The sequence below is a fragment of the Oncorhynchus nerka genome, linkage group LG4 (genome assembly GCF_034236695.1).
Source record: "Oncorhynchus nerka isolate Pitt River linkage group LG4, Oner_Uvic_2.0, whole genome shotgun sequence".
NCBI lineage: Eukaryota > Metazoa > Chordata > Actinopteri > Salmoniformes > Salmonidae > Oncorhynchus > Oncorhynchus nerka.
In genome coordinates, this window is record NC_088399.1 from 102656072 (window position 1) to 102728160 (window position 72089).

The window sequence follows — 72089 nt, forward strand, 5'->3', positions numbered from 1 at the left end:
ACCGTTACAGTTATGTTGTAATATGTCATAATATGTTATGCTATGTTATGTTATGTTATGTTGTAATATGTCATGTTATGTTATGCTATGTGATATGTTATGTTACATTATGTTATGTTGTAATATGTCATATTATGTTATGCTATGTTGTGCTATGTTACATTATGCTATGTTATGATATGTTATGTTGTAATATGTCATATTATGTTATGCTATGTTATGCTATGCTATGCTATGCTATGCTATGTTATTTACATTTACATTTAAGTCATTTAGCAGACGCTCTTATCCAGAGCGACTTACAAATTGGTGCATTCACCTTATGACATCCAGTGGAGCAGCCACTTTACAATAGTGCATCTAAGGGGGTGAGAAGGATTACTTTATCCTATCCTAGGTATTCCTTAAAGAGGTGGGGTTTCAGGTGTCTCCGGAAGGTGGTGATTGACTCCGCTGTCCTGGCGTCGTGAGGGAGTTTGTTCCACCATTGGGGGGCCAGAGCAGCGAACAGTTTTGACTGGGCTGAGCGGGAACTGTACTTCCTCAGTGGTAGGGAGGCGAGCAGGCCAGAGGTGGATGAACGCAGTGCCCTTGTTTGGGTGTAGGGCCTGATCAGAGCCTGGAGGTACTGAGGTGCCGTTCCCCTCACAGCTCCGTAGGCAAGCACCATGGTCTTGTAGCGGATGCGAGCTTCAACTGGAAGCCAGTGGAGAGAGCGGAGGAGCGGGGTGACGTGAGAGAACTTGGGAAGGTTGAACACCAGACGGGCTGCGGCGTTCTGGATGAGTTGTAGGGGTTTAATGGCACAGGCAGGGAGCCCAGCCAACAGCGAGTTGCAGTAATCCAGACGGGAGATGACAAGTGCCTGGATTAGGACCTGCGCCGCTTCCTGTGTGAGGCAGGGTCGTACTCTGCGGATGTTGTAGAGCATGAACCTACAGGAACGGGCCACCGCCTTGATGTTATTTGAGAACGACAGGGTGTTGTCCAGGATCACGCCAAGGTTCTTAGCGCTCTGGGAGGAGGACACAATGGAGTTGTCAACCGTGATGGCGAGATCATGGAACGGGAAGTCCTTCCCCGGGAGGAAGAGCAGCTCCGTCTTGCCGAGGTTCAGCTTGAGGTGGTGATTCGTCATCCACACTGATATGTCTGCCAGACATGCAGAGATGCGATTCGCCACCTGGTCATCAGAAGGGGGAAAGGAGAAGATTATTTGTGTGTCGTCTGCATAGCAATGATAGGAGAGACCATGTGAGGTTATGACAGAGCCAAGTGACTTGGTGTATAGCGAGAATAGGAGAGGGCCTAGAACAGAGCCCTGGGGGACACCAGTGGTGAGAGCACGTGGTGAGGAGACAGATACTCGCCACGCCACCTGGTAGGAGCGACCTGTCAGGTAGGACGCAATCCAAGCGTGGGCCGCGCCGGAGATGCCCAACTCGGAGAGGGTGGAGAGGAGGATCTGATGGTTCACAGTATCGAAGGCAGCCGATAGGTCTAGAAGGATGAGAGCAGAGGAGAGAGAGTTAGCTTTAGCAGTGCGGAGCGCCTCCGTGATACAGAGAAGAGCAGTCTCAGTTGAATGACTAGTCTTGAAACCTGACTGATTTGGATCAAGAAGGTAATTCTGAGAGAGATAGCGGGAGAGCTGGCCAAGGACGGCACGTTCAAGAGTTTTGGAGAGAAAAGAAAGAAGGGATACTGGTCTGTAGTTGTTGACATCGGAGGGATCGAGTGTAGGTTTTTTCAGAAGGGGTGCAACTCTCGCTCTCTTGAAGACGGAAGGGACGTAGCCAGCGGTCAGGGATGAGTTGATGAGCGAGGTGAGGTAAGGGAGAAGGTCTCCGGAAATGGTCTGGAGAAGAGAGGAGGGGATAGGGTCAAGCGGGCAGGTTGTTGGGCGGCCGGCCGTCACAAGACGCGAGATTTCATCTGGAGAGAGAGGGGAGAAAGAGGTCAGAGCACAGGGTAGGGCAGTGTGAGCAGAACCAGCGGTGTCGTTTGACTTAGCAAACGAGGATCGGATGTCGTCGACCTTCTTTTCAAAATGGTTGACGAAGTCATCTGCAGAGAGGGAGGAGGGGGAGGAGGATTCAGGAGGGAGGAGAAGGTGGCAAAGTGTTTCCTATGGTTAGAGGCAGATGCTTGGAATTTAGAGTGGTAGAAAGTGGATTTAGCAGCAGAGACAGAAGAGGAAAATGTAGAGAGGAGGGAGTGAAAGGATGCCAGGTCCGCAGGGAGGCGAGTTTTCCTCCATTTCCGCTCGGCTGCCCGGAGCCCTGTTCTGTGAGCTCGCAATGAGTCGTCGAGCCACGGAGCGGGAGGGGAGGACCGAGCCGGCCTGGAGGATAGGGGACATAGAGAGTCAAAGGATGCAGAAAGGGAGGAGAGGAGGGTTGAGGAGGCAGAATCAGGAGATAGGTTGGAGAAGGTTTGAGCTGAGGGAAGAGATGATAGGATGGAAGAGGAGAGAGTAGCGGGGAGAGAGAGCGAAGGTTGGGACGGCGCGATACCATCCGAGTAGGGGCAGTGTGGGAAGTGTTGGATGAGAGCGAGAGGGAAAAGGATACAAGGTAGTGGTCGGAGACTTGGAGGGGAGTTGCAATGAGGTTAGTGGAAGAACAGCATCTAGTAAAGATGAGGTCGAGCGTATTGCCTGCCTTGTGAGTAGGGGGAAGGTGAGAGGGTGAGGTCAAAAGAGGAGAGGAGTGGAAAGAAGGAGGCAGAGAGGAATGAGTCAAAGGTAGACGTGGGGAGATTAAAGTCGCCCAGAACTGTGAGAGGTGAGCCGTCCTCAGGAAAGGAGCTTATCAAGGCATCAAGCTCATTGATGAACTCTCCGAGGGAACCTGGAGGGCGATAAATGATAAGGATGTTAAGCTTGAAAGGGCTGGTAACTGTGACAGCATGGAATTCAAAGGAGGCGATAGACAGATGGGTAAGGAGAAAGAGAGAATGACCACTTGGGAGAGATGAGGATCCCGGTGCCACCACCCCGCTGACCAGAAGCTCTCGGGGTGTGCGAGAACACGTGGGCGGACGAAGAGAGAGCAGTAGGAGTAGCAGTGTTATCTGTGGTGATCCATGTTTCCGTCAGTGCCAAGAAGTCGAGGGACTGGAGTGAGGCATAGGCTGAGATGAACTCTGCCTTGTTGGCCGCAGATCGGCAGTTCCAGAGGCTACCGGAGACCTGGAACTCCACGTGGGTCGTGCGCGCTGGGACCACCAGATTAGGGTGGCCGCGGCCACGCGGTGTGGAGCGTTTGTATGGTCTGTGCAGAGAGGAGAGAACAGGGATAGACAGACACATAGTTGACAGGCTACAGAAGAGGCTACGCTAATGCAAAGGAGATTGGAATGACAAGTGGACTAGACGTCTCGAATGTTCAGAAAGTTAAGCTTACGTAGCAGGAATCTTATTGACTAAAATGATTAAAATGATACAGTACTGCTGAAGTAGGCTAGCTGGCAGTGGCTGCGTTGTTGACTTTGTAGGCTAGCTGGCAGTGGCTGCGTTGTTGACACTACACTAATCAAGTCGTTCCGTTGAGTGTAATAATTTCTACAGTGCTGCTATTCGGGGGCTAGCTGGCTAGCTAGCAGTGTTGATTACGTTACGTTGCGTTAAAAGTATGACAATAGCTGGCTAGCTAACCTAGAAAATCGCTCTAGACTACACAATTATCTTTGATACAAAGACGGCTATGTAGCTAGCTATGTAGCTAGCTACGATCAAACAAATCAAACCGTTGTACTGTAATGAAATGAAATGAAAATTATAGAACTTTTTAACAAAAGTAGTGCACTGCATAGGATAGATTGGGTGCCATTTGTGATACTGCCTCTGACTCTCACTTTAACTTTACAGTCAAAAATAAAAAATTAAAAAAGGTGCTGACTATTCCCTTTGCTATCTGACTACTTGTGTGAAAATATTTGATGGTGTTGTAGCTATTGTTTTAGCATGATTTGTTCTTTGTGGTTTTGGTTGGCATACACTAACCCCCGGCTGATTTGCAATACCTCTCCCTCTCTGTGATCCAGCTATAGTCTTGTTTACAAGAAGGCCTGCAGTTTATGTGAATGCTTGAGTCAGACTATAGGCCTGCACTACCACCACTCAACCTTTATGGAGGTGAGTCACGAACACCACTAACATGCACGGCAGGGAAAACATGTTCTACTGCTAAATAACAGTCCTTTAGATAATGCTAAGGTTCCAACTGTGGAAAATCCCTGCTAGAGTTTTGAGTCTGTTCATAGTAGATAGTACATTTAGATTTTAGTCATTTAGCACTGCGGTTCCCAACGATTTTCACCCAGGGCTCCCCTTCCAGCATTGGGGAATATCCCGCACAACGTCTATTTGGTCTCCCGAGTGGCACACCTGTCTAAGGTACTGCATCTCAGTGCTAGAGGCGTCACTACAGACCCTGGTTCAGCGGTCTAAGGTACTGCATCTCAGTGCTAGAGGCATCACTACAGACCCTGGTTCGATTCCAGGCTGTACCACAACCCGGCCGCAATTGGGAGTCCCATAGAGCTGCGCACAATTGGCCCAGCGTTGTCCGGGTTAGGTCGTCATTGTAAATAAGAATTTGTTCATAACTGACTTGCCTAGTTAAATAAAGGTTAAAAATATATATATATATATACATATATATTTTAATGGGCACAAGCACTGTTCATGACACAAACTGTTCACACCCTTCTTGTTGGTGGTGAGAAATCTGCAGGTTTAAAGCTTAATTACTGAAATTCTACAAATGTTTCATCTATGGACTAAAAAACACATTTTTCAATCTATGGACTAAAAAACATAACTAAAAAACGTTAGCTGACATGGGCTAGTTGATCTGGATATTTCTGACAAGTTATAAATATCTCTCTAATGTCTACAATGACTGACATGACAAGAGGAACTGATGATTCACGATCCAATTTCCAAATTGCACCTTGAGCTTCTACCATTACAACTTTCAAGAGTAAATTGAAAGCCAGATGGGGGGGCGACGACGACGTCGACAACACACAATACATCCCATAGTTTGGGAATTTAGCAGACACTCTTAACCAGAGCAATTTATAGGTGCAATTAGGGTTAAGCCCCTTGCTCAAGGGCACATCAGCAGAATATTTTAACCTAGTCAGCTCACAGATTCAAACCAACGACCTATCGGTTACTGGCCCAATGCTCTTAACCTCTAGGCTACCTATCGACAATAGTAGGACTATTTGGTTCAGATTAACTATTTATTGAGCCCTTGTCGCCCTGTCATAGTAGACCTACTGTAGGCTATATTATGACCCACATTCATTTATGATGATGGGTTATGTGTGTGTGTGTGTGTGTGTGTGTGTGTGTGTGTGTGTGTGTGTGTGTGTGTGTGTGTGTGTGTGTGTGTGTGTGTGTGTGTGTGTGTGTGTGTGTGTGTGTGTGAATTGCTCAATCGTCGCCAGAGGCTGCGTGTGTCATTCAAGAGGAGGCTGGACCGGGCGGAGTTCCAGCAGCGCTGTTCGACTGAGCGTGAGTCTTTGGAATCAGCTGTAGCTTTCTCTTCTCTGTGCTACAGCGAGACTTGTCTCTCTCTCCGTACAGCGGGGAGAATTTCACACCGGAAAGTACAACGCGATCTCTCTGGACATCCTCTCTCCAGTCCAGACGGACCTTTGAGAGACCCTTTTGGGGACTGGACTGGGGCTGTCCCCAAAAAGCGACGACAGGGTTTGACACAGAAACTGTATTTGAAGGATACATTCCACTACCAACCAGATTCTTGATGCAGCATACAAATAGATTTAACCTGAGAAGTAAGAGTTGCAGTTTGGTGAAAAGCGTTGGGACAGCAGCTGCTCCAGGAAGCTACAATAATGGAAAGCCCAATTTGCCATTAATCATAAAAGTAATCTGATTTGGATACAATACACGGTTTATTGATTCGCGTTTGCAGAGTGATAATTTGCTCTATTAGAATGATAAACGTTAAGTGGAGCAACCCGATCCCATGCATCCGCACGAGAAGAGTCGGACAGAAACGGGAGGACTCAGAAACGGGTGAAGAACTGGTGTCTAAATACGCCCGGCTGAGTGAGTCTCCGGGGGACGCGGGGCTCCTCGGTAGATCGCCAGGGTCACTGCTGTCCCCGGTCCCCTTGAGCGGCCCGACCCATCAAGGTCCGTCCCGGATAGGCCAGTTTCTGCTCCTACATATGGCTGCCAGGGACAGGATGCACAGCGCACTCAACATTGACACTGGAGACGCGCTGGTGTGCAAGGTAAGTCCAAAGACCATAACCAGTCATTGTGCAATTTCTTTGAATGAATGACTGTTTCTGAGATGTGGTGTGTTGCTCAACAGCACACAACCTCACATGAAGCCTAGTCTTCATGAACCCTTTGGTGTCATTATACAACGTTTTAACTGAAATAATAATGTGACCGTAGCCTATTTAAATCACCTGAAATCATCAAATCAAATGTATTTATATAGCCCTTCGTACATCAGCTGATGTCTCAAAGTGCTGTACAGAAACCCAGCCTAAAACCCCAAACAGCAAGCAATGCAGGTGTAGAAGCATTCATTTATTCATTACGTTATGCATTGATGAGCGGTGGCCAATGATCCAAATACCCCTTGCGCCTTTTTCACATTGAGTAATAATACGGTAAAAGCCTAATAACACGGTAAAAGCCTACTAACACGGTAATAGCCTAGTAATACGGTAAAAGCCTACTAACACGGTAAAAGCCTAGTAATACGGTAATAGCCTACTAATACGGCAAAAGCCTAATTTTTTAAATTTTATTTTACCAGGCAAGTCAGTTAAGAACAAATTCCTATTTTCAATGACGGCCTGGGAACAGTGGGTTAACTGCCTGTTCAGGGGCAGAACGACAGATTTGTACCTTGTCAGCTCGGGGGTTTGAACTCGCAACCTTCCGGTTACTAGTCCAACACTCTAACCACTAGGCTACCGTAAAAGCCTAATAATACCGTAAAAGCCTACTTGGCCTTGGCCACCTTTCATTAGCTTTATGTTACGATGATTTCACGCCCTCTCTGCTGCTTATCAACTCCTCTCATTTGCATATTGACGTCAGTAGAAAACACCGCACCGCGGGTGACATGTGATATCTAAACACCGGAGTGGAGATGTAGAGTCATCGTTCTCCTGTTCCAGGTGCTTAAATAAAGACCAACCTTGATCACAGATGAGATTAAAGCCAAGTGTAGTTTGGGAGACCTGCGTCCCCTAATTTTAACACATTAGTAAGTAACATACAAACGTTATTATTGGTGGAAGTATGCTCTCTCCACCCCTTGGGGGCAAAACTCTCATAAATAAGCTCAGTCCACACTGATAGCCTACAGGTTTAAATACTAAACATTTGAAATCAGTTGTTTTCAATGGATTGGATTTGTTAGACGATTATAATGTGTATTGACTGACACCAATGAGGCCAACCTCTAAGCTAATACATCTGAATCCACCCTGATAGATCCCCGTCTCCTCTCTCTGTTCTCACAGGTGTTTGACATGGGTCTGTACCAGGAGAAGATCCGGGCCTACCGCATCCTGCCGGTCCACAGGAACATCAGCTGTATCCGAGACATTGTCCTGGGAGAGCGTTGGGCATACGTCTTCCTAGAGAAGGACCACGGGGACATGCACACCTTCGTTAAGAGCTGCAAGCGTTTGGACGAGGAGCGGGCGGCACAGCTCTTTCACCAGGTGGCGTCGGCCGTGTCACACTGTCACCAGCATGGCGTCGTATTAGGAGACCTGAAGCTACGCAAGTTTGTCTTCTCTGACAGGAAAAGGTGAGATGACACGCGTACCGTTTTCATACAATATCCTGTCAACCCAAACCGTACCAAGCTGGGTCAGATATTGCCTTTCTTTTGACCATTCCAGGACTTTACGGATATGTAACCGTGCCAGCTCGACTCGGCTCGGCTCGACTCGACTCGACTCGACTCGGCTCGGCTTTACTCGGCTCAGCTCGACTCGGCTTGACAAGGCTCGATTCGACTCGGCTCGGCTTTACTCGGCTCAGCTCGACTCGACTCAGCTCGGCTTGACAAGGCTCGATTCGACTCGGCTCGGCTTTACTCGGCTCAGCTTGACTCGATTCGGCTCGATTTGGCTCGACTCGGCTCGACCAGGCTTGGCTCAGCTTGGCTGTGTAGTGTGAAAGGGCCCTTGATTGATGTCAGTGGTATTATATTAGAGACACGTACTGCACCCAGCAAGATAGGGTGGGCAGGGGAGGGGATGATAAGGCATTATAAAGGGGTCGTACATGTTTACGGGAAGTCTTTGGTTTCACACTGTAATTGGGGTTAATGGCCAAATACAGTGTTTATTGTGTTTCACAGTACTGTTGTTTACTACATTCAGAAGTCCTTCATATGAATCTAATCAGAATGTATTGGTCATATGCTGTTCATCACCTCCTCCCCCTCCAGACAGCCTCAATGTCTTACTGTAGGACACCCCCTCCTCCCCCTCCAGACAGCCTCAATGTCTTACTGTAGAACACCCCCTCCCCCTCCTCCCCCTCCAGACAGCCTCAATGTCTTACTGTAGAACACCCCCTCCCCTCCTCCCCCTCCAGACAGCTTCAATGTCTTACTGTAGAACACCCCCTCCCCTCCTCCCCTCCAGACAGCCTCAATGTCTTACTGTAGAACACCCCCTCCCCCTCCTCCCCTTCCGGACAGCTTCAATGTCTTACTGTAGAACACCCCCTCCCCTCCTCCCCTCCAGACAGCCTCAATGTCTTACTGTAGAACACCCCTCCCCTCCTCCCCCTCCCCCCTCCAGACAGCCTCAATGTCTTACTGTAGAACACCCCTCCCCTCCAGACAGCCTCAATGTCTTACTGTAGAACACCCCCTCCCCTCCTCCCCCTCCTCCCCCTCCAGACAGCCTCAATGTCTAACTGTAGAACACCCCCTCTCCCTCCTCCCCCTCCAGACAGCCTCAATGTCTTACTGTAGAACACCCCCTCCCCCTCCTCCCCCTCCAGACAGCCTCAATGTCTTACTGTAGAAAACCCCTCCCCTCCTCCCCCTCCTCCCCCTCCAGACAGCCTCAATGTCTTACTGTAGAACACCCCCTCCCCCTCCTCCCCTCCAGACAGCCTCAATGTCTTACTGTAGAACACCCCCTCCCCCTCCTCCCCCTCCAGACAGCCTCAATGTCTTACTGTAGAACACCCCCTCCTCCCCCTCCAGACAGCCTCAATGTCTTACTGTAGAACACCCCCCCCCTCCTCCCCTCCAGACAGCCTCAATGTCTTACTGTAGAACACCCCCTCCCCTCCTCCCCTCCAGACAGCCTCAATGTCTTACTGTAGAACACCCCCTCTCCCTCCTCCCCCTCCAGACAGCCTCAATGTCTTACTGTAGAACACCCCCCCCTCCTCCCCCTCCAGACAGCCTCAATGTCTTACTGTAGAACACCCCCTCCCCCTCCTCCCCCTCCAGACAGCCTCAATGTCTTACTGTAGAACACCCCCCCCCCCTCCTCCCCTCCAGACAGCCTCAATGTCTTACTGTAGAACACCCCCTCCCCCTCCTCCCCTCCTCCCCCTCCAGACAGCCTCAATGTCTTACTGTAGAACACCCCCTCTCCCTCCTCCCCCTCCAGACAGCCTCAATGTCTTACTGTAGAACACCCCCTCCCCCTCCTCCCCCTCCAGACAGCCTCAATGTCTTACTGTAGAACACCCCTCCACCTCCAGACAGCCTCAATGTCTTACTGTAGAACACCCCCTCCCCCTCCTCCCCTCCTCCCCCTCCAGACAGCCTCAATGTGTTACTGTAGAACACCCCTCTCCCTCCTCCCCCTCCAGAAAGCCTCAATGTCTTACTGTAGAACACCCCCTCCCCTCCTCCCCCTCCTCCCCCTCCAGACAGCCTCAATGTGTTACTGTAGAACACCCCTCCCCCCTCCTCCCCCTCCAGACAGCCTCAATGTCTTACTGTAGAACACCCCCTCCCCCTCCTCCCCCTCCAGACAGCCTCAATGTCTTACTGTAGAACACCCCCTCCTCCCCCTCCAGACAGCCTCAATGTCTTACTGTAGAACACCCCCTCCTCCCCCTCCAGACAGCCTCAATGTCTTACTGTAGAACACCCCCACCCCCTCCTCCCCCTCCAGACAGCCTCAATGTCTTACTGTAGAACACCCCCTCTCCCTCCAGACAGCCTCAATGTCTTACTGTAGAACACCCCCTCCCCTCCTCCAGACAGCCTCAATGTGTTATTGTAGAACACCCCCTCCCCTCCTCCCCCTCCAGACAGCCTCAATGTCTTACTCTGTAGAACACCCCTCCCCTCCTCCCCCTCCAGACAGCCTCAATGTCTTACTGTAGAACACCCCTCCCCCTCCTCCCCCTCCCCCTCCAGACAGCCTCAATGTCTTACTGTAGAACACCCCCTCCCCCTCCTCCCCTCCAGACAGCCTCAATGTCTTACTGTAGAACACCCCCACCCCCTCCTCCCCTCCAGACAGCCTCAATGTCTTACTGTAGAACACCCCTCCCCTCCTCCCCCTCCTCCCCCTCCAGACAGCCTCAATGTCTTACTGTAGAACACCCCCTCTCCCTCCTCCCCCTCCAGACAGCCTCAATGTCTTACTGTAGAACACCCCCTCCCCCTCCTCCCCCTCCAGACAGCCTCAATGTCTTACTGTAGAACACCCCTCCACCTCCAGACAGCCTCAATGTCTTACTGTAGAACACCTCCTCCCCCTCCTCCCCCTCCAGACAGCCTCAATGTGTTACTGTAGAACACCCCCTCTCCCTCCTCCCCCTCCAGAAAGCCTCAATGTCTTACTGTAGAACACCCCCTCCCCCTCCTCCCCCTCCTCCCCTCCAGACAGCCTCAATGTGTTACTGTAGAACACCCCCCCCCTCCTCCCCTCCAGACAGCCTCAATGTCTTACTGTAGAACACCCCTCCCCCTCCTCCCCCTCCAGACAGCCTCAATGTCTTACTGTAGAACACCCCCTCGTCCCCCTCCAGACAGCCTCAATATCTTACTGTAGAACACCCCCTCCTCCCCCTCCAGACAGCCTCAATGTCTTACTGTAGAACACCCCCTCCTCCCCCTCCAGACAGCCTCAATGTCTTACTGTAGAACACCCCCACCCCCTCCTCCCCCTCCAGACAGCCTCAATGTCTTACTGTAGAACACCCCCTCTCCCTCCAGACAGCCTCAATGTCTTACTGTAGAACACCCCCTCCCCTCCTCCAGACAGCCTCAATGTGTTATTGTAGAACACCCCTCCCCCTCCTCCCCTCCAGACAGCCTCAATGTCTTACTGTAGAACACCCCCCCCTCCTCCCCCTCCAGACAGCCTCAATGTCTTACTGTAGAACACCCCCTCCCCCTCCTCCCCCTCCCCCTCCAGACAGCCTCAATGTCTTACTGTAGAACACCCCCTCCCCCTCCTCCAGACAGCCTCAATGTCTTATTGTAGATCACCCCCTCTCCCTCCTCCCCCTCCAGACAGCCTCAATGTCTTACTGTAGAACACCCCCTCCTCCCCCTCCAGACAGCCTCAATGTCTTACTGTAGAACACCCCCTCCCCCTCCTCCCCTCCTCCCCCTTCTCCCCCTCCAGACAGCCTCAATGTCTTATTGTAGAACACCTCCTCCCCCTCCTCCCCCTCCAGACAGCCTCAATGTCTTACTGTAGAACACCCCTCCCCTCCTCCCCCTCCAGACAGCCTCAATGTCTTACTGTAGAACACCCCTCCCCCTCCTCCCCCTCCAGACAGCCTCAATGTCTTACTGTAGAACACCCCCTCCCCTCCTCCCCCTCCAGACAGCCTCAATGTCTTACTGTAGAACACCCCTCCCCTCCTCCCCTCCAGACAGCCTCAATGTCTTACTGTAGAACACCCCCTCCCCCTCCTCTCCCCTCCAGACAGCCTCAATGTCTTACTGTCGAACACCTCCTCACCCTCCTCCCCCTCCAGACAGCTTCAATGTCTTACTGTAGAACACCCCCTCCCCTCCTCCCCCTCCAGACAGCCTCAATGTCTTACTGTAGAACACCCCCTCCCCTCCTCCCCCTCCAGACAGCTTCAATGTCTTACTGTAGAACACCCCTCCCCCTCCTCCCCCTCCAGACAGCCTCAATGTCTTACTGTAGAACACCCCTCCACCTCCAGACAGCCTCAATGTCTTACTGTAGAACACCCCTCCCCTCCTCCCCCTCCAGACAGCCTCAATGTCTTACTGTAGAACACCCCTCCACCTCCAGACAGCCTCAATGTCTTACTGTAGAACACCCCTCCCCTCCTCCCCCCCAGACAGCCTCAATGTCTTACTGTAGAACACCCCCTCCCCTCCTCCCCCTCCAGACAGCCTCAATGTCTTACTGTAGAACACCCCCTCCCCCTCCTCCCCCTCCAGACAGCCTCAATGTCTTACTGTAGAACACCCCCTCCCCTCCTCCCCCTCCAGACAGCCTCAATGTCTTACTGTAGAACACCCCCTCCCCTCCTCCCCCTCCAGACAGCCTCAATGTCTTACTGTAGAACACCCCTCCCCCACCTCCCCCTCCAGACAGCCTCAATGTCTTACTGTAGAACACCCCCTCCCCCACCTCCCCTCCAGACAGCCTCAATGTCTTACTGTAGAACACCTCCTCCCCCTCCAGACAGCTTCAATGTCTTACTGTAGAACACCCCCTCCCCTCCTCCCCCTCCAGACAGCCTCAATGTCTTACTGTAGAACACCCCTCCCCCCCTCCCCTCCAGACAGCCTCAATGTCTTACTGTAGAACACCCCCCTCCCCCTCCAGACAGCCTCAATGTCTTACTGTAGAACAGCCCAATGTCTCCCCTCCTCCCCTCCAGACAGCCTCAATGTCTTACTGTAGAACACCCCTCCCCTCCTCCCCCTCCAGACAGCCTCAATGTCTTACTGTAGAACACCCCTCCCCCTCCTCCCCTCCAGACAGCCTCAATGTCTTACTGTAGAACACCCCCTCCTCCCCCTCCAGACAGCCTCAATGTCCTGTAGAACACCCCCTCCTCCCCCTCCAGACAGCCTCAATGTCTTACTGTAGAACACCCCCTCCCCCTCCTCCCCCTCCAGACAGCCTCAATGGCTTACTGTAGAACACCCCCCCTCTCCCTCCTCCCCCTCCAGACAGCCTCAATGTCTTACTGTAGAACCCCCTCCTCCTCCTCCCCCTCCAGACAGCCTCAATGTCTTACTGTAGAACACCCCCCCCCCTCCCCCTCCTCCCCCTCCAGACAGCCTCAATGTCTTACTGTAGAACACACCCTCCCCCTCCTCCAGACAGCCTCAATGTCTTATTGTAGAGAACACCCCCCTCTCCCTCCTCCCCCTCCAGACAGCCTCAATGTCTTACTGTAGAACACCCCTCTCCCTCCTCCCCCTCCAGACAGCCTCAATGTCTTACTGTAGGACACCCCTTCCCCTCCTCCCCTCCAGACAGCCTCAATGTCTTACTGTAGAACACCCCCTCCCCTCCTCCCCCTCCAGACAGCCTCAATGTCTTACTGTAGAACACCCCCTCCCCTCCTCCCCCAGACAGCCTCAATGTCTTACTGTAGAACACCCCTCCACCTCCAGACAGCCTCAATGTCTTACTGTAGAACACCCTCTCCCCCTCCTCCCCCTCCAGACAGCCTCAATGTCTTACTGTAGAACACCCCCTCCTCTCCCTCCAGACAGCCTCAATGTCTTACTGTAGAACACCCCCTCCCCTCCTCCCCCTCCAGACAGCTTCAATGTCTTACTGTAGAACACCCCTCCCCCTCCTCCCCTCCAGACAGCTTCAATGTCTTACTGTAGAACACCCCTCCCCTCCTCCCCCTCCAGACAGCCTCAATGTCTTACTGTAGAACACCCCTCCCCCTCCAGACAGCTTCAATGTCTTACTGTAGAACACCCCTCCCCTCCTCCCCTCCAGACAGCCTCAATGTCTTATTGTAGAACACCCCTCCACCTCCAGACAGCCTCAATGTCTTACTGTAGAACACCCCCTCCCCCTCCTCCCCTCCAGACAGCCTCAATGTCTTACTGTAGAACACCCCCTCCCCCTCCTCCCCCTCCAGACAGCCTCAATGTCTTACTGTAGAACACCCCCTCCCCCTCCTCCCCCTCCAGACAGCTTCAATGTCTTACTGTAGAACACCCCTCCTCCTCCTCCCCCTCCAGACAGCCTCAATGTCTTACTGTAGAACACCCCCCCCCTCCCCTCCCCCTCCAGACAGCCTCAATGTCTTACTGTAGAACACCCCTCCACCTCCAGACAGCCTCAATGTCTTACTGTAGAACACCCCCTCCCCTCCTCCCCCTCCAGACAGCCTCAATGTCTTACTGTAGAACACCCTCCTCCCCTCCCCCCTCCAGACAGCCTCAATATCTTACTGTAGAACACCCCTCCCCCTCCCCCCTCCAGACAGCCTCAATGTCTTACTGTAGAACACCCCTCCACCTCCAGACAGCCTCAATGTCTTACTGTAGAACACCCCCTCCTCCCCCTCCAGACAGCCTCAATGTCTTACTGTAGAACACCCCTCCCCCTCCTCCCCCTCCAGACAGCCTCAATGTCTTACTGTAGAACACCCTCCCCCTCCTCCCCCTCCAGACAGCCTCAATGTCTTACTGTAGAACACCCCTCCACCTCCAGACAGCCTCAATGTCTTACTGTAGAACTCCCCCTCCTCCCCCTCCAGACAGCCTCAATGTCTTACTGTAGAACACCCCCTCCCCCTCCTCCCCCTCCAGACAGCCTCAATGTCTTACTGTAGAACACCCCCTCCCCTCCCTCCCCTCCAGACTGCCTCAATGTCTTACTGTAGAACACCCCCTCCCCTCCTCCCCTCCTCCCCCCCTCCAGACAGCCTCAATGTCTTACTGTAGAACACCCCCTCCCCTCCTCCCCCTCCAGACAGCCTCAATGTCTTACTGTAGAACACCTCCTCCCCTCCAGACAGCCTCAATGTCTTACTGTAGAACACCCCCTCCCCCTCCTCCCCTCCAGACAGCTTCAATGTCTTACTGTAGAACACCCCCTCCCCTCCTCCCCCTCCAGACAGCCTCAATGTCTTACTGTAGAACACCCCTCCACCTCCAGACAGCCTCAATGTCTTACTGTAGAACACCCCCTCCCCCTCCTCCCCCTCCAGACAGCCTCAATGTCTTACTGTAGAACACCCCCTCCCCCTCCTCCCCTCCAGACTGCCTCAATGTCTTACTGTAGAACACCCCCTCCCCTCCTCCCCCTCCTCCCCCTCCAGACAGCCTCAATGTCTTACTGTAGAACACCCCCTCCCCTCCTCCCCCTCCAGACAGCCTCAATGTCTTACTGTAGAACACCTCCTCCCCCTCCAGACAGCCTCAATGTCTTACTGTAGAACACCCCCTCCCCTCCTCCCCCTCCAGACAGCCTCAATGTCTTACTGTAGAACACCCCCTCCCCTCCTCCCCCTCCAGACAGCCTCAATGTCTTACTGTAGAACACCCCTCCCCCTCCTCCCCCTCCAGACAGCCTCAATGTCTTACTGTAGAACACCCTCCACCTCCAGACAGCCTCAATGTCTTACTGTAGAACACCCCTCCCCTCCCCCTCCAGACAGCCTCAATGTCTTACTGTAGAACACCCCTCCCCCTCCCCTCCAGACAGCCTCAATGTCTTACTGTAGAACACCCCCCCTCCCCCTCCAGACAGCCTCAATGTCTTACTGTAGAACACCCCTCCCCCTCCTCCCCTCCAGACAGCCTCAATGTCTTACTGTAGAACACCCTCCCCTCCTCCCCCTCCAGACAGCCTCAATGTCTTACTGTAGAACACCCCCTCCCCCTCCTCGCCCTCCAGACAGCCTCAATGTCTTACTGTAGAACACCCCCTCCTCCCCTCCAGACAGCCTCAATGTCTTACTGTAGAACACCCCCTCCTCCCCCTCCAGACAGCCTCAATGTCTTACTGTAGAACACCCCCTCCCCTCCTCCCCCTCCAGACAGCCTCAATGGCTTACTGTAGAACACCCCTCTCCCTCCTCCCTCCAGACAGCCTCAATGTCTTACTGTAGAACACCCCTCCTCCTCCTCCCCCTCCAGACAGCCTCAATGTCTTACTGTAGAACACCCCTCCCCTCCTCCCCTCCTCCCCTCCAGACAGCCTCAATGTCTTACTGTAGAACACACCCTCCCCTCCTCCAGACAGCCTCAATGTCTTATTGTAGAACACCCCTCTCCCTCCTCCCCTCCAGACAGCCTCAATGTCTTACTGTAGAACACCCCCTCCTCCCCCTCCAGACAGCCTCAATGTCTTATTGTAGAACACACCCTCCCCCTCCTCCCCCTCCTCCCCCTCCAGACAGCCTCAATGTCTTACTGTAGAACACCCCCTCTCCCTCCTCCCCCTCCAGACAGCCTCAATGTCTTACTGTAGGACACCCCTTCCCCCTCCTCCCCCTCCAGACAGCCTCAATGTCTTACTGTAGAACACCCCTCCCCCTCCTCCCCCTCCAGACAGCCTCAATGTCTTACTGTAGAACACCCCCTCCCCTCCTCCCCCAGACAGCCTCAATGTCTTACTGTAGAACACCCCTCCACCTCCAGACAGCCTCAATGTCTTACTGTAGAACACCCTCTCCCCCTCCTCCCCTCCAGACAGCCTCAATGTCTTACTGTAGAACACCCCCTCCTCTCCCTCCAGACAGCCTCAATGTCTTACTGTAGAACACCCCTCCCCCTCCTCCCCCTCCAGACAGCTTCAATGTCTTACTGTAGAACACCCCCTCCCCTCCTCCCCTCCAGACAGCTTCAATGTCTTACTGTAGAACACCCCCTCCCCTCCTCCCCTCCAGACAGCCTCAATGTCTTACTGTAGAACACCCCCTCCCCCTCCAGACAGCTTCAATGTCTTACTGTAGAACACCCCCTCCCCCTCCTCCCCCTCCAGACAGCCTCAATGTCTTATTGTAGAACACCCCTCCACCTCCAGACAGCCTCAATGTCTTACTGTAGAACACCCCTCCCCCTCCTCCCCCTCCAGACAGCCTCAATGTCTTACTGTAGAACACCCCCTCCCCTCCTCCCCCTCCAGACAGCCTCAATGTCTTACTGTAGAACACCCCTCCCCTCCTCCCCCTCCAGACAGCTTCAATGTCTTACTGTAGAACACCCCCTCCTCCTCCTCCCCCTCCAGACAGCCTCAATGTCTTACTGTAGAACACCCCACCCCCTCCTCCCCCTCCAGACAGCCTCAATGTCTTACTGTAGAACACCCCTCCACCTCCAGACAGCCTCAATGTCTTACTGTAGAACACCACCTCCCCCTCCTCCCCCTCCAGACAGCCTCAATGTCTTACTGTAGAACTCCCCTCCCCCTCCTCCCCTCCTCCCCCTCCAGACATCCTCGATGTCTTACTGTAGAACACCTCCTCCCCCTCCTCCCCCTCCAGACAGCTTCAATGTCTTACTGTAGAACACCCCTCCCCTCCTCCCCCTCCAGACAGCCTCAATGTCTTACTGTAGAACACCCCCTCCCCCTCCTCCCCCTCCAGACAGCCTCAATATCTTACTGTAGAACACCCCCTCCCCCTCCTCCCCCTCCAGACAGCCTCAATGTCTTACTGTAGAACACCCCTCCACCTCCAGACAGCCTCAATGTCTTACTGTAGAACACCCCCTCCTCCCCCTCCAGACAGCCTCAATGTCTTACTGTAGAACACCCCTCCCCCTCCTCCCCCTCCAGACAGCCTCAATGTCTTACTGTAGAACACCCCCTCCCCTCCTCCCCCTCCAGACAGCCTCAATGTCTTACTGTAGAACACCCCCTCCCCCCTCCTCCCCCTCCAGACAGCTTCAATGTCTTACTGTAGAACACCCCCTCCTCCTCCTCCCCCTCCAGACAGCCTCAATGTCTTACTGTAGAACACCCCACCCCTCCTCCCCTCCAGACAGCCTCAATGTCTTACTGTAGAACACCCCTCCACCTCCAGACAGCCTCAATGTCTTACTGTAGAACACCACCTCCCCCTCCTCCCCCTCCAGACAGCCTCAATGTCTTACTGTAGAACTCCCCTCCCCTCCTCCCCCTCCTCCCCTCCAGACATCCTCGATGTCTTACTGTAGAACACCTCCTCCCCTCCTCCCCTCCAGACAGCTTCAATGTCTTACTGTAGAACACCCCTCCCCCTCCTCCCCCTCCAGACAGCCTCAATGTCTTACTGTAGAACACCCCTCCCCCTCCTCCCCCTCCAGACAGCCTCAATATCTTACTGTAGAACACCCCCTCCCCCTCCTCCCCTCCAGACAGCCTCAATGTCTTACTGTAGAACACCCCTCCACCTCCAGACAGCCTCAATGTCTTACTGTAGAACACCCCCTCCTCCCCTCCAGACAGCCTCAATGTCTTACTGTAGAACACCCCTCCCCCTCCTCCCCCTCCAGACAGCCTCAATGTCTTACTGTAGAACACCCCCTCCCCTCCTCCCCCTCCAGACAGCCTCAATGTCTTACTGTAGAACACCCCTCACCTCCAGACAGCCTCAATGTCTTACTGTAGAACACCCCCTCCCCCTCCTCCCCCTCCAGACAGCCTCAATGTCTTACTGTAGAACACCCCTCCCCTCCTCCCCTCCAGACAGCCTCAATGTCTTACTGTAGAACACCCCCTCCCCCTCCTCCCCTCCAGACTGCCTCAATGTCTTACTGTAGAACACCCCCTCCCCCTCCTCCCCCTCCTCCCCTCCAGACAGCCTCAATGTCTTACTGTAGAACACCCCTCCCCCTCCTCCCCTCCAGACAGCCTCAATGTCTTACTGTAGAACACCTCCTCCCCTCCAGACAGCCTCAATGTCTTACTGTAGAACACCCCTCCCCTCCTCCCCCTCCAGACAGCTTCAATGTCTTACTGTAGAACACCCCTCCCCCTCCTCCCCCTCCAGACAGCCTCAATGTCTTACTGTAGAACACCCCTCCACCTCCAGACAGCCTCAATGTCTTACTGTAGAACACCCCTCCCCTCCTCCCCCTCCAGACAGCCTCAATGTCTTACTGTAGAACACCCCTCCCCTCCTCCCCCTCCAGACTGCCTCAATGTCTTACTGTAGAACACCCCCTCCCCTCCTCCCCCTCCTCCCCCTCCAGACAGCCTCAATGTCTTACTGTAGAACACCCCCTCCCCCTCCTCCCCCTCCAGACAGCCTCAATGTCTTACTGTAGAACACCCCTCCCCCTCCTCCCCCCTCCAGACAGCCTCAATGTCTTACTGTAGAACACCTCCTCCCCCTCCAGACAGCCTCAATGTCTTACTGTAGAACACCCCCTCCCCCTCCTCCCCCTCCAGACAGCCTCAATGTCTTACTGTAGAACACCCCCTCCCCCTCCTCCCCCTCCAGACAGCCTCAATGTCTTACTGTAGAACACCCCCTCCCCCTCCTCCCCTCCAGACAGCCTCAATGTCTTACTGTAGAACACCCCTCCACCTCCAGACAGCCTCAATGTCTTACTGTAGAACACCCCTCCCCCTCCTCCCCCTCCAGACAGCCTCAATGTCTTACTGTAGAACACCCCTCCCCCTCCTCCCCCTCCAGACAGCTTCAATGTCTTACTGTAGAACACCCCTCCCCCTCCTCCCCCTCCAGACAGCCTCAATGTCTTACTGTAGAACACCCCTCCACCTCCAGACAGCCTCAATGTCTTACTGTAGAACACCCCCTCCCCCTCCTCCCCCTCCAGACAGCCTCAATGTCTTACTGTAGAACACCCCCTCCCCCTCCTCCCCCTCCAGACAGCCTCAATGTCTTACTGTAGAACACCCCCTCCCCTCCTCCCCCTCCAGACAGCCTCAATGTCTTACTGTAGAACACCCCTCCACCTCCAGACAGCCTCAATGTCTTACTGTAGAACACCCCCTCCCCTCCTCCCCCTCCAGACTGCCTCAATGTCTTACTGTAGAACACCCCCTCCCCCTCCTCCCCTCCTCCCCCTCCAGACAGCCTCAATGTCTTACTGTAGAACACCCCTCCCCCTCCAGACAGCCTCAATGTCTTACTGTAGAACACCTCCTCCCCCTCCTCCCCCTCCAGACAGCCTCAATGTCTTACTGTAGAACACCCCCTCCCCCTCCTCCCCCTCCAGACAGCCTCAATGTCTTACTGTAGAACACCCCTCCCCCTCCTTCCCCTCCAGACAGCTTCAATGTCTTACTGTAGAACACCCCCTCCTCCTCCTCCCCTCCAGACAGCCTCAATGTCTTACTGTAGAACACCCCCACCCCCTCCTCCCCCTCCAGACAGCCTCAATGTCTTACTGTAGAACACCCCTCCACCTCCAGACAGCCTCAATGTCTTACTGTAGAACACCACCTCCCCCTCCTCCCCCTCCAGACAGCCTCAATGTCTTACTGTAGAACTCCCCCTCCCCTCCTCCCCCTCCCCCTCCAGACAGCCTCAATGTCTTACTGTAGAACACCTCCTCCCCCTCCTCCCCTCCAGACAGCTTCAATGTCTTACTGTAGAACACCCCTCCCCCTCCTCCCCCTCCAGACAGCCTCAATGTCTTACTGTAGAACACCCCCTCCCCTCCTCCCCTCCAGACAGCCTTAATGTCTTACTGTAGAACACCCCCTCCCCCCTCCTCCCCCTCCAGACAGCCTCAATGTCTTACTGTAGAACACCCCTCCCCCTCCTCCCCCTCCAGACAGCCTCAATATCTTACTGTAGAACACCCCCTCCCCCTCCTCCCCCTCCAGACAGCCTCAATGTCTTACTGTAGAACACCCCCCCCCTCCTCCCCCTCCAGACAGCCTCAATGTCTTACTGTAGAACACCCCTCCACCTCCAGACAGCCTCAATGTCTTACTGTAGAACACCCCCTCCCCCTCCTCCCCTCCAGACTGCCTCAATGTCTTACTGTAGAACACCCCTCCCCCTCCTCCCCTCCTCCCCCTCCAGACAGCCTCAATGTCTTACTGTAGAACACCCCCTCCCCCTCCTCCCCCTCCAGACAGCCTCAATGTCTTACTGTAGAACACCTCCTCCCCCGCCTCCCCCTCCAGACAGCTTCAATGTCTTACTGTAGAACACCCCCCCCCTCTCCCCTCCAGACAGCCTCAATGTCTTACTGTAGAACACCCCCTCCCCTCCTCCCCTCCAGACAGCCTCAATGTCTTACTGTAGAACACCCCCTCCCCTCCAGACAGCCTCAATGTCTTACTGTAGAACACCCCTCCCCCTCCAGACAGCCTCAATGTCTTACTGTAGAACACCCCTCCACCTCCAGACAGCCTCAATGTCTTACTGTAGAACACCCCCTCCCCTCCTCCCCCTCCAGACAGCCTCAATGTCTTACTGTAGAACACCCCCTCCCCTCCTCCCCTCCAGACAGCCTCAATGTCTTACTGTAGAACACCCCTCCACCTCCAGACAGCCTCAATGTCTTACTGTAGAACACCCCCTCCCCCTCCTCCCCTCCAGACTGCCTCAATGTCTTACTGTAGAACACCTCCTCCCCGCCTCCCCCTCCAGACAGCTTCAATGTCTTACTGTAGAACACCCCTCCCCTCCTCCCCCTCCAGACAGCCTCAATGTCTTACTGTAGAACACCCCCTCCCCTCCTCCCCTCCAGACAGCCTCAATGTCTTACTGTAGAACACCTCCCCCCGCCTCCCCCTCCAGACAGCTTCAATGTCTTACTGTAGAACACCCTCCTCCTCCCCCCTCCAGACAGCCTCAATGTCTTACTGTAGAACACCCCCCCCCTCCTCCCCCTCCAGACAGCTTCAATGTCTTACTGTAGAACACCCCTCCCCTCCTCCCCTCCAGACAGCCTCAATGTCTTACTGTAGAACACCCCCTCCCCCTCCAGACAGCCTCAATGTCTTACTGTAGAACACCCCTCCACCTCCAGACAGCCTCAATGTCTTACTGTAGAACACCCCCTCCCCTCCTCCCCCTCCAGACAGCCTCAATGTCTTACTGTAGAACACCCCCTCCTCCCCCTCCAGACAGCATCAATGTCTTACTGTAGAACACATTTTCCCATAGTCCTCTCCTCTCTTAATAGAATCTTATTTGTCACATACACACGGTCAACAGATGTTATTGTGAGTGTAGTGAAATGCTTGTGTTCCTAGCTCCAACAGTGCAGTAGTATCTAACTAAATGCTTGTGTTTCTAGCTCCAACAGTGCAGTAATATCTAACTAAATGCTTGTGTTTCTAGCTCCAACAGTGCAGTAGTATCTAACTAAATGCTTGTGTTTCTAGCTCCAACAGTGCAGTAATATCTAACTAAATGCTTGTGTTTCTAGCTCCAACAGTGCAGTAGTATCTAACTAAATGCTTGTGTTCCTAGCTCCCACAGTAGTATCTAACTAAATGCTTGTGTTCCTAGCTCCCACAGTAGTATCTAACTAAATGCTTGTGTTTCTAGCTCCAACAGTAATATCTAACTAAATGCTTGTGTTTCTAGCTCCAACAGTGCAGTAGTATCTAACTAAATGCTGTGTTTCTAGCTCCAACAGTGCAGTAGTATCTAACTAAATGCTTGTGTTTCTAGCTCCAACAGTAGTATCTAACTAAATGCTTGTGTTTCTAGCTCCAACAGTAATATCTAACTAAATGCTTGTGTTTCTAGCTCCAACAGTGCAGTAATATCTAACTAAATGCTGGTGTTTCTAGCTCCAACAGTGCAGTAGTATCTAACTAAATGCTGGTGTTCCCAGCTCCAACAGTGCAGTAGTATCTAACTAAATGCTTGTGTTTCTAGCTCCAACAGTACAGTAATATCTAACTAAATGCTGGTGTTTCTAGCTCCAACAGTGCAGTAGTATCTAACTAAATGCTGGTGTTCCCAGCTCCAACAGTGCAGTAGTATCTAACTAAATGCTTGTGTTTCTAGCTCCAACAGTGCAGTAATATCTAACTAAATGCTTGTGTTTCTAGCTCCAACAGTGCAGTAATATCTAACTAAATGCTGGTGTTCCCAGCTCCAACAGTGCAGTAGTATCTAACTAAATGCTGGTGTTCCCAGCTCCAACAGTAGTATCTAACTAAATGCTGGTGTTCCCAGCTCCAACAGTGCAGTAGTATCTAACTAAATGCTTGTGTTTCTAGCTCCAACAGTGCAGTAATATCTAACTAAATGCTTGTGTTTCTAGCTCCAACAGTGCAGTAATATCTAACTAAATGCTTGTGTTTCTAGCTCCAACAGTGCAGTATTATCTAACTAAATGCTTGTGTTTCTAGCTCCAACAGTGCAGTAGTATCTAACTAAATGCTGGTGTTCCCATCTCCAACAGTAATATCTAACTAAATGCTTATGTTCCTAGTTCCAACAGTGCAGTAGTATCTAACAGTGCAGTAGTATCTAACAGTGCAGTAGTATCTAACAGTGCAGTAGTATCTAACTAAATGCTGGTGTTCCCAGCTCCAACAGTAATATTTAACTAAATGCTTGTTTCTAGCTCCAACAGTACAGTAATATCTAACTAAATGCTTGTGTTTCTAGCTCCAACAGTGCAGTAATATCTAACTAAATGCTTGTGTTTCTAGCTCCAACAGTGCAGTAATATCTAACTAAATGCTGGTGTTCCCAGCTCCAACAGTGCAGTAGTATCTAACTAAATGCTGGTGTTCCCAGCTCCAACAGTGCAGTAGTATCTAACTAAATGCTTGTGTTTCTAGCTCCAACAGTGCAGTAATATCTAACTAAATGCTTGTGTTTCTAGCTCCAACAGTGCAGTAATATCTAACTAAATGCTTGTGTTTCTAGCTCCAACAGTGTAGTAGTATCTAACTAAATGCTTGTGTTTCTAGCTCCAACAGTGCAATAGTATCTAACTAAATGCTTGTGTTTCTAGCTCCAACAGTGCAGTATTATCTAACTAAATGCTTGTGTTTCTAGCTCCAACAGTGCAGTAGTATCTAACTAAATGCTGGTGTTCCCATCTCCAACAGTAATATCTAACTAAATGCTTATGTTCCTAGTTCCAACAGTGCAGTAGTATCTAACAGTGCAGTAGTATCTAACAGTGCAGTAGTATCTAACTAAATGCTGGTGTTCCCAGCTCCAACAGTAATATTTAACTAAATGCTTGTTTCTAGCTCCAACAGTACAGTAATATCTAACTAAATGCTTGTGTTCCTAGCTCCAACAGTGCAGTAGCATCTAACTAAATGCTTGTGTCCCAGCTCCATCAGTACAGTAATATCTAACTAAATGCTTGTGTTCCTAGCTCCAACAGTGCAGTAGTATCTAACTAAATGCTTGTGTTTCTAGCTCCAACAGTGTAGTAATATCTAACTAAATGCTTGTGTTTCTAGCTCCCACAGTAGTATCTAACTAAATGCTTGTTTCTAGCTCCAACAGTACAGTAGTATCTAACTAAATGCTTGTGTTCCTAGCTCCAACAGTAGTATCTAACTAAATGCTGGTGTTCATAGTTCCAACAGTACAGTAGTATCTAACTAAATGCTTGTGTTCCTAACTCCAACAGTAATATCTAACTAAATGCTTGTGTTCCTAGCTCCAACAGTATAGTAATATCTAACTAAATGCTTGTGTTCCTAACTCCAACAGTAATATCTAACTAAATGCTGGTGTTTCTAGCTCCAACAGTACAGTAGTATCTAACTAAATGCTTGTGTTCCTAGCTCCAACAGTGCAGTAGTATCTAACTAAATGCTGGTGTTTCTAGCTCCAACAGTGTAGTAGTATCTAACTAAATGCTGGTGTTCCTAGCTCCAACAGTGCAGTAATATCTAACTAAATGCTGGTGTTCCTAGCTCCAACAGTGCAGTAGTATCTAACTAAATGCTTGTGTTTCTAGCTCCAACAGTAGTATCTAACTAAATGCTGGTGTTCCTAGCTCCAACAGTGCAGTAATATCTAACTAAATGCTGGTGTTCCTAGCTCCAACAGTACAGTAGTATCTAACTAAATGCTTGTGTTTCTAACTCCAACAGTACAATAGTATCTAACTAAATGCTAGTGTTCATAGTTCCAACAGTGCCGTAATATCTAACAAGTAATACCTAACAAATGACACAATATATACCACAAATTTAAGTAAGGAATGAACTAAGACTATGTACATATGGACGGGCGATGTCAGAGCGGAAGGACTAAGATACCGTAGAATAGTTTAGAAAACAGTATATACATATGAGATGAGTAATGCCAGATATATTACAATTATTAAGTGAATGAGATACCATAGAATAGGATAGAATACAGTATATATATATGAGATGATTAATGCCAGATATATAAACATTATTAAGTGACTAAGATACAGTAGAAGAGTATAGAATACAGTATATATATATGAGATGAGTAATGCCAGATATGTAAACATGATTAAAGTGACTAGTGTTCCATTCCTTAATGTGGCCAGTGATTCCTAGTCTATGCCTATAGGCAGCAGCCTCTAATGTCCTAGAACTGATTGGTGCAGAGTTTCAACAGCAGTTACGTTCAACAGCAATGCTTGTGTTGTGGTGTGTTGTTTTGTTGTTGTGTTGTGGTGTGTTGTTTTGTTGTTGTGTTGTGTGAGAAGCTGGAGTCGCTCTGCTCAAGTCTCTCTGATAGCAACACGGTCTCTCTGATAGCAACACGGTCTCTCTGATAGCAATACGGTCTCTCTGATAGCAATACGGTCTCTCTGATAGCAATACGGTCTCTCTGATAGCAATACGGTCTCTCTGATAGCAATACGGTCTCTCTGATAGCAACACGGTCTCTCTTATAGCAATACGGTCTCTCTGATAGCAACACGGTCTCTCTGATAGCAACACGGTCTCTCTGATAGCAACACGGTCTCTCTGATAGCAACACGGTCTCTCTTATAGCAATACGGTCTCTCTTATAGCAACACGGTCTCTCTTATAGCAATACGGTCTCTCTTATAGCAATACGGTCTCTCTGATAGCAACACGGTCTCTCTTATAGCAATGCGGTCTCTCTGATAGCAATACGGTCTCTCTGATAGCAATACGGTCTCTCTTATAGCAATACGGTCTCTCTGATAGCAATACAGTCTCTCTTATAGCTATACGGTCTCTCTGATAGCAATACGGTCTCTCTTATAGCAATACGGTCTCTCTTATAGCAATACGGTCTCTCTGATAGCAACACGGTCTCTCTTATAGCAATGCGGTCTCTCTTATAGCAACACGGTCTCTCTTATAACAATACGGTCTCTCTTATAGCAATACGGTCTCTCTGATAGCAACACGGTCTCTCTTATAGCAATGCGGTCTCTCTGATAGCAATACAGTCTCTCTGATAGCAATACGGTCTCTCTTATAGCAATACGGTCTCTCTGATAGCAATACGGTCTCTCTTATAGCAATACGGTCTCTCTGATAGCAATACGGTCTCTCTTATAGCAATACGGTCTCTCTGATAGCAAAACGGTCTCTCTGATAGCAATACGGTCTCTCTGATAGCAATACGGTCTCTCTTATAGCAATACGGTCTCTCTGATAGCAATACGGTTTCTCTTATAGCAATACGGTCTCTCTGATAGCAACGCGGTCTCTCTGATAGCAACACGGTCTCTCTGATAGCAACACGGTCGCTCTTATAGCAATACGGTCTCTCTTATAGCAATACGGTCTCTCTTATAGCAATACGGTCTCTCTGATAGCAATACGGTCTCTGATAGCAATACGGTCTCTCTGATAGCAACATGGTCTCTCTTATAGCAACACGGTCTCTCTTATAGCAATACTGTCTCTCTGATAGCAATACGGTCTCTCTTATAGCAATACGGTCTCTCTTATAGCAATACGGTCTCTCTGATAGCAATACGGTCTCTGATAGCAATACGGTCTCTCTGATAGCAACACGGTCTCTCTGATAGCAATACGGTCTCTCTGATAGCAATACGGTCTCTCTGATAGCAATACGGTCTCTCTGATAGCAATACGGTCTCTCTTATAGCAATACGGTCTCTCTTATAGCAATAAGGTCTCTCTGATAGCAATACGGTCTCTCTTATAGCAATACAGTCTCTCTGATAGCAATACGGTCTCTCTTATAGCAATACTGTCTCTCTGATAGCAATACGGTCTCTCTGATAGCAATACGGTCTCTCTGATAGCAACACGGTCTCTCTGATAGCAATACGGTCTCTCTGATAGCAATACGGTCTCTCTGATAGCAATATGGCTGCAAAGGGGATGAGTCACTCCACTGCACTGAGGAGGGACGGAGGTTGGGAGAAAGTGGGGGTGGAAGGGAGGGACAGAGGGTGGGAGAGAGTGAGGGTGGAAGGGAGGGACAGAGGGTGGGAGAGAGTGGGGGTGGAAGGGAGGGACAGGGTGGGAGAGAGTGAGGGTGGAAGGGAGGGACAGAGGGTGGGAGAGAGTGGGGGTGGAAGGGAGGGACAGAGGGTGGGAGAGAGTGGGGGTGGAAGGGAGGGACAGAGGGTGGGAGAGAGTGGGGGTGCAAGGGAGGGACAGAGGGTGGGAGAGAGTGGGGGGGGTGGAAGGGAGGGACAGAGGGTGGGAGAGAGTGGGGGTGGAAGGGAGGGACAGAGGGTGGGAGAGAGTGAGGGTGGAAGGGAGGGACAGAGGGTGGAAGAGAGTGGGGGTGGAAGGGAGGGACAGAGGGTGGGAGAGAGTGAGGGTGTAAGGGAGGCGCTCAGAGATAGTTGGAGATCATGAACGGAGACACAGCCAACCTTGCACAGAGATAATATTAGCAAGCTAGGCGTTAAGTGGGGTGGCTGTTGACATTGTGACACTCTGCTGCCAGGCCAGACACAAATGCACATACACGCACACACACACCAGGCGAGCAGGCTGACCCACCAGACTGATTTGACTTAGATGACAGCTTGACCGTTCTGGAATTTGTGAGGGTACATTTTTACATAGCACTGCTCTCCTCTCCCCACTGGTCTCCTCTCCTCTCCCCACTGCTCTCCTCTCCTCTCCCCACCGGTCTCCTCTCCCAACTGGTCTCCTCTCCCTACTGGTCTCCTCTCCCTACTGGTCTCCTCTCCTCTCCCCACTGCTCTCCTCTCCTCTCCCCACTGGTCTCCTCTCCCCACTGGTCTCCTCTCCCCACTGGTCTCCTCTCCCAACTGGTCTCCTCTCCCAACTGGTCTCCTCTCCCCACTGGTCTCCTCTCCCCACTGGTCTCCTCTCCCCACTGCTCTCCTCTCCCCTCTCCTCTCCTCTCCCCACTGGTCTCCTCTCCCCACTGCTCTCCTCTCCCTACTGGTCTCCTCTCCTCTCCCCACTGGTCACCTCTCCCCACTGGTCTCCTCTCCCTACTGGTCTCCTCTCCCTCTCCTCTCCTCTCCCCACTGGTCTCCTCTCCCCTCTCCTCTCCTCTCCCCACTGGTCTCCTCTCCCCACTGGTCTCCTCTCCCCACTGGTCTCCTCTCCCTCTCCTCTCCTCTCCCCACTGCTCTCCTCTCCCCACTGGTCGCCTCTCCCTACTGGTCTCCTCTCTCCACCGCTCTCCTCTCCCCACTGGTCTCCTCTCCCCACTGGTCTCCTCTCCCCACTGGTCTCCTCTCTCCACCGCTCTCCTCTCCTCTCCCCACTGGTCTCCTCTCTCCACCGCTCTCCTCTCCCCACTGGTCTCCTCTCCCTACTGGTCTCCTCTCTCCACCGCTCTCCTCTCCTCTCCCCACTGGTCTCCTCTCTCCACCGCTCTCCTCTCCCCACTGCTCTCCTCTCCCCACTGGTCTCCTCTCCCTACTGGTCTCCTCTCTCCACCGCTCTCCTCTCCTCTCCCCACTGGTCTCCTCTCCTCTCCCCACTGGTCTCCTCTCCCTACTGGTCTCCTCTCTCCACCGCTCTCCTCTCCTCTCCCCACTGGTCTCCTCTCCCCACTGGTCTCCTCTCCCCACTGGTCTCCTCTCCCTACTGGTCTCCTCTCCTCTCTCCACCGCTCTCCTCTCCCCACTGGTCTCCTCTCCCCACTGCTCTCCTCTCCCCACTGGTCTCCTCTCCTCTCCCCACTGGTCTCCTCTCTCCACCGCTCTCCTCTCCCCACTGGTCTTCTCTCCCCACTGGTCTCCTCTCCCCACGGGTCTCCTCTCCCCACTGGTCTCCTCTCCCCACTGTTCTCCTCTCCTCTCCCCACTGGTCTCCTCTCTCCACCGCTCTCCTCTCCCCACTGGTCTCCTCTCTCCACCGCTCTCCTCTCCCTACTGGTCTCCTCTCCCCACCGCTCTCCTCTCCTCTCCCCACTGGTCTCCTCTCCCCACTGGTCTCCTCTCCTCTCCCCACTGGTCTCCTATCCCCACTGGTCTCCTCTCCCCACTGGTCTCCTCTCCTCTCCCTACTGGTCTCCTCTCCCCACTGCTCTCCTCTCTCCACTGGTCTCCTCTCCTCTCCCCACTGGTCTCCTATCCCCACTGGTCTCCTCTCCCCACTGGTCTCCTCTCCTCTCCCTACTGGTCTCCTCTCCCCACTGCTCGCCTCTCCCTACTGCTCTCCTCTCCCTACTGGTCTCCTCTCCCTACTGGTCTCCTCTCCCCACTGCTCTCCTCTCCCCACTGCTCTCCTCTCCTCTCCCCACTGCTCTCCTCTCCCTACTGGTCTCCTCTCCCCACTGGTCTCCTCTCCCCACTGGTCTCCTCTCCCCACTGGTCTCCTCTCCCCACTGGTCTCCTCTCCCCACCGCTCTCCTCTCCCTACTGGTCTCCTCTCCCCACTGGTCTCCTCTCCCCACTGGTCTCCTCTCCCCACCGGTCTCCTCTCCTCTCCCAACTGGTCTACTCTCTCCACCGCTCTCCTCTCCTCTCCCCACTGGTCTCCTCTCTCCACCGCTCTCCTCTCCCCACTGCTCTCCTCTCCTCTCCCAACTGCTCTCCTCTCCCCACTGCTCTCCTCTCCCCACTGGTCTCCTCTCCCCACTGGTCTCCTCTCCCCACTGGTCTCCTCTCCCCACTGGTCTCCTCTCCCCACCGGTCTCCTCTCCTCTCCCCACTGGTCTCCTCTCTCCACCGCTCTCCTCTCCTCTCCCCACTGGTCTCCTCTCTCCACCGCTCTCCTCTCCCCACTGCTCTCCTCTCCTCTCCCAACTGGTCTCCTCTCCCCACTAGTCTCCTCTCCCCAATGGTCTCCTCTCTCCACCGCTCTCCTCTCCCCACTGGTCTCCTCTCTCCACCGCTCTCCTCTCCTCTCCCAACTGGTCTCCTCTCCCCACTGGTCTCCTCTCCCCACTGGTCTCCTCTCTCCACCGCTGTCCTCTCCTCTCCCCACTGGTCTCCTCTCTCCACCGCTCTCCTCTCTCCACCGCTCTCCTCTCCTCTCCCAACTGGTCTCCTCTCCCCACTGGTCTCCTCTCCCCACTGGTCTCCTCTCTCCACCGCTCTCCTCTCCTCTCCCCACTGGTCTCCTCTCTCCACCGCTCTCCTCTCCCCACTGCTCTCCTCTCCCCACTGGTCTCCTCTCCCCACTGGTCTCCTCTCCCCACTGGTCTCCTCTCCCAACTGGTCTCCTCTCCCCACTGCTCTCCTCTCCCCACTGGTCTCCTCTCCCCACTGGTCTCCTCTCCCCACTGGTCTCCTCTCCCCACTGGTCTCCTCTCCTCTCCCCACTGCTCTCCTCTCCTCTCCCCACTGCTCTCCTCTCCCCACTGCTCTCCTCTCCTCTCCCCACTGGTCTCCACTCCCCACTGGTCTCCTCTCCCCACTGGTCTCCTCTCCCCACTGGTCTCCTCTCCCCACTGGTCTACTCTCCCAACTGGTCTCCTCTCCCCACTGGTCTCCTCTCCTCTCCCCACTGGTCTCCTCTCCCTACTGCTCTCCTCTCCTCTCCCCACTGGTCTCCTCTCCACACTGGTCTCCTCTCCCCACTGGTCTCCTCTCCCCACTGGTCTCCTCTCCCAACTGGTCTCCTCTCCCCACTGGTCTCCTCTCCCAACTGGTCTCCTCTCCCAACTGGTCTCCTCTCCCAACTGGTCTCCTCTCCCAACTGGTCTCCTCTCCTCTCCCTACTGGTCTCCTCTCCCCACTGGTCTCCTCTCCCCACTGGTCTCCTCTCCCAACTGGTCTCCTCTCCCCACTGGTCTCCTCTCCCCACTGGTCTCCTCTCCCAACTGGTCTCCTCTCCCTACTGGTCTCCTCTCCCCACTGCTCTCCTCTCCCCACTGCTCTCCTCTCCTCTCCCCACTGCTCTCCTCTCCCTACTGGTCTCCTCTCCCCACTGGTCTCCTCTCCCCACTGGTCTCCTCTCCCCACTGGTCTCCTCTCCCCACTGGTCTCCTCTCCTCTCCCCACTGGTCTCCTCCCCCACTGGTCTCCTCTCTTCTCCCCACTAGTCTCCTCTCCCCACTGGTCTCTGTGAAGAGGGCCCACAACATTACCATCTCTAACTGGCTGAGGGCTGTCAAGAGGCCCCACAACATTACCATCTATAACTGGCTGAGGGCTCTGAAGAGGCCCCACAACATTACCATCTATAACTGGCTGAGGGCTGAGGGCTGTGTAGAGGCCCCACAACATTACCATCTATAACTGGTTGAGGGCTGAGGGCTCTGAAGAAGCCCCACAACATTACCATCTATAACTGGCTGAGGGCTCTGTAGAGGCCCCACAACATTACCATCTATAACTGGCTGAGGGCTGTGTAGAGGCCCCACAACACATTACCATCTATAACTGGCTGAGGGCTGTGTAGAGGCCCCACAACATTACCATCTATAACTGGCTAAGGGCTCTGAAGAGGCCCCACAACATTACCATCTATAACTGGCTGAGGGCTGTGTAGAGGCCCCACAACATTACCATCTATAACTGGCTGAGGGCTGTGTAGAGGCCCCACAACACATTACCATCTATAACTGGCTGAGGGCTGTGTAGAGGCCCCACAACATTACCATCTATAACTGGCTGAGGGCTGTGTAGAGGCCCCACAACATTACCATCTATAACTGGCTGAGGGCTGAGGGCTGTGTAGAGGCCCCACAACATTACCATCTATAACTGGCTGAGGGCTGTGTAGAGGCCCCACAACATTACCATCTATAACTGGCTGAGGGCTGTGTAGAGGCCCCACAACATTACCATCTATAACTGGCTGAGGGCTGTGTAGAGGCCCCACAACATTACCATCTATAACTGGCTGAGGGCTGTGTAGAGGCCCCACAACATTACCATCTATAACTGGCTGAGGGCTGTGTAGAGGCCCCACAACATTACCATATATAACTGGCTGAGGGCTGAGGGCTGTGTAGAGGCCCCACAACATTACCATCTATAACTGGCTGAGGGCTGTGTAGAGGCCCCACAACATTACCATCTATAACTGGCTGAGGGCTGTGTAGAGGCCCCACAACATTACCATCTATAACTGGCTGAGGGCTGTGTAGAGGCCCCACAACATTACCATCTATAACTGGCTGAGGGCTGTGTAGAGGCCCCACAACATTACCATCTATAACTGGCTGAGGGCTGTGTAGAGGCCCCACAACATTACCATATATAACTGGCTGAGGGCTGTGTAGAGGCCCCACAACATTACCATCTATAACTGACTGAGGGCTGTGTAGAGGCCCCACAACATTACCATCTATAACTGGCTGAGGGTTGTGTAGAGGCCCCACAACATTACCATCTATAACTGGCTGAGGGCTGTGTAGAGGCCCCACAACATTACCATCTATAACTGGCTGAGGGCTGTGAAGAGGCCCCACAACATTACCATCTATAACTGGCTGAGGGCTGTGTAGAGGCCCCACAACATTACCATCTATAACTGGCTGCGGGCTGAGGGCTGTGTAGAGGCCCCACAACATTACCATCTATAACTGGCTGAGGGCTGTGAAGAGGCCCCACAACATTACCATATATAACTGGCTGAGGGCTCTGAAGAGGCCCCACAACATTACCATCTATAACTGGCTGAGGGCTGTGAAGAGGGCCCACAACATTACCATCTATAACTGGCTGAGGGCTGGGTAGAGGCCCCACAACATTACCATCTATAACTAGCTGAGGGCTGAGGGCTGTGTAGAGGCCCCACAACATTACCATCTATAACTGGCTGAGGGCTGTGAAGAGGCCCCACAACATTACCATCTATAACTGGCTGAGGGCTGTGAAGAGGCCCCACAACATTACCATCTATAACTGGCTGAGGGCTGTGTAGAGGCCCCACAACATTACCATCTATAACTGGCTGAGGGATGTCAAGAGGCCCCACAACATTACCATCTATAACTGGCTGAGGGCTGAGGGCTGTGTAGAGGCCCCACAACATTACCAACTATAACTGTCTGAGGGCTGTGAAGAGGCCCCACAACATTACCATCTATAACTGGCTGAGGGCTGAGGGCTGTGTAGAGGCCCCACAACATTACCATCTATAACTGGCTGAGGGCTGAGGGCTGTCAAGAGGCCCCACAACATTAACATCTACAGTTGAGTCGGAAGTTTACATACAGCTTAGCCAAATACATTTAAAAGTTTTTCACAATTCCTGACAATTCCTGACATCCTAATAAAAATGCCCTGTCTTATGTCAGCTAGGATCACCACTTCATTTTAAGAATGTGAAATGTCAGAATAATAGAAGAGAGAATGATTTATTTCAGCTTTTATTTCTTTCATCACATTCCCAGTGGGTCAGAAGTTTACATACACTCAATTAGTATTTGGCAGCATTGCCTTTAAATTGTTTAACTTGGGTCAAACGTTTCGGGTAGCCTTCCACAAGCTTCCCACAATAAGTTGGGTGAATTTTGGCCCATTCGTCCTGACAGAGCTGGTGTAACTGAGTCAGATTTGTAGGCCTCCTTGCTCGCACACACTTTTTCAGTTCTGCCCACAGATTTTCTATGGGATTGAGGTCAGGGCTTTGTGATGGCCGCTCCAATACCTTGACTTTGTTGTCCTTAAGCCATTTTGCCACAACTTTGGAAGTATGCTTGGGGTCATTGTCCATTTGGAAGACCCATTTGCGACCAAGCTTTAACTTCCTGACTGATGTCTTGAGATGTTGCTTCAATATATCCACATCATTTTCCTGCCTCATGAAGCCATCTATTTTGTGAAATGTACCAGTCCCTCCTGCAGTAAAGCACCTCCACAACATGATGCTGACACCCTCGTGCTTCACGGTTGGATGGTGTTCTTCGGCTTGCAAGCCTCCCCCTTTTTCCTCCAAACATAACGATGGTCATTATGGCCAAACAGTTCTATTTTTGTTTCATCAGACCATCAGACCAAAAAGTATGATCTTTGTCTCCATGTGTAGCTGCAGACTGTAGTCTGGCTTTTTATGGCGGTTTTGGAGCAGTGGCTTATTCCTTGCTGAGCGGTCTTTCAGGTTATGTCGATATAGGATTCGTTTTACTTTGGCTATAGATACTTTTTGACAGCTGCGTGGTCCCATCGTGTTTATACTTGCGTACTATTGCTTGTACAGATGAACGTGGTACTTTCAGGCGTTTGGAAATTGCTCCCAAGGAAGAACCAGACTTGTGGAGGTCTACCATTTTTATTCTGAAGTCTTGGCTGATTTCTTTGGATTTTCCCATGATGTCAAGCTAAGAGGCACTGAGTTTGAAGGTAGGCCTTGAAAAACATCCACAGGTACACTTCCAATTGACTCAAATGATGTCAATTAGCCTAACAGAAGCTTCTAAAGCCATGACATTTTCTGGAATTTTCCAAGCTGTTTAAAGGCACAGTGTATGTAAACTTCTGACCCACTGGAAATGTGATACAGTGAATTATATGTGAAATAAACTGTCTGTAAACAATTGTTGGGAAAATGACTTGTGTCATGCACAAAGTAGATGTCCTAACCGACTTGCCAAAACTATAGTTTGTTAACAATACATTTGTGGAGTGGTTGAAAAACTAGTTTTAATGACTCCAACCCAAGTGTATGTAAACTTCAGACTTCAACTGTATTTTATTCATGGATCATATTGAAGTGCACAAGCAGATCTGAGTTTAATCACATGATTGATTACAGTCTTTATTCTGACAGCAGATAAACCATCATAATATTAGGAAGAGAAGAGAGGAGGGGAGGAAGAGAGGAGGGGAAGAGAGGAGGGGAGGAAGAGAGGAGGGGAGGAAGAGAGGAGGGGAAGAGAGGAGGGGAGGAAGAGAGGAGGGGAAGAAGAGAGGAGGGGAAGAGAGGAGGGGGGAGAGAGGAGGGGAGAGAGGAGGGGGTGGGGAAGAGAGGAGGGGAGGAAGAGAGGAGGGGAAGAAGAGAGGAGGGGAAGAGAGGAGGGGGAAGAGAGGAGGGAAGAAGAGAGGAGGGGAAGAGAGGAGGGGAGGAAGAGAGGAGGGGAAGAGAGGAGGGGAGGAAGAGAGGAGGGGGTGGGGGAAGAGAGGAGGGGAGGAAGAGAGGAGGGGAAGAGAGGGAGGGGAAGAGAGGAGGGGAGGAAGAGAGGAGGGGAAGAGAGGGAGGGGAAGAGAGGAGGGGAGGAAGAGAGGAGGGGAAGAGAGGGGAGGGGAAGAGAGGGGAGGGGAAGAGAGGAGGAGAGGAAGAGAGGAGGGGAAGAGAGGGGAGGGGAAGAGAGGAGGGGAGGAAGAGAGGAGGGGAGGAAGAGAGGAGGGGAAGAGAGGGGAGGGGAAGAGAGGAGGGGAGGAAGAGAGGAGGGGAAGAGAGGGGAGGGGAAGAGAGGAGGGGAGGAAGAGAGGAGGGGTGGGGAAGAGAGGAGTGGAAGAGAGGGAGGGGAAGAGAGGAGGGGAGGAAGAGAGGAGGGGGGGAAGAGAGGAGGGGAAGAGAGGGGAGGGGAAGAGAGGAGGGGAGGAAGAGAGGAGGGGAAGAGAGGGGAGGGGAAGAGAGGAGGGGGAGGAAGAGAGGAGGGAAGAGAGGGGAGGGGAAGAGAGGAGGGGAGGAAGAGAGGGGAGAAGAGAGGGGAGGGGAAGAGAGGAGGAAGAGAGGAGGGGAAGAGAGGGAGGGGGAAAGAGGAGGGGTGGGGGAAGAGAGGAGGGGAAGAGAGGGGAGGGGAAGAGAGGAGGGGAGGAAGAGAGGAGGGGGAGAGAGGAGGGGAAGAGAGGGGAGGGGAAGAGAGGAGGGGAGGAAGAGAGGAGGGGGGGAGGAAGAGAGGAGGGGGAGGAAGAGAGGAGGGGAAGAGAGGGGAGGGGAAGAGAGGAGGGGAGGAAGAGAGGAGGGGAAGAGAGGGGAGGGGAAGAGAGGAGGGGAGGAAGAGAGGAGGGGAGGAAGAGAGGAGGGGAAGAGAGGGGAGGGGAAGAGAGGAGGGAAGAGAGGGGAGGGGAAGAGAGGAGGGGAAGAGAGGGGAGGGGAAGAGAGGAGGGGGTGGGGGAAGAGAGGAGGGGAAGAGAGGGGAGGGGAAGAGAGGAGGGGAAGAGAGGGGAGGGGAAGAGAGGAGGGGAGGAAGAGAGGAGGGGAAGAGAGGAGGGGAGGAAGAGAGGAGGGGAGGAAGAGAGGAGGGGAAGAGAGGGGAGGGGAAGAGAGGAGGGGAGGAAGAGAGGAGGGGAAGAGAGGGGAGGGGAAGAGAGGAGGGGGGGGGGAAGAGAGGAGGGGAAGAGAGGGGAGGGAAGAGAGGAGGGGAGGAAGAGAGGAGGGGGAGAGAGGAAGGGAAGAGAGGGGAGGGGAAGAGAGGAGGGGAGGAAGAGAGGAGGGGGGAGGAAGAGAGGAGGGGGAGGAAGAGAGGAGGGGAAGAGAGGGAGGGGAAGAGAGGAGGGGAGGAAGAGAGGAGGGGAAGAGAGGGGAGGGGAAGAGAGGAGGGGTGGGGGAAGAGAGGAGGGGAAGAGAGGGGAGGGGAAGAGAGGAGGGGAGGAAGAGAGGAGGGGGGGAGAGGAGGGGAAGAGAGGAGGGGAGGAAGAGAGGAGGGGGCGGGAAGAGAGGAGGGGAAGAGAGGGGAGGGGAAGAGAGGAGGGGGGAGGAAGAGAGGAGGGGAAGAGAGGGGAGGGGAAGAGAGGAGGGGAGAAAGAGAGAAAGGGTGGGGAAGGGAGGAGGGGTAGAGAAATCTCCACTCCACCTGGAGATGACTCACCTACTTTCTCTCTGTTGCTATGCACCAGGGCTGTTTGTCTCTCTCAGACAGACCAGTCACTGTTGGAAGCCCATACTCTACATGGTCTTTCTTGGGTTACAAGAGAGGCGGATATTGGCTAAGTTCCAAATGGCACTCAGTATACTGTATAGTGCACTACTTTTGACCAGAGGCCCTGTGTAGGCAATAGGGCTCCATTTGGGACACATCCCATCCAGTCTCAGATCATTAGCTTGTCCTCTCCAGACTGTGTTAAGGGGCACCCCCTACCTCCCAACCTCATGGATCTAAGCTCTGCTATTAATATGGCTATAGCACAGCACAGCACAGTTTGTGAGTGAATGAGGGTTTGGCTGGATTTGTCTGGGTGTGAAGTGATGTACTGTATACCAGTGGTATAAAGTACTTCTGTAAAAATACTTTAATGTACTACTTAAGTAGTTTTGGGGGTATCTGTACTTGCAGAAATGACAGTTTCTTTGGTCTCGTTGTTGCCTCTGATTAATGCCCTCCTTGCCTGGTCTGTGAGTGTTGGTGGGCGGCCCTCTCTTGGCAGGTTTGTTGTGGTGCCATATTCTTTCCATTGTTTAATAATAGATTTAATGTTGCTCCGTGGGATGTTTAAAGTTTCTGATATTGTTTTATAACGCAACCCTGATCTGTACTTCTCCACAACTTTGTCCCTGACCTGTTTGGAGAGCTCCTTGATCTGCATGGTGCCGCTTGCTTAGTGGTGTTGCAGACTCTGGGGCCTTTCAGAACAGGTGTATATATACTGAGATCATGTGACCGATCATGTGACATTTAAATTGCAGATAGGTGGATTTTATTTAAGTATGTGACTTCTGAAGGTAATTGGTTGCACCAGATCTTATTTAGGGGCTTCATAACAAAGGGGGTACTGGGGTACACCACCTTTCTGTTTTTATTCATAAGTATATTTTTTTTCATTTCACCAATTTGGACTATTTTGTGTATGTCCATTACATGAAATCCAAACTAAAAATGCATTTAAATTCCGGGTTGTAATGCAACAAAACAGGAGAAACTCCAAGGTGGATGAATACTTTTGCAAGGCACTGTATTGCAGAATCCTTGACCTATATCTTTAATTTGACAATTGTTTCTGGTGTTATACCTAAGATGGACATCCCCCTACAGTAAGGAGCAGGAAACACTTTATTTGGATAGATATCCTACAGACTATCAGTAATATTCCAACTAACTACACCAAAAGTATGTGGAATATCTCATTCCAAAATCATGGGCATTAATATGGAGTTGGTCCCGCCTTTGCTGCTATAACAGCCTCCACTCTTTTGAGAAGGACTTTCCACTAGATGTTGGAACATTGCTTCCATTAAAACAAAAAAAAGCATTAGTGGGGTCGAGCACTGATGTTGGGCGATTAGGCCTGGCTCACGGTCAGCGTTCCAATTCATCCCAAAGTTGTTTGATGGGGTTCAGGTCAGGGCTCTGCGCAGGCCAGTCAAGTTCTTCCACACCGATCTTGACAAACCATTTCTGTATGGAACTCGCTTTGTGCATGAGGGCCATTGTCATGTGGAAACAGGAAAGGGCCTTCCCCAAACTGTTTCCACAAAGTTGGAAGCACATAATTGTCTAGAATGTCATTGTATGCTGTAGCATTAAGATTTCCCTTCACTTGAGCTAAGGGGCCTAGCCCAAACCTTGAAAAACAGCCCCAGACCATTATTCCTCCTCCACCAAACTTTACAGTTGGCACTATGAATCCGGGCAGGTAGCGTTCTTCTGGCATCCGCCAAACCCAGATTTGTCCTTTGGACTGCCAGATGGTGAAGCGTGATTCATCACTCCAGAGAACGTGTTTCCACTGCTCCAGAGTCCAATGGCGGCAAGCTTTACACCACTCCAGCCGACACTTGGCATTGCGCATGGTGATCTTAGTCTTGTGTGCTGCTGCTCTGCCATGGAAACCCATTTCATGACATCCAGACGAACAGTTATTGTGCTGATGTTGCTTTCAGAGGCAGTTTGGAACTCGGTAGTGAGTTTTGCAACCAAGGACAGCTTTTGCAGCCTACCACTTAGCGGCTGAGCTTTTGTTGCTCCTAGATGTTTCCACGTTACAATAACAGCACTTACAGTTGACCGGGGCAGCTCTAGAGAGGGCAGATATTTGACAAACTGACTTGTTAGAAAAGTGGTATCCTATGCCGGTGTCACGTTGAAAGTCAGTGAGCACTTCAGTAAGGCCATTCTGCTGCCTATGTTTGTCTATGGAGATTGCATGGATGTGTGCTTGATTGTATACACCTGTCAGCAATGGGTTGAAACTAATTGGAAGGGGTATCAACATTCTTTTGTATATATAGTATCTAGCTCTAACCCTAATCTTAACCCTTATCCTAAACTTAACCATTACTCTAGTACTAAACCTAACCATTGGTATAACCATAATCCTAACATTAGCAAGCAGTTGCTTGGGAGCAGTGGGAGGAAGTGAGATCAGGTGGGAACATTCTAGCCAGTGAGAGGGCAGATACGCGTGTGAACAACAGACTCCAATATAAAATAGATTTCTCAGAGTTGCCGAGATGCCACGTACGTCCACTTATATCAGTACATTCGTAACAAGATAAACATTACGGAACTTATATTTGATCAAATAAGTCTCACTTAGCAAATTAGCGATCACAATTTTTGTTGACCAAATCCGACACTCTCTCATAGACCTCCATACAAAAATAACCTCTTGGTCTGCTTATCGCTGTATTCTCGCGTGGACAGATTTTAATGTGAGTGGAGCCTCTTGCTTCGCCCTCTCTGTTAATAACCAACTCATGCTCTTTCTATCCTGTAGGATCCATGTGAAGCTGGAAGGCCTGGAGGACTGCAGGGTTCTAGAAGGAGAAGATGACTCCATGTCATACACCTATGGCTGCCCAGCCTATATCAGCCCAGAGATCCTGAACGTCTCCAGCTCCTACTCCGGGAAGCAGGCGGACGTCTGGTCCCTAGGGGTGATGCTCTACACTATGCTGGTGGGACGCTACCCTTTCCACGACCCAGACCCAGCTACCCTCTTCTCCAAGATCCGCCGGGGCCATTGCTGCCTACCCGAGAGCCTCTCTCCCCGGGCCAAGTGCCTGCTGCGATCCCTGCTGAGGAAAGAACCATGGGACAGACTGACTGCCGCCGAGGTGCTTATCCATCCGTGGTTCCACACCACTGCCGCCAACGGACAGGAAACAGGGGTCAGTGAACAGGAAGTGGGCTCAGTGGAACAGACAGTGCCTTCCTGTGATGTGGAAGAGGAGGATGATCTTTTCTGTTGATCAATGGGATGCGTCACCGTGACTGACTCAACCCCTCGAGTGGAACCAAAACATGCTCAAATGTTACCTTCAAGAGGGTTTACATTTTATTTCGATTTGTTTTTGGATAATGGTCTATAAAAGTGTTTCATCTATGTGTGTTAGATTAAGGGAATTGTGTGAAGTACTCCACCATCATTGTGCGTTGTGTGTGTTCACAAGAAGTAATTTGGTGCTAAGTACTGAGTACTGAACTGACATCTGACTATTTCTACCCTGAGTACTGAACTGACATCTGACTATTTCTACCCTGAGTACTGAACTGACATCTGACTATTTCTACCCTGAGTACTGAACTGACATCTGTCTATTTCTACACTGAGTACTGAACTGACATCTGTCTATTTCTACGCTGAGTACTGAACTGACATCTGACTATTTCTACGCTGAGTACTGAACTGACATCTGACTATTTCTACTCTGAGTACTGAACTGATATATGTCTATTTCTACGCTGAGTGCTGAACTGACTATTTCTACCCTGAGTACTGAACTAACATCTGTCTATTTCTACTCTGAGTACTGAACTGACTATTTCTACCCTGAGTGCTGAACTGACATCTGTCTATTTCTACGCTGAGTGCTGAACTGACATCTGTCTATTTCTACGCTGAGTACTGAACTGACAGCTGACTATTTCTACGCTGAGTACTGAACTGACATCAGACTATTTCTACCCTGAGTACTGAACTGACATCTGACTATTTCTACCCTGAGTACTGAACTGACATATGTCTATTTCTATGCTGAGTACTGAACTGACATCGGGCTATTTCTACCCTGAGTACTGAACTGACATCTGACTATTTCTACCCTGAGTACTGAACTGACATCTGTCTATTTCTACTCTGAGTACTGAACTGACTATTTCTACCCTGAGTGCTGAACTGACATCTGTCTATTTCTACGCTGAGTGCTGAACTGACATCTGTCTATTTCTACGCTGAGTACTGAACTGACAGCTGACTATTTCTACGCTGAGTACTGAACTGACATCTGACTATTTCTACACTGAGTACTGAAATGACTATTTCTACGCTGAGTACTGAACTGACATATGTCTATTTCTACGCTGAGTACTGAACTGACATCGGGCTATTTCTACCCTGAGTACTGAACTGACATCGGGCTATTTCTACGCTGAGTTCTGAATTGACATCTGACTATTTCTACCCTGAGTACTGAACTGACATCTGACTATTTCTACGCTGAGTACTGAACTGACATCTGACTATTTCTACCCTGAGTACTGAACTGATATATGTCTATTTCTACGCTGAGTGCTGAACTGACATCTGTCTATTTCTACGCTGAGTACTGAACTGACAGCTGACTATTTCTACGCTGAGTACTGAACTGACATCTGACTATTTCTACACTGAGTACTGAAATGACTATTTCTACGCTGAGTACTGAACTGACATATGTCTATTTCTACGCTGAGTACTGAACTGACATCGGGCTATTTCTACCCTGAGTACTGAACTGACATCGGGCTATTTCTACGCTGAGTTCTGAATTGACATCTGACTATTTCTAGCCTGAGTACTGAACTGACATCTGACTATTTGTACTCTGAGTACTGAACTGATGTCAGACTATTTCTACGCTGAGTACTGAACTGACATCGGGATATTTCTACGCTGAGTACTGAACTGACATCGGACTATTTCTACGCTGAGTACTGAACTGACATCGGACTATTTGTACCCTGAGTTCTGAACTGACATCGGGCTATTTCTACCCTGAGTACTGAACTGACATCTGTCTATTTCTACGCTGAGTACTGAACTGATATCGGACTATTTCTACGCTGAGTACTGACCTGATATCGGACTATTTCTACGCTGAGTACTGAACTGATATCGGACTATTTCTACGCTGAGTACTGAACTGATATCGGACTATTTCTACGCTGAGTACTGAACTGATATCGGACTATTTCTACGCGAGTACTGAACTGATATCGGACTATTTCTACGCTGAGTACTGAACTGATATCAGACTATTTCTACGCTGAGTACTGAACTGACATCTGACTATTTGTACCCTGAGTACTGAACTGATATCAGACTATTTCTACGCTGAGTATTGAACTGACATCTGACTATTTGTACCCTGAGTACTGAACTGATATCAGACTATTTCTACGCTGAGTATTGAACTGACATATGTCTATTTCTACGCTGAGTACTGAACTGACATCGGGCTATTTCTACCCTGAGTACTGAACTGACATCGGGCTATTTCTACGCTGAGTACTGAATTGACATCGGGCTATTTCTACCCTAGGTACTGAACTGACATCTGTCTATTTCTACGCTGAGTACTGAACTGATATCGGACTATTTCTACGCTGAGTACTGAACTGATATCGGACTATTTCTACGCGAGTACTGAACTGATATCGGACTATTTCTACACTGAGTACTGAACTGACATCGGACTATTTGTACCCTGAGTACTGAACTGACATCGGACTATTTCTACGCTGAGTACTGAACTGACATCGGACTATTTGTACCCTGAGTACTGAACTGAAATCAGACTATTTCTACGCTGAGTACTGAACTGACATCGGGCTATTTCTACCCTGAGTACTGAACTGACATCGGGCTATTTCTTCGCTGAGTACTGAACTGACATCGGGCTATTTCTACCCTAGGTACTGAACTGACATCTGTCTATTTCTACGCTGAGTACTGAACTGATATCGGACTATTTCTACGCTGAGTACTGAACTGATATCAGACTATTTCTACGCTGAGTACTGAACTGACATCTGACTATTTCTACGCTGAGTACTGAACTGATATCGGACTATTTCTACACTGAGTACTGAACTGATATCAGACTATTTCTACGCTGAGTACTGAACTGACATCTGACTATTTGTACCCTGAGTACTGAACTGATATCAGACTATTTCTGCGCTGAGTATTGAACTGACATATGTCTATTTATACGCTGAGTACTGAACTGACATTGGGCTATTTCTACCCTGAGTACTGAACTGACATCTGACTATTTGTACCCTGAGTACTGAACTGAAATCAGACTATTTCTACGCTGAGTACTGAACTGACATCGGGCTATTTCTACCCTGAGTACTGAACTGACATCGGGCTATTTCTTCGCTGAGTACTGAACTGACATCGGGCTATTTCTACCCTGAGTGCTGAACTGACATCTGTCTATTTCTACGCTGAGTACTGAACTGACAGCTGACTATTTCTACGCTGAGTACTGAACTGACATCTGACTATTTCTACACTGAGTACTGAAATGACTATTTCTACGCTGAGTACTGAACTGACATATGTCTATTTCTACGCTGAGTACTGAACTGACATCGGGCTATTTCTACCCTGAGTACTGAACTGACATCGGGCTATTTCTACGCTGAGTACTGAACTGACATCGGACTATTTGTACCCTGAGTTCTGAACTGACATCGGGCTATTTCTACCCTGAGTACTGAACTGACATCTGTCTATTTCTACGCTGAGTACTGAACTGATATCGGACTATTTCTACGCTGAGTACTGAACTGATATCGGACTATTTCTACTCGAGTACTGAACTGATATCGGACTATTTCTACGCTGAGTACTGAACTGATATCAGACTATTTCTACGCTGAGTACTGAACTGACATCTGACTATTTGTACCCTGAGTACTGAACTGATATCAGACTATTTCTACGCTGAGTATTGAACTGACATCTGACTATTTGTACCCTGAGTACTGAACTGATATCAGACTATTTCTACGCTGAGTATTGAACTGACATATGTCTATTTCTACGCTGAGTACTGAACTGACATCGGGCTATTTCTACCCTGAGTACTGAATTGACATCGGGCTATTTCTACCCTAGGTACTGAACTGACATCTGTCTATTTCTACGTTGAGTACTGAACTGATATCGGACTATTTCTACGCTGAGTACTGAACTGATATCGGACTATTTCTACGCGAGTACTGAACTGATATCGGACTATTTCTACACTGAGTACTGAACTGACATCAGACTATTTGTACCCTGAGTACTGAACTGACATCGGACTATTTCTACGCTGAGTACTGAACTGACATCGGACTATTTGTACCCTGAGTACTGAACTGAAATCAGACTATTTCTACGCTGAGTACTGAACTGACATCGGGCTATTTCTACCCTGAGTACTGAACTGACATCGGGCTATTTCTTCGCTGAGTACTGAACTGACATCGGGCTATTTCTACCCTAGGTACTGAACTGACATCTGTCTATTTCTACGCTGAGTACTGAACTGACATCGGGCTATTTCTACCCTGAGTACTGAACTGACATCGGGCTATTTCTACGCTGAGTACTGAACTGACATCGGACTATTTGTACCCTGAGTTCTGAACTGACATCGGGCTATTTCTACCCTGAGTACTGAACTGACATCTGTCTATTTCTACACTGAGTACTGAACTGATATCGGACTATTTCTACGCTGAGTACTGAACTGATATCGGACTATTTCTACTCGAGTACTGAACTGATATCGGACTATTTCTATGCTGAGTACTGAACTGATATCAGACTATTTCTACGCTGAGTACTGAACTGACATCTGACTATTTGTACCCTGAGTACTGAACTGATATCAGACTATTTCTACGCTGAGTATTGAACTGACATCTGACTATTTGTACCCTGAGTACTGAACTGATATCAGACTATTTCTACGCTGAGTATTGAACTGACATATGTCTATTTCTACGCTGAGTACTGAACTGACATCGGGCTATTTCTACCCTGAGTACTGAACTGACATCGGGCTATTTCTACGCTGAGTACTGAATTGACATCGGGCTATTTCTACCCTAGGTACTGAACTGACATCTGTCTATTTCTACGCTGAGTACTGAACTGATATCGGACTATTTCTACGCTGAGTACTGAACTGATATCGGACTATTTCTACGCGAGTACTGAACTGATATCGGACTATTTCTACGCTGAGTACTGAACTGATATCAGACTATTTCTACGCTGAGTACTGAACTGACATCTGACTATTTGTACCCTGAGTACTGAACTGATATCAGACTATTTCTACGCTGAGTATTGAACTGACATCTGACTATTTGTACCCTGAGTACTGAACTGATATCAGACTATTTCTACGCTGAGTATTGAACTGACATATGTCTATTTCTACGCTGAGTACTGAACTGACATCGGGCTATTTCTACCCTGAGTACTGAACTGACATCGGGCTATTTCTACGCTGAGTACTGAATTGACATCGGGCTATTTCTACCCTAGGTACTGAACTGACATCTGTCTATTTCTACGCTGAGTACTGAACTGATATCGGACTATTTCTACGCTGAGTACTGAACTGATATCGGACTATTTCTACGCGAGTACTGAACTGATATCGGACTATTTCTACACTGAGTACTGAACTGACATCGGACTATTTGTACCCTGAGTACTGAACTGACATCGGACTATTTCTACGCTGAGTACTGAACTGACATCGGACTATTTGTACCCTGAGTACTGAACTGAAATCAGACTATTTCTACGCTGAGTACTGAACTGACATCGGGCTATTTCTACCCTGAGTACTGAACTGACATCGGGCTATTTCTTCGCTGAGTACTGAACTGACATCGGGCTATTTCTACCCTAGGTACTGAACTGACATCTGTCTATTTCTACGCTGAGTACTGAACTGATATCGGACTATTTCTACGCTGAGTACTGAACTGATATCGGACTATTTCTACACTGAGTACTGAACTGATATCAGACTATTTCTACGCTGAGTACTGAACTGACATCTGACTATTTCTACGCTGAGTACTGAACTGATATCGGACTATTTCTACACTGAGTACTGAACTGATATCAGACTATTTCTACGCTGAGTACTGAACTGACATCTGACTATTTGTACCCTGAGTACTGAACTGATATCAGACTATTTCTGCGCTGAGTATTGAACTGACATATGTCTATTTATACGCTGAGTACTGAACTGACATCGGGCTATTTCTACCCTGAGTACTGAACTGACATCTGACTATTTGTACCCTGAGTACTGAACTGAAATCAGACTATTTCTACGCTGAGTACTGAACTGACATCGGGCTATTTCTACCCTGAGTACTGAACTGACATCGGGCTATTTCTACCCTAGGTACTGAACTGACATCTGTCTATTTCTACGCTGAGTACTGAACTGATATCGGACTATTTCTACGCTGAGTACTGAACTGATATCGGACTATTTCTACGAGAGTACTGAACTGATATCGGACTATTTCTACGCTGAGTACTGAACTGATATCAGACTATTTCTACGCTGAGTACTGAACTGACATCTGACTATTTGTACCCTGAGTACTGAACTGATATCAGACTATTTCTACGCTGAGTATTGAACTGACATCTGACTATTTGTACCCTGAGTACTGAACTGATATCAGACTATTTCTACGCTGAGTATTGAACTGACATATGTCTATTTCTACGCTGAGTACTGAACTGACATCGGGCTATTTCTACCCTGAGTACTGAACTGACATCGGGCTATTTCTACGCTGAGTACTGAATTGACATCGGGCTATTTCTACCCTAGGTACTGAACTGACATCTGTCTATTTCTACGCTGAGTACTGAACTGATATCGGACTATTTCTACGCTGAGTACTGAACTGATATCGGACTATTTCTACGCGAGTACTGAACTGATATCGGACTATTTCTACACTGAGTACTGAACTGACATCGGACTATTTGTACCCTGAGTACTGAACTGACATCGGACTATTTCTACGCTGAGTACTGAACTGACATCGGACTATTTGTACCCTGAGTACTGAACTGAAATCAGACTATTTCTACGCTGAGTACTGAACTGACATCGGGCTATTTCTACCCTGAGTACTGAACTGACATCGGGCTATTTCTTCGCTGAGTACTGAACTGACATCGGGCTATTTCTACCCTAGGTACTGAACTGACATCTGTCTATTTCTACGCTGAGTACTGAACTGATATCGGACTATTTCTACGCTGAGTACTGAACTGATATCGGACTATTTCTACACTGAGTACTGAACTGATATCAGACTATTTCTACGCTGAGTACTGAACTGACATCTGACTATTTCTACGCTGAGTACTGAACTGATATCGGACTATTTCTACACTGAGTACTGAACTGATATCAGACTATTTCTACGCTGAGTACTGAACTGACATCTGACTATTTGTACCCTGAGTACTGAACTGATATCAGACTATTTCTGCGCTGAGTATTGAACTGACATATGTCTATTTATACGCTGAGTACTGAACTGACATCGGGCTATTTCTACCCTGAGTACTGAACTGACATCTGACTATTTGTACCCTGAGTACTGAACTGAAATCAGACTATTTCTACGCTGAGTACTGAACTGACATCGGGCTATTTCTACCCTGAGTACTGAACTGACATCGGGCTATTTCTTCGCTGAGTACTGAACTGACATCGGGCTATTTCTACCCTGAGTACTGAACTGACATCTGTCTATTTCTACGCTGAGTACTGAACTGACAGCTGACTATTTCTACGCTGAGTACTGAACTGACATCTGACTATTTCTACACTGAGTACTGAAATGACTATTTCTACGCTGAGTACTGAACTGACATATGTCTATTTCTACGCTGAGTACTGAACTGACATCGGGCTATTTCTACCCTGAGTACTGAACTGACATCGGGCTATTTCTACGCTGAGTACTGAACTGACATCGGACTATTTGTACCCTGAGTTCTGAACTGACATCGGGCTATTTCTACCCTGAGTACTGAACTGACATCTGTCTATTTCTACGCTGAGTACTGAACTGATATCGGACTATTTCTACGCTGAGTACTGAACTGATATCGGACTATTTCTACTCGAGTACTGAACTGATATCGGACTATTTCTACGCTGAGTACTGAACTGATATCAGACTATTTCTACGCTGAGTACTGAACTGACATCTGACTATTTGTACCCTGAGTACTGAACTGATATCAGACTATTTCTACGCTGAGTATTGAACTGACATCTGACTATTTGTACCCTGAGTACTGAAATGATATCAGACTATTTCTACGCTGAGTATTGAACTGACATATGTCTATTTCTACGCTGAGTACTGAATTGACATCGGGCTATTTCTACCCTAGGTACTGAACTGACATCTGTCTATTTCTACGCTGAGTACTGAACTGATATCGGACTATTTCTACGCTGAGTACTGAACTGATATCGGACTATTTCTACGCGAGTACTGAACTGATATCGGACTATTTCTACACTGAGTACTGAACTGACATCAGACTATTTGTACCCTGAGTACTGAACTGACATCGGACTATTTCTACTCGAGTACTGAACTGATATCGGACTATTTCTACGCTGAGTACTGAACTGATATCAGACTATTTCTACGCTGAGTACTGAACTGACATCTGACTATTTGTACCCTGAGTACTGAACTGATATCAGACTATTTCTACGCTGAGTATTGAACTGACATCTGACTATTTGTACCCTGAGTACTGAACTGATATCAGACTATTTCTACGCTGAGTATTGAACTGACATATGTCTATTTCTACGCTGAGTACTGAACTGACATCGGGCTATTTCTACCCTGAGTACTGAACTGACATCGGGCTATTTCTACGCTGAGTACTGAATTGACATCGGGCTATTTCTACCCTAGGTACTGAACTGACATCTGTCTATTTCTACGCTGAGTACTGAACTGATATCGGACTATTTCTACGCTGAGTACTGAACTGATATCGGACTATTTCGCGAGTACTGAACTGATATCGGACTATTTCTACACTGAGTACTGAACTGACATCAGACTATTTGTACCCTGAGTACTGAACTGACATCGGACTATTTCTACGCTGAGTACTGAACTGACATCGGACTATTTGTACCCTGAGTACTGAACTGAAATCAGACTATTTCTACGCTGAGTACTGAACTGACATCGGGCTATTTCTACCCTGAGTACTGAACTGACATCGGGCTATTTCTTCGCTGAGTACTGAACTGACATCGGGCTATTTCTACCCTAGGTACTGAACTGACATCTGTCTATTTCTACGCTGAGTACTGAACTGACATCGGGCTATTTCTACCCTGAGTACTGAACTGACATCGGGCTATTTCTACGCTGAGTACTGAACTGACATCGGACTATTTGTACCCTGAGTTCTGAACTGACATCGGGCTATTTCTACCCTGAGTACTGAACTGACATCTGTCTATTTCTACACTGAGTACTGAACTGATATCGGACTATTTCTACGCTGAGTACTGAACTGATATCGGACTATTTCTACTCGAGTACTGAACTGATATCGGACTATTTCTACGCTGAGTACTGAACTGATATCAGACTATTTCTACGCTGAGTACTGAACTGACATCTGACTATTTGTACCCTGAGTACTGAACTGATATCAGACTATTTCTACGCTGAGTATTGAACTGACATCTGACTATTTGTACCCTGAGTACTGAAATGATATCAGACTATTTCTACGCTGAGTATTGAACTGACATATGTCTATTTCTACGCTGAGTACTGAATTGACATCGGGCTATTTCTACCCTAGGTACTGAACTGACATCTGTCTATTTCTACGCTGAGTACTGAACTGATATCGGACTATTTCTACGCTGAGTACTGAACTGATATCGGACTATTTCTACGCGAGTACTGAACTGATATCGGACTATTTCTACATTGAGTACTGAACTGACATCAGACTATTTGTACCCTGAGTACTGAACTGACATCGGACTATTTCTACTCGAGTACTGAACTGATATCGGACTATTTCTACGCTGAGTACTGAACTGATATCAGACTATTTCTACGCTGAGTACTGAACTGACATCTGACTATTTGTACCCTGAGTACTGAACTGATATCAGACTATTTCTACGCTGAGTATTGAACTGACATCTGACTATTTGTACCCTGAGTACTGAAATGATATCAGACTATTTCTACGCTGAGTATTGAACTGACATATGTCTATTTCTACGCTGAGTACTGAATTGACATCGGGCTATTTCTACCCTAGGTACTGAACTGACATCTGTCTATTTCTACGCTGAGTACTGAACTGATATCGGACTATTTCTACGCTGAGTACTGAACTGATATCGGACTATTTCTACGCGAGTACTGAACTGATATCGGACTATTTCTACACTGAGTACTGAACTGACATCAGACTATTTGTACCCTGAGTACTGAACTGACATCGGACTATTTCTACGCTGAGTACTGAACTGACATCGGACTATTTGTACCCTGAGTACTGAACTGAAATCAGACTATTTCTACGCTGAGTACTGAACTGACATCGGGCTATTTCTACCCTGAGTACTGAACTGACATCGGGCTATTTCTTCGCTGAGTACTGAACTGACATCGGGCTATTTCTACCCTAGGTACTGAACTGACATCTGTCTATTTCTACGCTGAGTACTGAACTGACATCGGGCTATTTCTACTCTGAGTACTGAACTGACATCGGGCTATTTCTACGCTGAGTACTGAACTGACATCGGACTATTTGTACCCTGAGTTCTGAACTGACATCGGGCTATTTCTACCCTGAGTACTGAACTGACATCTGTCTATTTCTACACTGAGTACTGAACTGATATCGGACTATTTCTACGCTGAGTACTGAACTGATATCGGACTATTTCTACTCGAGTACTGAACTGATATCGGACTATTTCTACGCTGAGTACTGAACTGATATCAGACTATTTCTACGCTGAGTACTGAACTGACATCTGACTATTTGTACCCTGAGTACTGAACTGATATCAGACTATTTCTACGCTGAGTATTGAACTGACATCTGACTATTTGTACCCTGAGTACTGAAATGATATCAGACTATTTCTACGCTGAGTATTGAACTGACATATGTCTATTTCTACGCTGAGTACTGAATTGACATCGGGCTATTTCTACCCTAGGTACTGAACTGACATCTGTCTATTTCTACGCTGAGTACTGAACTGATATCGGACTATTTCTACGCTGAGTACTGAACTGATATCGGACTATTTCTACGCGAGTACTGAACTGATATCGGACTATTTCTACACTGAGTACTGAACTGACATCAGACTATTTGTACCCTGAGTACTGAACTGACATCGGACTATTTCTACGCTGAGTACTGAACTGACATCGGACTATTTGTACCCTGAGTACTGAACTGAAATCAGACTATTTCTACGCTGAGTACTGAACTGACATCGGGCTATTTCTACCCTGAGTACTGAACTGACATCGGGCTATTTCTTCGCTGAGTACTGAACTGACATCGGGCTATTTCTACCCTAGGTACTGAACTGACATCTGTCTATTTCTACGCTGAGTACTGAACTGATATCGGACTATTTCTACGCTGAGTACTGAACTGATATCGGACTATTTCTACACTGAGTACTGAACTGATATCAGACTATTTCTACGCTGAGTACTGAACTGACATCTGACTATTTGTACCCTGAGTACTGAACTGATATCAGACTATTTCTGCGCTGAGTATTGAACTGACATATGTCTATTTCTACGCTGAGTACTGAACTGACATCGGGCTATTTCTATCCAGAGTACTGAACTGACATCGGGCTATTTCTACGCTGAGTTCTGAATTGACATCTGACTATTTCTACCCTGAGTACTGAACTGACATCTGACTATTTGTACCCTGAGTACTGAACTGATGTCAGACTATTTGTACCCTGAGTACTGAACTGACATCAGGCTATTTCTACGCTGATTACTGAATTGACATCTGACTATTTCTACCCTGAGTACTGAACTGACATCTGACTATTTCTACCCTGAGTACTGAACTGATATCGGACTATTTCTACGCTGAGTACTGAACTGATATCGGACTATTTCTACACTGAGTACTGAACTGACATCGGACTATTTCTACGCTGAGTACTGAACTGACATCGGACTATTTGTACCCTGAGTACTGAACTGACATCGGGCTATTTCTACCCTGAGTACTGAACTGACATCTGACTATTTCTACGCTGAGTATTGAACTGACATCTGACTATTTGTACCCTGAGTACTGAACTGATATCAGACTATTTCTACGCTGAGTATTGAACTGACATATGTCTATTTCTACGCTGAGTACTGAACTGACATCGGGCTATTTCTACCCAGAGTACTGAACTGATATCGGACTATTTCTACGCTGAGTACTGAACTGATATCGGACTATTTCTACACGAGTACTGAACTGATATCGGACTATTTCTACACTGAGTACTGAACTGACATCGGACTATTTGTACCCTGAGTACTGAACTGATATCGGATTATTTCTACGCTGAGTAGTGAACTGAGATCTGACTATTTCTACGCTGAGTAGTGAACTGATATCGGACTATTTCTACGATGAGTACTGAACTGATATCGGACTATTTCTACGCTGAGTACTGAACTGACATCTGACTATTTCTACCCTGAGTACTGAACTGACATCTGAATATTTGTACCCTGAGTACTGAACTGAAATCAGACTATTTCTACGCTGAGTACTGAACTGACATCGGTCTATTTCTACCCTGAGTACTGAACTGACATCGGGCTATTTCTTCGCTGAGTACTGAACTGATATCGGACTATTTGTACCCTGAGTACTGAACTGACATCGGGCTATTTCTACCCTGAGTACTGAACTGACATCTGACTATTTGTACCCTGAGTACTGAACTGATATCAGACTATTTCTACGCTGAGTATTGAACTGACATATGTCTATTTCTACGCTGAGTACTGAACTGACATCGGGCTATTTCTACCCAGAGTACTGAACTGATATCGGACTATTTCTACGCTGAGTACTGAACTGATATCGGACTATTTCTACACGAGTACTGAACTGATATCGGACTATTTCTACACTGAGTACTGAACTGACATCGGACTATTTGTACCCTGAGTACTGAACTGATATCGGATTATTTCTACGCTGAGTAGTGAACTGAGATCTGACTATTTCTACGCTGAGTAGTGAACTGATATCGGACTATTTCTACGATGAGTACTGAACTGATATCGGACTATTTCTACGCTGAGTACTGAACTGACATCTGACTATTTCTACCCTGAGTACTGAACTGACATCTGAATATTTGTACCCTGAGTACTGAACTGAAATCAGACTATTTCTACGCTGAGTACTGAACTGACATCGGTCTATTTCTACCCTGAGTACTGAACTGACATCGGGCTATTTCTTCGCTGAGTACTGAACTGATATCGGACTATTTGTACCCTGAGTACTGAACTGACATCGGGCTATTTCTACCCTGAGTACTGAACTGACATCTGACTATTTGTACCCTGAGTACTGAACTGATATCAGACTATTTCTACGCTGAGTATTGAACTGACATCTGACTATTTGTACCTGAGTACTGAACTGATATCAGACTATTTCTACGCTGAGTATTGAACTGACATATGTCTATTTCTACGCTGAGTACTGAACTGACATCGGGCTATTTCTACCCTGAGTACTGAACTGACATCGGGTTATTTCTACGCTGAGTACTGAATTGACATCTGCCTATTTCTACCCTGAGTACTGAACTGACATCTGACTATTTCTACCCTGAGTACTGAACTGATATCGGACTATTTCTACGCTGAGTACTGAACTGATATCGGACTATTTTGAGTACTGAACTGATATCGGACTATTTCTGAACTGACACATCTGAATATTTGTACCCTGAGTACTGAACTGAAATCAGACTATTTCTATGCTGAGTACTGAACTGACATCGGTCTATTTCTACCCTGAGTACTGAACTGACATCGGGCTATTTCTTCGCTGAGTACTGAACTGACATCGGGCTATTTCTACCCTAGGTACTGAACTGATATCGGACTATTTCCACGCTGAGTACTGAACTGATATCGGACTATTTCTACACGAGTACTGAACTGATATCGGACTATTTCTACACTGAGTACTGAACTGACATCGGACTATTTGTACCCTGAGTACTGAACTGACATCGGACTATTTCTACGCTGAGTACTGAACTGACATCGGACTATTGGTACCCTGAGTACTGAACTGATATCGGATTATTTCTACGCTGAGTACTGAACTGACATCTGACTATTTGTACCCTGAGTACTGAACTGATATCAGACTATTTCTACGCTGAGTATTGAACTGACATTTGTCTATTTCTACGCTGAGTAATGAACTGACATCTGTCTATTTCTACGCTGAGTACTGAACTGATATCGGACTATTTCTACGCTGAGTACTGAACTGATATCGGACTATTTCTACGCTGAGTACTGAACTGATATCGGACTATTTCTACACTGAGTACTGAACTGACATCGGACTATTTCTACGCTGAGTACTGAACTGACATCGGACTATTTGTACCCTGAGTACTGAACTGACATCGGGCTATTTCTACCCTGAGTACTGAACTGACATCTGACTATTTCTACGCTGAGTATTGAACTGACATCTGACTATTTGTACCCTGAGTACTGAACTGATATCAGACTATTTCTACGCTGAGTATTGAACTGACATATGTCTATTTCTACGCTGAGTACTGAACTGACATCGGGCTATTTCTACCCAGAGTACTGAACTGATATCGGACTATTTCTACGCTGAGTACTGAACTGATATCGGACTATTTCTACACGAGTACTGAACTGATATCGGACTATTTCTACACTGAGTACTGAACTGACATCGGACTATTTGTACCCTGAGTACTGAACTGATATCGGATTATTTCTACGCTGAGTAGTGAACTGAGATCTGACTATTTCTACGCTGAGTAGTGAACTGATATCGGACTATTTCTACGATGAGTACTGAACTGATATCGGACTATTTCTACGCTGAGTACTGAACTGACATCTGACTATTTCTACCCTGAGTACTGAACTGACATCTGAATATTTGTACCCTGAGTACTGAACTGAAATCAGACTATTTCTACGCTGAGTACTGAACTGACATCGGTCTATTTCTACCCTGAGTACTGAACTGACATCGGGCTATTTCTTCGCTGAGTACTGAACTGATATCGGACTATTTGTACCCTGAGTACTGAACTGACATCGGGCTATTTCTACCCTGAGTACTGAACTGACATCTGACTATTTGTACCCTGAGTACTGAACTGATATCAGACTATTTCTACGCTGAGTATTGAACTGACATATGTCTATTTCTACGCTGAGTACTGAACTGACATCGGGCTATTTCTACCCAGAGTACTGAACTGATATCGGACTATTTCTACGCTGAGTACTGAACTGATATCGGACTATTTCTACACGAGTACTGAACTGATATCGGACTATTTCTACACTGAGTACTGAACTGACATCGGACTATTTGTACCCTGAGTACTGAACTGATATCGGATTATTTCTACGCTGAGTAGTGAACTGAGATCTGACTATTTCTACGCTGAGTAGTGAACTGATATCGGACTATTTCTACGATGAGTACTGAACTGATATCGGACTATTTCTACGCTGAGTACTGAACTGACATCTGACTATTTCTACCCTGAGTACTGAACTGACATCTGAATATTTGTACCCTGAGTACTGAACTGAAATCAGACTATTTCTACGCTGAGTACTGAACTGACATCGGTCTATTTCTACCCTGAGTACTGAACTGACATCGGGCTATTTCTTCGCTGAGTACTGAACTGATATCGGACTATTTGTACCCTGAGTACTGAACTGACATCGGGCTATTTCTACCCTGAGTACTGAACTGACATCTGACTATTTGTACCCTGAGTACTGAACTGATATCAGACTATTTCTACGCTGAGTATTGAACTGACATCTGACTATTTGTACCCTGAGTACTGAACTGATATCAGACTATTTCTACGCTGAGTATTGAACTGACATATGTCTATTTCTACGCTGAGTACTGAACTGACATCGGGCTATTTCTACCCTGAGTACTGAACTGACATCGGGTTATTTCTACGCTGAGTACTGAATTGACATCTGCCTATTTCTACCCTGAGTACTGAACTGACATCTGACTATTTCTACCCTGAGTACTGAACTGATATCGGACTATTTCTACGCTGAGTACTGAACTGATATCGGACTATTTCCACGCTGAGTACTGAACTGATATCGGACTATTTCTACACGAGTACTGAACTGACATCTGAATATTTGTACCCTGAGTACTGAACTGAAATCAGACTATTTCTACGCTGAGTACTGAACTGACATCGGTCTATTTCTACCCTGAGTACTGAACTGACATCGGGCTATTTCTTCGCTGAGTACTGAACTGACATCGGGCTATTTCTACCCTAGGTACTGAACTGATATCGGACTATTTCCACGCTGAGTACTGAACTGATATCGGACTATTTCTACACGAGTACTGAACTGATATCGGACTATTTCTACACTGAGTACTGAACTGACATCGGACTATTTGTACCCTGAGTACTGAACTGACATCGGACTATTTCTACGCTGAGTACTGAACTGACATCGGACTATTGGTACCCTGAGTACTGAACTGATATCGGATTATTTCTACGCTGAGTAGTGAACTGAGATCTGACTATTTCTACGCTGAGTAGTGAACTGTTATCGGACTATTTCTACGCTGAGTACTGAACTGATATCGGACTATTTCTACGCTGAGTACTGAACTGATATCAGACTATTTCTACGCTGAGTACTGAACTGACATCTGACTATTTGTACCCTGAGTACTGAACTGATATCAGACTATTTCTACGCTGAGTATTGAACTGACATTTGTCTATTTCTACGCTGAGTAATGAACTGACATCTGTCTATTTCTACGCTGAGTACTGAACTGATATCGGACTATTTCTACGCTGAGTACTGAACTGATATCGGACTATTTGTACCCTGAGTACTGAACTGACATCGGGCTATTTCTACGCTGAGTAATGAACTGACATCTGTCTATTTCTACGCTGAGTACTGAACTGATATCGGACTATTTCTACGCTGAGTACTGAACTGACATCGGACTATTTGTACCCTGAGTACTGAACTGATATCAGACTATTTCTACGCTGAGTACTGAACTGACATCTGTCTATTTCTACGCTGAGTACTGAACTGACATCGGGCTATTTCTACCCTGAGTACTGAACTGACATCGGGCTATTTCTACGCTGAGTACTGAATTGACATCGGGCTATTTCTACCCTAGGTACTGAACTGACATCTGTCTATTTCTACGCTGAGTACTGAACTGATATCGGACTATTTCTACGCTGAGTATTGAACTGACATATGTCTATTTCTACGCTGAGTACTGAACTGACATCGGGCTATTTCTACCCTGAGTACTGAACTGACATCGGGTTATTTCTACGCTGAGTACTGAATTGACATCTGCCTATTTCTACCCTGAGTACTGAACTGACATCTGACTATTTCTACCCTGAGTACTGAACTGATATCGGACTATTTCTACGCTGAGTACTGAACTGATATCGGACTATTTCCACGCTGAGTACTGAACTGATATCGGACTATTTCTACACGAGTACTGAACTGACATCTGAATATTTGTACCCTGAGTACTGAACTGAAATCAGACTATTTCTACGCTGAGTACTGAACTGACATCGGTCTATTTCTACCCTGAGTACTGAACTGACATCGGGCTATTTCTTCGCTGAGTACTGAACTGACATCGGGCTATTTCTACCCTAGGTACTGAACTGATATCGGACTATTTCCACGCTGAGTACTGAACTGATATCGGACTATTTCTACACGAGTACTGAACTGATATCGGACTATTTCTACACTGAGTACTGAACTGACATCGGACTATTTGTACCCTGAGTACTGAACTGACATCGGACTATTTCTACGCTGAGTACTGAACTGACATCGGACTATTGGTACCCTGAGTACTGAACTGATATCGGATTATTTCTACGCTGAGTAGTGAACTGAGATCTGACTATTTCTACGCTGAGTAGTGAACTGTTATCGGACTATTTCTACGCTGAGTACTGAACTGATATCGGACTATTTCTACGCTGAGTACTGAACTGATATCAGACTATTTCTACGCTGAGTACTGAACTGACATCTGACTATTTGTACCCTGAGTACTGAACTGATATCAGACTATTTCTACGCTGAGTATTGAACTGACATTTGTCTATTTCTACGCTGAGTAATGAACTGACATCTGTCTATTTCTACGCTGAGTACTGAACTGATATCGGACTATTTCTACGCTGAGTACTGAACTGATATCGGACTATTTGTACCCTGAGTACTGAACTGACATCGGGCTATTTCTACGCTGAGTAATGAACTGACATCTGTCTATTTCTACGCTGAGTACTGAACTGATATCGGACTATTTCTACGCTGAGTACTGAACTGACATCGGACTATTTGTACCCTGAGTACTGAACTGATATCAGACTATTTCTACGCTGAGTACTGAACTGACATCTGTCTATTTCTACGCTGAGTACTGAACTGACATCGGGCTATTTCTACCCTGAGTACTGAACTGACATCGGGCTATTTCTACGCTGAGTACTGAATTGACATCGGGCTATTTCTACCCTAGGTACTGAACTGACATCTGTCTATTTCTACGCTGAGTACTGAACTGATATCGGACTATTTCTACGCTGAGTACTGAACTGATATCGGACTATTTCTACGCGAGTACTGAACTGATATCGGACTATTTCTACACTGAGTACTGAACTGACATCAGACTATTTGTACCCTGAGTACTGAACTGACATCGGACTATTTCTACGCTGAGTACTGAACTGACATCGGACTATTTGTACCCTGAGTACTGAACTGAAATCAGACTATTTCTACGCTGAGTACTGAACTGACATCGGGCTATTTCTACCCTGAGTACTGAACTGACATCGGGCTATTTCTTCGCTGAGTACTGAACTGACATCGGGCTATTTCTACCCTAGGTACTGAACTGACATCTGTCTATTTCTACGCTGAGTACTGAACTGATATCGGACTATTTCTACGCTGAGTACTGAACTGATATCGGACTATTTCTACACTGAGTACTGAACTGATATCAGACTATTTCTACGCTGAGTACTGAACTGACATCTGACTATTTGTACCCTGAGTACTGAACTGATATCAGACTATTTCTGCGCTGAGTATTGAACTGACATATGTCTATTTCTACGCTGAGTACTGAACTGACATCGGGCTATTTCTATCCAGAGTACTGAACTGACATCGGGCTATTTCTACGCTGAGTTCTGAATTGACATCTGACTATTTCTACCCTGAGTACTGAACTGACATCTGACTATTTGTACCCTGAGTACTGAACTGATGTCAGACTATTTGTACCCTGAGTACTGAACTGACATCAGGCTATTTCTACGCTGATTACTGAATTGACATCTGACTATTTCTACCCTGAGTACTGAACTGACATCTGACTATTTCTACCCTGAGTACTGAACTGATATCGGACTATTTCTACGCTGAGTACTGAACTGATATCGGACTATTTCTACACTGAGTACTGAACTGACATCGGACTATTTCTACGCTGAGTACTGAACTGACATCGGACTATTTGTACCCTGAGTACTGAACTGACATCGGGCTATTTCTACCCTGAGTACTGAACTGACATCTGACTATTTCTACGCTGAGTATTGAACTGACATCTGACTATTTGTACCCTGAGTACTGAACTGATATCAGACTATTTCTACGCTGAGTATTGAACTGACATAGGTCTATTTCTACGCTGAGTACTGAACTGACATCGGGCTATTTCTACCCAGAGTACTGAACTGATATCGGACTATTTCTACGCTGAGTACTGAACTGATATCGGACTATTTCTACACGAGTACTGAACTGATATCGGACTATTTCTACACTGAGTACTGAACTGACATCGGACTATTTGTACCCTGAGTACTGAACTGATATCGGATTATTTCTACGCTGAGTAGTGAACTGAGATCTGACTATTTCTACGCTGAGTAGTGAACTGATATCGGACTATTTCTACGATGAGTACTGAACTGATATCGGACTATTTCTACGCTGAGTACTGAACTGACATCTGACTATTTCTACCCTGAGTACTGAACTGACATCTGAATATTTGTACCCTGAGTACTGAACTGAAATCAGACTATTTCTACGCTGAGTACTGAACTGACATCGGTCTATTTCTACCCTGAGTACTGAACTGACATCGGGCTATTTCTTCGCTGAGTACTGAACTGACATCTGACTATTTGTACCCTGAGTACTGAACTGATATCAGACTATTTCTACGCTGAGTATTGAACTGACATATGTCTATTTCTACGCTGAGTACTGAACTGACATCGGGCTATTTCTACCCAGAGTACTGAACTGATATCGGACTATTTCTACGCTGAGTACTGAACTGATATCGGACTATTTCTACACGAGTACTGAACTGATATCGACTATTTCTACACTGAGTACTGAACTGACATCGGACTATTTGTACCCTGAGTACTGAACTGATATCGGATTATTTCTACGCTGAGTAGTGAACTGAGATCTGACTATTTCTACGCTGAGTAGTGAACTGATATCGGACTATTTCTACGATGAGTACTGAACTGATATCGGACTATTTCTACGCTGAGTACTGAACTTACATCTGACTATTTCTACCCTGAGTACTGAACTGACATCTGAATATTTGTACCCTGAGTACTGAACTGAAATCAGACTATTTCTACGCTGAGTACTGAACTGACATCGGTCTATTTCTACCCTGAGTACTGAACTGACATCGGGCTATTTCTTCGCTGAGTACTGAACTGACATCTGACTATTTGTACCCTGAGTACTGAACTGATATCAGACTATTTCTACGCTGAGTATTGAACTGACATATGTCTATTTCTACGCTGAGTACTGAACTGACATCGGGCTATTTCTACCCAGAGTACTGAACTGATATCGGACTATTTCTACGCTGAGTAGTGAACTGATATCGGACTATTTCTACGATGAGTACTGAACTGATATCGGACTATTTCTACGCTGAGTACTGAACTGACATCTGACTATTTCTACCCTGAGTACTGAACTGACATCTGAATATTTGTACCCTGAGTACTGAACTGAAATCAGACTATTTCTACGCTGAGTACTGAACTGACATCGGTCTATTTCTACCCTGAGTACTGAACTGACATCGGGCTATTTCTTCGCTGAGTACTGAACTGATATCGGACTATTTGAACCCTGAGTACTGAACTGACATCGGGCTATTTCTACCCTGAGTACTGAACTGACATCTGACTATTTGTACCCTGAGTACTGAACTGATATCAGACTATTTCTACGCTGAGTATTGAACTGACATCTGACTATTTGTACCCTGAGTACTGAACTGATATCAGACTATTTCTACGCTGAGTATTGAACTGACATATGTCTATTTCTACGCTGAGTACTGAACTGACATCGGGCTATTTCTACCCTGAGTACTGAACTGACATCGGGTTATTTCTACGCTGAGTACTGAATTGACATCTGCCTATTTCTACCCTGAGTACTGAACTGACATCTGACTATTTCTACCCTGAGTACTGAACTGATATCGGACTATTTCTACGCTGAGTACTGAACTGATATCGGACTATTTCCACGCTGAGTACTGAACTGATATCGGACTATTTCTACACGAGTACTGAACTGACATCTGAATATTTGTACCCTGAGTACTGAACTGAAATCAGACTATTTCTACGCTGAGTACTGAACTGACATCGGTCTATTTCTACCCTGAGTACTGAACTGACATCGGGCTATTTCTTCGCTGAGTACTGAACTGACATCGGGCTATTTCTACCCTAGGTACTGAACTGATATCGGACTATTTCCACGCTGAGTACTGAACTGATATCGGACTATTTCTACACGAGTACTGAACTGATATCGGACTATTTCTACACTGAGTACTGAACTGACATCGGACTATTTGTACCCTGAGTACTGAACTGACATCGGACTATTTCTACGCTGAGTACTGAACTGACATCGGACTATTGGTACCCTGAGTACTGAACTGATATCGGATTATTTCTACGCTGAGTAGTGAACTGAGATCTGACTATTTCTACGCTGAGTAGTGAACTGATATCGGACTATTTCTACGCTGAGTACTGAACTGATATCGGACTATTTCTACACTGAGTACTGAACTGATATCAGACTATTTCTACGCTGAGTACTGAACTGACATCTGACTATTTGTACCCTGAGTACTGAACTGATATCAGACTATTTCTACGCTGAGTATTGAACTGACATTTGTCTATTTCTACGCTGAGTAATGAACTGACATCTGTCTATTTCTACGCTGAGTACTGAACTGATATCGGACTATTTCTACGCTGAGTACTGAACTGATATCGGACTATTTGTACCCTGAGTACTGAACTGACATCGGGCTATTTCTACGCTGAGTAATGAACTGACATCTGTCTATTTCTACGCTGAGTACTGAACTGATATCGGACTATTTCTACGCTGAGTACTGAACTGACATCGGACTATTTGTACCCTGAGTACTGAACTTATATCAGACTATTTCTACGCTGAGTACTGAACTGACATCTGTCTATTTCTACGCTGAGTACTGAACTGACATCGGGCTATTTCTACCCTGAGTACTGAACTGACATCGGGCTATTTCTACGCTGAGTACTGAATTGACATCGGGCTATTTCTACCCTAGGTACTGAACTGACATCTGTCTATTTCTACGCTGAGTACTGAACTGATATCGGACTATTTCTACGCTGAGTACTGAACTGATATCGGACTATTTCTACGCGAGTACTGAACTGATATCGGACTATTTCTACACTGAGTACTGAACTGACATCAGACTATTTGTACCCTGAGTACTGAACTGACATCGGACTATTTCTACGCTGAGTACTGAACTGACATCGGACTATTTGTACCCTGAGTACTGAACTGAAATCAGACTATTTCTACGCTGAGTACTGAACTGACATCGGGCTATTTCTACCCTGAGTACTGAACTGACATCGGGCTATTTCTTCGCTGAGTACTGAACTGACATCGGGCTATTTCTACCCTAGGTACTGAACTGACATCTGTCTATTTCTACGCTGAGTACTGAACTGATATCGGACTATTTCTACGCTGAGTACTGAACTGATATCGGACTATTTCTACACTGAGTACTGAACTGATATCAGACTATTTCTACGCTGAGTACTGAACTGACATCTGACTATTTGTACCCTGAGTACTGAACTGATATCAGACTATTTCTGCGCTGAGTATTGAACTGACATATGTCTATTTCTACGCTGAGTACTGAACTGACATCGGGCTATTTCTATCCAGAGTACTGAACTGACATCGGGCTATTTCTACGCTGAGTTCTGAATTGACATCTGACTATTTCTACCCTGAGTACTGAACTGACATCTGACTATTTGTACCCTGAGTACTGAACTGATGTCAGACTATTTGTACCCTAAGTACTGAACTGACATCAGGCTATTTCTACGCTGATTACTGAATTGACATCTGACTATTTCTACCCTGAGTACTGAACTGACATCTGACTATTTCTACCCTGAGTACTGAACTGATATCGGACTATTTCTACGCTGAGTACTGAACTGATATCGGACTATTTCTACACTGAGTACTGAACTGACATCGGACTATTTCTACGCTGAGTACTGAACTGACATCGGACTATTTGTACCCTGAGTACTGAACTGACATCGGGACCCTGAGTACTGAACTGACATCTGACTATTTCTACGCTGAGTATTGAACTGACATCTGACTATTTGTACCCTGAGTACTGAACTGATATCAGACTATTTCTACGCTGAGTACTGAACTGACATCGGACTATTTGTACCCTGAGTACTGAACTGACATCGGGCTATTTCTACCCTGAGTACTGAACTGACATCTGACTATTTCTACGCTGAGTATTGAACTGACATCTGACTATTTGTACCCTGAGTACTGAACTGATATCAGACTATTTCTACGCTGAGTATTGAACTGACATAGGTCTATTTCTACGCTGAGTACTGAACTGACATCGGGCTATTTCTACCCAGAGTACTGAACTGATATCGGACTATTTCTACGCTGAGTACTGAACTGATATCGGACTATTTCTACACGAGTACTGAACTGATATCGGACTATTTCTACCCTGAGTACTGAACTGACATCTGACTATTTGTACCCTGAGTACTGAACTGATGTCAGACTATTTGTACCCTAAGTACTGAACTGACATCAGGCTATTTCTACGCTGATTACTGAATTGACATCTGACTATTTCTACCCTGAGTACTGAACTGACATCTGACTATTTCTACCCTGAGTACTGAACTGATATCGGACTATTTCTACGCTGAGTACTGAACTGATATCGGACTATTTCTACACTGAGTACTGAACTGACATCGGACTATTTCTACGCTGAGTACTGAACTGACATCGGACTATTTGTACCCTGAGTACTGAACTGACATCGGGCTATTTCTACCCTGAGTACTGAACTGACATCTGACTATTTCTACGCTGAGTATTGAACTGACATCTGACTATTTGTACCCTGAGTACTGAACTGATATCAGACTATTTCTACGCTGAGTATTGAACTGACATAGGTCTATTTCTACGCTGAGTACTGAACTGACATCGGGCTATTTCTACCCAGAGTACTGAACTGATATCGGACTATTTCTACGCTGAGTACTGAACTGATATCGGACTATTTCTACACGAGTACTGAACTGATATCGGACTATTTCTACACTGAGTACTGAACTGACATCGGACTATTTGTACCCTGAGTACTGAACTGATATCGGATTATTTCTACGCTGAGTAGTGAACTGAGATCTGACTAACGCTGAGTAGTGAACTGATATCGGACTATTTCTACGATGAGTACTGAACTGATATCGGACTATTTCTACGCTGAGTACTGAACTGACATCTGACTATTTCTACCCTGAGTACTGAACTGACATCTGAATATTTGTACCCTGAGTACTGAACTGAAATCAGACTATTTCTACGCTGAGTACTGAACTGACATCGGTCTATTTCTACCCTGAGTACTGAACTGACATCGGGCTATTTCTTCGCTGAGTACTGAACTGACATCTGACTATTTGTACCCTGAGTACTGAACTGATATCAGACTATTTCTACGCTGAGTATTGAACTGACATATGTCTATTTCTACGCTGAGTACTGAACTGACATCGGGCTATTTCTACCCAGAGTACTGAACTGATATCGGACTATTTCTACGCTGAGTACTGAACTGATATCGGACTATTTCTACACGAGTACTGAACTGATATCGGACTATTTCTACACTGAGTACTGAACTGACATCGGACTATTTGTACCCTGAGTACTGAACTGATATCGGATTATTTCTACGCTGAGTAGTGAACTGAGATCTGACTATTTCTACGCTGAGTAGTGAACTGATATCGGACTATTTCTACGATGAGTACTGAACTGATATCGGACTATTTCTACGCTGAGTACTGAACTGACATCTGACTATTTCTACCCTGAGTACTGAACTGACATCTGAATATTTGTACCCTGAGTACTGAACTGAAATCAGACTATTTCTACGCTGAGTACTGAACTGACATCGGTCTATTTCTACCCTGAGTACTGAACTGACATCGGGCTATTTCTTCGCTGAGTACAGAACTGATATCGGACTATTTGTACCCTGAGTACTGAACTGACATCGGGCTATTTCTACCCTGAGTACTGAACTGACATCTGACTATTTGTACCCTGAGTACTGAACTGATATCAGACTATTTCTACGCTGAGTATTGAACTGACATCTGACTATTTGTACCCTGAGTACTGAACTGATATCAGACTATTTCTACGCTGAGTATTGAACTGACATATGTCTATTTCTACGCTGAGTACTGAACTGACATCGGGCTATTTCTACCCTGAGTACTGAACTGACATCGGGTTATTTCTACGCTGAGTACTGAATTGACATCTGCCTATTTCTACCCTGAGTACTGAACTGATATCGGACTATTTCTACGCTGAGTACTGAACTGATATCGGACTATTTCCACGCTGAGTACTGAACTGATATCGGACTATTTCTACACGAGTACTGAACTGACATCTGAATATTTGTACCCTGAGTACTGAACTGAAATCAGACTATTTCTACGCTGAGTACTGAACTGACATCGGTCTATTTCTACCCTGAGTACTGAACTGACATCGGGCTATTTCTTCGCTGAGTACTGAACTGACATCGGGCTATTTCTACCCTAGGTACTGAACTGATATCGGACTATTTCCACGCTGAGTACTGAACTGATATCGGACTATTTCTACACGAGTACTGAACTGATATCGGACTATTTCTACACTGAGTACTGAACTGACATCGGACTATTTGTACCCTGAGTACTGAACTGACATCGGACTATTTCTACGCTGAGTACTGAACTGACATCGGACTATTGGTACCCTGAGTACTGAACTGATATCGGATTATTTCTACGCTGAGTAGTGAACTGAGATCTGACTATTTCTACGCTGAGTAGTGAACTGATATCGGACTATTTCTACGCTGAGTACTGAACTGATATCGGACTATTTCTACGCTGAGTACTGAACTGATATCAGACTATTTCTACGCTGAGTACTGAACTGACATCTGACTATTTGTACCCTGAGTACTGAACTGATATCAGACTATTTCTACGCTGAGTATTGAACTGACATTTGTCTATTTCTACGCTGAGTAATGAACTGACATCTGTCTATTTCTACGCTGAGTACTGAACTGATATCGGACTATTTCTACGCTGAGTACTGAACTGATATCGGACTATTTGTACCCTGAGTACTGAACTGACATCGGGCTATTTCTACGCTGAGTAATGAACTGACATCTGTCTATTTCTACGCTGAGTACTGAACTGATATCGGACTATTTCTACGCTGAGTACTGAACTGACATCGGACTATTTGTACCCTGAGTACTGAACTGATATCAGACTATTTCTACGCTGAGTACTGAACTGACATCTGTCTATTTCTACGCTGAGTACTGAACTGATATCGGACTTTTTCTACGCTGAGTACTGAACTGATATCAGACTATTTCTACGCTGAGTACTGAACTGACATATGACTATTTCTACCCTGAGGTCTGAACTGATATCGGACTATTTCTACGCTGAGTACTGAACTGATATCGGACTATTTCTACCCTGAGGTCTGAACTGATATCAGACTATTTCTACGCTGAGTACTGAACTGATATCGGACTATTTCTACGCTGAGTACTGAACTGACATATGACTATTTCTATGTTGAGTACTGAACTGTACTGTGATCACTGCTCTTCCTTTCAAATCTGAGGTTCAATGGCTCCATCACCATGGTTAGTCTGTCCATGTGGCAGCCTGTTACCTCTATAGGGCACCACAGCCCTATGGGCCCTGGTCAACAGTAATGAATTACATAGGATACTAAGACAGTGATGTTCCCTCTCTTTAAAGCTCAGTCCAGCAGTCATTTTCTTCTCGTCTGTTGTGGCCCGGGTAGTGTTTCCTCAATGACGTTTGGTCAAATTAATCTACAATCTGCTATTGGTTTTATTAGGCCTTTCATCATCTGTTGTTTTATTTGGTCTTCTGAAAAGCTGTTTGACGTAGGGCGAACTCGATCCAGACTTTAACTGACACGCGTGCACAGCATTTATAGTGCGCTGTGAATGAAGTATTTGTGGCACATTCTCAAAGCTTGACCACATAGGTTAAAGAGGAAATATGATTCATTGTAAAAACATGTAAATATGTATGTGGAGAAATGTTATAAAATATATATTTTATATTCAGATTCTGTTTATTTTGTATTGTTCCACTCACACACAAACACTACCGCTCACACACTTGTTGGATGCCTAGAGTTTGTTCGCCATGGGAGATATCTCCTGCCTCTCCTCCCCCATCTGATAGAGGAGTCGAAGGAGCACAGCAAGAGGAGCATGACAATGAACGATGGTGGCATGTCACGGGCCGTGGAAGACGAAGACAGCGGCCTCCCATAAAGCAGTCTACACTCCCAACGAGAGGCCCGGAGAGGATACCAGCAACGAATAGTTTCGCCATCCTGGAGCCTGATCTTCCTGCACCTTCAGTGATGGGGGTACCTGTCTCTGTGACCGCAGTGCCTACAACTCCTATGATTTTGAAGTCGACGTCGGGAACCTTCCGTCTCTGCTCCTGGATCGAGCTTCTCCATCTGTTTGGTGGCACCAGGCGTCGGGACCAACGGGCTCAAGTTGTCCTGCCTCACGTCCATCCAGAAAGTGTTCTCTGAATCCTGTGAATCGTGGGAGTGGGAGGATTTCCTCGTCCTTCTCGCCAGCCATGATTTTGGGTCCATGGTAAGAAATGGGACCGTTCCTGGTGCAAAAACAGTGTCTTATCCCGGATCTTGAGTAAATTACATTACTAAGCTGTTCCCGAGTGTACTAGGCCAGGGCATGGACATGAATTCTATCATAGTCTATGTGGGTCTTAATGACATTACTAAGCTGCTCCCGAGTGTACTAGGCCAGAGCATGGACATGAATTCTATCATAGTCTATGTGGGTCATTATGAAGGTCAGTTCTGAACAGTTGAAACTGGATTTTAAAGAGCTGGTTGACTCTCTGCTAGACACTAATAAAATACCCATCATATCTGGCCCTGTGCCCTCACTGAATTGAGGCATTGAACGCTTTAGCAGAATTCTTTCTCTTCACAACTGGCTACGTGATTATTGCAGCTCAGTGGGAGTAACTTTATTTACAATTTCAATACCTTTTGGAAACAAAGGTTGTTTTATGAGGAGGATGGGATCCACCCAAATCATTTGGGTTCCTGGATCCTTTCACAGCATTACAAGGCTGCGTTGAGACAATGACTTATCAATGACCCAAGCCCAGCTCAGTTAATCCCTACCATTGTGTCCCTGAGATGTCACAATGTACATTATACCAGCAGTGTTGGTAGACACAATGTAAGTAACCTAATGTATGTCCCTCTAACTGCCCTGAATGCCTCAACTGATCCTACAGCTGTTGTCTGCAGTAATCATGTGCCTATGAACCAGATTTATACAGTCAGCATTGAGGCGGTTTGCCCTAACAGAAAGTCCACTGCTTGCAGCTCACCCTGCACGAACATAAAGAACACGAGCACATCTAATGCTGCTCAGCTTCCCAGTAAAGCAATAAAATCATATAAGAATCACAGACGAAAAGTGGTCAAAATCATAATATCAATAACTTGCTAGTAACAGATAACGTATATTCTGACTGTCTCTGAAACTCACTTAGATAAAACCTTTGATGATAAAGTGGTAGCAATACAAGGTTAAAACATTTGCAGAAAATATAGAAATGCCAATGGCGGTGTATTGCTGTTAATATTCAGAACCACATTCCTGTGAAGCTTAGAGAGGATCTCAGGTTCATCTGCCTCCCCTAAAGCCCATTCTGGTGAGAAGCTGCTAGAGACAGTCAGTATCTGGATAATGTTAAATACTGTTGTAGTAATATGGCTACAGGTTCATCTGCCTCCCCTAAAGCCCATTCTGGTGGGAAGCTGCTATAGACCACCAAGTGTTAACAGTCAGTATCTGGATAATGTTAAATACTGTTGTAGTAACATGGCTACAGGTTCATCTGCCTCACCTAAAGCCCATTCTGGTGGGAAGCTGCTATAGACCACCAAGTGTTAACAGTCAGTATCTGGATAATGTGTGAAATGCTTGATAATCTATGTGATATCAACAGAGAGGTACATTTTCCTGGTGATTTAAATATTGACTGGCTTTCATCAAGCTGCCCACTCAAGAAAAAGCTTCAAACTGTAATACATGAATGAAATCATCAACATGTATTGACTACATCTTTACTAATGGAATGGTCTGCCTATCCATGTGAGAGACGCAGACTCGGTCTCGACCTTTAAGTCTTTATTGAAGACTCATCTCTTCAGTAGGTCCTAAGATTGAGTGCAGTCTGGCCCAGGAGTGTGAAGGTGAACGGAAAGGCACAAGCAACAAACCACCCTTGCTGTCTCTGCCTGGCCAGTTCCCCTCTCTCCACTGGGATTCTCTGCCTCTAACCCTATTATAGGGGCTGAGTCACTGCCTTACTGGTGCTCCATGCTGTCCCTAGGAGGGGTGTGCCACATGAGTGGGTTGAGTCGCTGACGTGGTCTTCCTGTCCGGGTTCCCTCCCTTGGGTTCGTGCCGTGGGGGTTGATCTTTGTGGGCTATACTCGGCCTTGTCTCAGGATAGTAAATTGGTGGTTGAAGATATCCCTCTAGTGGTGTGGGGATGTGTTTTGGCAAAGTGGGTGGGGTTATATCCTGACTGTTTGGCCCTGTCCGGGGGTATCATCGGATGGGGCCACAGTCTTATCTGGTGTCCTGTGCCAATTTAAGTATTTTCTGTCTGACTCCTGGCTGCCTCCAGTCCAGTATTCATTCATTCAGTCAGTCAGTCAGTCAGTCAGTCAGTCAGTCAGTCAGTCAGTCTGTCTTTCTGACTCACTGACTCAGTCCAGTCCACTTGGTCATGCTGCTGCTCCAGTTTCAACTGTTTGCCTGCGGCTATGGAACACTGACCTGTTCACCGGACGTGCTACCAACTCTCTAGAGACAGCAGGAGTGGTAGAGATAGTCTAAATGATCGGCTATGAAAAGCTAACTGACATTTACTCCTGAGGTGCTGACCTGTGGCACCCTCTACAACCACTGTGATTCTTATTATTTGACCCTGCTGGTAATCTATGAACATCTTGGCCATGTTCTGTTATAATCTCCACCCGGCACAGCCAGAAGAGGACTGGCCACCCCTCATAGCCTGGTTCCTCTCTAGATTGCTACCTAGGTTCCGGCATTTCAATTGAGTTTTTCCGAGCCACCGTGCTTCTACACCTGCATTGCTTGCTGTTTGGGGTTTTAGACTGGGTTTCTGTACGGCACTTTGTGACATCAGCTGATGTAAGAAGGGCTTTATAAATACATTTGATTAATTGATTGATTAATGATGCAGAAATGTGCTTGAAAGCAGTATCCAGGTCCATCGGATGTAGTGATCACAATATAGTAGTCTAAGAAAAACAAGGTTCCAAAGACTGGGCCTCACTACAATACGTTTTGTAGTGATTCCTATGTTGTTGATGTAAATGATATTTCTTGGTCTGTTGTGTGTAATGAGGAGCAAACAGATGCTGCACTTGACACGTTCATGGCATTGTTTATTCCAGTTACTAATAAGCATGCAGCCATTAAGAAAATGACTGTAAAAACTCTTATATCCCTGTGGCTTGATGAGGAATTGAAAAATTGTACAATCGACTGGCAAAAGTATTGAAAATTGAGAAATCATGTGACTAAATGGAATAAAAAGAAGAAACTACACTATGAAACAGATAAATTATATAAAGAATTATAGTAGAGCTTTGAAATTTT

General features: G+C 47.5%; 1 protein-coding gene across 1 annotated transcript; it reads left to right on the forward strand.

The window, feature by feature from the left end:
- Positions 1 to 5673: 5673 nt before the first annotated feature.
- Positions 5674 to 40287, forward strand: LOC115128832 (tribbles homolog 2-like). The gene is made up of 3 exons (XM_065017098.1): positions 5674 to 6279; positions 7534 to 7826; positions 39813 to 40287. Exons 1-3 carry the CDS (start codon positions 5977 to 5979, stop codon positions 40285 to 40287), a joined length of 1071 nt encoding a protein of 356 aa, XP_064873170.1. The 5' UTR covers positions 5674 to 5976.
- The last annotated feature ends 31802 nt before the right edge of the window (positions 40288 to 72089 follow it).

Bases quoted from the DNA above. Each gene is read 5' to 3' on its own strand.
- LOC115128832 (XM_065017098.1), top strand. From the start codon at position 5,977: ATGATAAACGTTAAGTGGAGCAACCCGATCCCATGCATCCGCACGAGA. The intron at 6,280-7,533 runs GTAAGTCCAAAG...CTGTTCTCACAG, and splicing joins GAGACGCGCTGGTGTGCAAG to GTGTTTGACATGGGTCTGTA. The intron at 7,827-39,812 runs GTGAGATGACAC...TCTATCCTGTAG, and splicing joins GTCTTCTCTGACAGGAAAAG to GATCCATGTGAAGCTGGAAG.